At 39.8% G+C, this 72,089-nt stretch overlaps 1 protein-coding gene across 1 annotated transcript; it reads right to left on the bottom strand.

Annotated features, from left to right (window-relative positions):
* Positions 1 to 50,517: 50,517 nt before the first annotated feature.
* wnt9a (wingless-type MMTV integration site family, member 9A) lies at positions 50,518 to 71,691 on the bottom strand. Its single transcript, XM_044369274.1, has 4 exons — positions 71,534 to 71,691; positions 58,313 to 58,572; positions 57,834 to 58,096; positions 50,518 to 54,426 (listed from the first exon to the last, which is right to left on the bottom strand). The coding sequence occupies exons 1-4, from the start codon at positions 71,623 to 71,625 to the stop codon at positions 53,923 to 53,925; spliced, it is 1,119 nt and encodes a 372-aa protein (XP_044225209.1). The 5' UTR covers positions 71,626 to 71,691; the 3' UTR covers positions 50,518 to 53,922.
* Positions 71,692 to 72,089: the final 398 nt, after the last annotated feature.

The following is a 72,089-nucleotide window of genomic DNA, read 5'->3' as shown; positions in this document are numbered from 1 at the left end:
TTAGGAGACCTTGGAGACAGCCTTGATCCCCAGGCTGTCCCTCACACAATTTTACTCTGAAACTCTGCTTTTACTTTGCCACTGGGGAAGTGCACGCAGACATTTTAGTGCCTTGTGCAGTGACAGCACAAGGCCTTATATAATATAGGTGCTGTAATAATTCCTTTATTAATGAATACTGAGTACTTATTGAACTGCAGTGGATGACTACAGTTTGATTTCTGATATTACAGAGTGTACGGCATACTCCACACCAGAATAGTAGAGAAATATTCATCAAAAAGTAGGAAAACCTAGTCTGCCAAGTGAATAAATCTCATATCTGAGTTGAGGAAACAGTTTCCTCACTGCCAGGCCCTTATAGATGCACTGCAGCCGATTTCATGCGTGGAAAATTGGCTGCCACTCAGCCAAGAGCTTGATGGAAGAGCAAATCTTACCCCCAACACCCCTCCTCCTATTCGATTCGGTCAATATACAGCACCAGTGATGGCTGTAAGTACAGGGAGCTCCCCATTGATCAGTAGTGGAACAGAATCCAGATCCAGCCAGCTGGGGCTGTTAGCTGGGGAAGCCGTGTTCTTTGCAGTGAGGTAATACTTCAGAAATCTCCAGCAGGTTCTAATTATGCCAGAACAACTCAGTGTCTGGCTGCGTTTGGCTAGAGGAATAGCCAACACAAGCCGTTCAACTCTTCCCTGTGCGTAAGCCATAAAGGCCAAGGGGATGCCCTCATACTGCCAAACTAAGTCATCAACTGTGTGTGAAATTCTCAAGTGCAAAAGTTGCCTTATCCTGAATGATTCTTAAGTTTTCATGAGATAATGTTTTTTCCTATTCACTAGGTAGATTATCAAACTAGGGAGCTTCATTTTCTTTAAATCATGGAGTTATAATTGCTGAGTCCAGTGGCCAAACTGCAGCTTTTTTTTTTAAAGGGTATTCTTTTAGACCTTTTAACCTTTGACTGTGCCACAACACAAGGTGGTGCTACTGTATCTTCCTGCTCTGTTGCTATGCAGTAGCAAGCCTGCAAAGCAGTCAAACAGGCAAACAGGGTAAAGGCCAGAGTTTGAGGTCAGGACTGTTTTATGATTTCAGTAACCATACAGATTTCCTGTAAGAGGGGAATGATTAAGAGTGTCATCCTGCACTCAGAAACCGCCTGAGGAATAATACATTCCCAGTAGTTAAAGCAGTTACATCATTTTGCTCATAGATCATTCACTTATCTTTTATCCTTACCCACCACGAAGATTTTTCTCATAAAGGCATGGCATGAAATATGTTTCTTCTTTTTCATAATTAACTGATATTTCCTTCCCTATGACAAAATTAAAGGTTCGTCAACAACGCCCCGGTCTTAAAATAAGATGGTAATAAGAGAAAAACTGCACTTTGCAGTGAAACCATTGATTTGAGTAAGCTGTAAACTGTAAGTTGACAGTGATTAACACAAAAACATTTGCTGCTATAGTAACCAATCAGCACACTGTGTAAAGAGATGCCTGTGTTATGGTGCAGACATACCTGGCAATTATGTTTAATCAGTTTTAATTGTTCTTTGTGAAGGACTATAATTCTGCTTTATTAAAGAGCGGTAGATTTGCCATCATCAGGTTAAAACATTTGCTCCGGTAAACTTTGCAGGTCTTTCACATCAGTTAGTGCCATGCTTTCTCCCTCTTTGACCTCATTTAGCATACACAGACATGCACACACATATAAGCAACATGCGCCCGCAATACCTCCACATGCACATACTTGCTGCAACTCAACAGTAGCTGCAAATGCAATCTCGAGTTTTGATTACACACACAGCAAAGTGGCTGACTAACCTCAAATCTCATCATTACCAGTGCTACAGGGGACGAGAGAAAACCCTCTGTAGTCCCACCACAGAAATAGAGTGGTGACAGTTTAATGGTCTCCGAGCTCAGAGCACCACACCCTTGCCACTCTATATAAAAGACCCTACTCCCACCTCAGCACGTGACGTCAGGTGCTTGAACCTGCACTGCAAAGCTTTCTGGGATTGTTAATCTACAGGGGGGTAAAATTCCCCTTTAAGTGATGACATTACTGTGCGTGACTGCAAGTGGAAATTTTGCAGCCCTCCATCACTGTCAAGCCTCCTAATGCTAACATTTACTTCTCATTTATTTATGCTAATCAGTAACAACTGGATTTTTTCTGTTTTTTTAAAAAAGATTTGAAATTTGATATGTCTAAATGATTAAAAGCTGGAAGAACACATATAATATTATCATGCTTTGGGAATTCTTTCTCTCCTGAGATAGGAGGCTCATTCCATTGTAATGAATTCTCTACGCCTGCCTCTGTCCTCTATATCCACTCTGAATATTCATTAATTTTACCCTTCAAGGTTTTTCCAAATAATATGACTACTTTTTCCTGTGCCCCCAGTGAGCCATCCATACGGAGAATTACAACCCACAGACTTTCTGTCTCTCTAAGCCCCGTATTCCATAGCACGGGGACCTGGTCTAGACAAGTGTTGAAAGTTTGCTGGAGCCTCAGCAGTCTCCGTGGCCTGACAGTCTTTTGTGTGAGACACTCCAGATGGGATCCCACACTTTGAGCTGTCCTAATGACCGGCAGTATCACCAGAACCATAAGTGAAAACCTCTGATGTGACAGAAAGACAAGGAACATCATTAATAAAGCTAATGATGCGTATGGGTGCTCTAATGGGTGCCTGGAGTACACACTGAGAAGTCAGTCAGGGGTGACAACATAGGGTGTATTTGTCAGGAGCCACTTGGATATAGAAACCGGATGCTTACTGCAGCTTTTTTTTGACCTTGAATAACCACCATAAACACGTCAGCCAGCTTTGCCAATGATGAGCCAAGGAATATAAATTCTTTGTCTAGATGGCTATGTAACTGTTTTCTATCACTGATATGACAAGCAATGGAAACAAATTATGCAATTTCGTTTGCCATTTGTGCAAATGAGGCATTAGCTCAGCTCAGGGGGGAACTTTGAAATGAGATAAGGATGGGTCCCATCAAGAGAATTCAGGATTACGGAACTACCTCACTGAGTGCAAGTTCAGGGGCCCGAAGACATTGTGACATAACTGTATGATTTCTTGGATTTCATTTAAAGTCCATCTGAAAAACATTTTCACTTTTAAGATGTCACAAAGAAAGGATTACAGACTTTTTTAGGCATCTGGGCCCAGGGCCAATCAATTTATAATCTGTTCATGCCAGTGTCTCTTTTAAAAGGGAGTTTTTGACCAGAAATTACGCTAAGGAGCCATGATTGTAAATGTATGTCCCATTTTGTTTGTACAAGGACATACATGCACATGTAGGAGTGACGCAATTGCTGCCTTTATTCCACTGATCAACAGATGGCGATAATGTGCCAAGAAACACAGCAATGCCACAGCAAAGGCAGAAAAGAAGAAGACTGCTAGCAAGAAAACAGGGTCGAGAACAATGCAGGTTTTAAACAAAAAATAAAAGAAAAACTCTACTTTGTTCTACGTGAAAGGAAATTCATTCAACTCATTTGACTTCAACCATGCACAACGGGTTTTGGTGAGTAACACAAAATGTAAACAAGAACAATTGCAACCTCACCGCTATAGATGCCACTAAATCTTATGCACTGGTCCTTTAAATTTTCTCTTATATTTTACTCATTCTGTGTTCATTAGTTCAAGGCTAATCTCAAATTACCTGTTCTCAACAGAGGCTAATTACATGTCTATTCCCAGTTGCACCAATTTGAAAAAACAAACATCAAATATAACATATCATACTATCATTAGCTGCACTTGGCTGATGCCAATCAGCTGTTTCATTCATGCTTTACAATCACTGGCTCATTCACAGCTGTGTGGCCATCAGCTGACTACTAAAGTCCAATCATGTTCATTCAGGTGTACAGCATGACCATTAAAACCAGACACTTCACACTGTTACTATACTGACACACTCATGAGAGTGCTTTTGCTGCTGCACCCCTACCTCCTCCTTATGCAATATTGTTTTGGTATTGTTTTTAACTAAGATTTAATGTTCATGTATGTGTTTATTAAGGGGGGATTAGTTCGCCAGTCGTATCCTCGCTGCTGCTCGCATTCATTGAGAGTTCTCAAAAAGCTTGTAGAGGTATTTCCACCAACTTTATATGACCAATTCCTTAATGTTAGTGTCTCAGACTGAATTTGTATTTACTTCTGATACTCCACAATATGATTATATATCCAATGTCATCATCCAATTCACCTTTATAGCATTTTGTTTTGAGCCAGGTCTATGTTTCAAGCCATGTATATAGTATTCCTTCACATTTTTAGCCTTGAGGCCAGGAGATAGAGCCCTCTGAGAAGGGAAACAGTGTGTTGATACGCCCAGGGGCAGTGGAAAAAAAGGCCTGTGTGAACTGTCAGCACCAGATAGACACAAGAGCAGCTAATCTGCTCCCAGGCCACCATTCACTACCATGTGCCACTTGCACTCTCGCTGACCGACTTCCTCCATATGCACACAGAAGGAGGCGGAGAGGGTCTGGGTGTACCCGCAGCTGGAAATCCTGAGTATAGATATACATGCATGAGGAGAAGGCTACCAAACATCAGATGCAATTGAACTCTGGGAAACACACTTCCTGGCAAGGGACCCCCATTTAGAAAACCACTTTTGAATGTAGACTTAAGTCTGGGTCGCCTACAGAATGAAGACACAACGACATGTGAACAGAACTGTGTTATCTCACTCTGTACACTGGGGGAGGTGTTGACATACAGCTTGTGCTTTAATTAAAAATACCATTTTCCAGACAATGGAAAATGGATCATATAATGAGCCACTCCTGGCTGAATGAGAAAAGCAAATAAAGGATTGTTTGCTCAGTGACTAAGATTTGGAGATGGATTGAAGATGGATAGTTATGAAGGAGACCAAACCCCATGATATCATATCCTTTACTGTAAATCTCTTCCATGAAACTCACTTCACGATTCATTAGTCCTGAACAGTGTCTGTCTTGTCATTAAGACAATTTAAATCCTTTGATTGCTGTTGAATGATCAGTAATACATAATTCTTGATTTAGAAGTAGAGGGAAGTTGTCATGACACTAACAACATAATAATATTATGTGGAGGTATGTTTTGGGATGACATGTGTAACAAAGGTCAACAAGCCTTAAACCTGCTACTATTCTATTATATGTATGTGTTTTCTGCCTTTTATCTAGACAGGTGCTGTCCAGGCATCATGCTAGACCTTTTGTGGCTGACACAGTGACCTTATGGCTTCTGCTGCCCACGACGTGGTCCAGGAGCTGGTCTGCAGACAGATCAAAGTGGGAATCATGCCCCACCAACAGAGATAAATACACACTTCCTCTCTTCCCTTTCACACTGGTTTTTCCCACACTCCGCGAACCCCCATGCTGTAGCAAGGCCAGCTCAGAGGAAATGACAGACCACATCAAGAGGCTCGCTATTGCTTTGACAGGAGGGCTCGCGCCAGCCTTCAGGAGAGAGGGAGATGCTCTCACATTCATCAGGGGGTTGCAAGTTATTTGTGTGTCTTTTGCAAATGTTGGCAGTGGCAGCAGAGCACAAATAAAAAAAATGGTTTCACACTCATTATGAAACATGCATGACCTACGTTCACCATATCCACACCAGATGCTGTCAGTAATTCTATATTGTATACAACTATAATTTGGTCATCAATTGCTCTAATAACCATGTCATTTGTGCTCAAACATACATATCATATTATGCATACATATCATCTGCAGAATCTACAAGCTGTCAGTCAAACTGAGCCACTGGCAAGCAATAATAGTGAAAAGGATGTTTTATTTACTTCCTCATTATAAACATTTTCAAACCAGTGAAGTCAATTACAATAACTGACCCATTACATCAGTGAATTATACAAAAAGCTAGAGCTTGTGAACAACACATTTTTTAAAAATGTGTCCTTTATCTCTCAGTTTATCTCTCTTTTGAAATTCTTCACACTACTTTCTGGTTTTGGATTCAAGAATAAAAGATTTTAGAATTTATTGAGTCAGATATGTAATTTTCACTAGAAGTTAACAGAAAATTCATTCCTTGAGTCTCTGCTGGTTGCCTGGTTATGCTAAAAATTAACTAGTTTGTGCGATGGGTTGTCTGACCACATCAGAAGTGTGTGTTTATAGCTGTTCCGAATAGCCACATTTGAAGGCTGTCACAGAAACACAAAAATTGTTTGAATATGGGAGAGACAGCACACATTTTCAGATAGTCTCTCCTGGAAGGTATTCATAGTATTGCACATGTTTGTACACACTAAAAGTGCTATAAACATTTGTGTAACAAATGAAAAAAGGGAGTTTGAGAGTTCAAACCCTGCACACCTGGATTGTGGGTTTTGCAAAGTTACAGAAATGGTCTGATGCTGCCCTCAATTTCTGACAGTTTCTCAAGCTGTTCAACCATCAGACAAGCAGTTCTGATTGAGTATAATGGTGCCTTCATGATGACAAGAAGACTTCAGAGAGTCACTGCACCTGGCCAAGAAATAGTCCAGCATATAGCTCCCTGTAAAACCACAACTTATACTTTATTCACTTTGGTTTTTGTACAGAATAAACAAACAACATATGACGTCACACACTAATTAGTGAGCTTTAGAGGTGGTTGTAGGTGTATTTTTGAATTTTCCACATACCCACACTAGCTGTTTCTCCCTGTTTCCAGGCTTTATGCTAAGCTAGGCTAACCGGCTGCTGGCTGTAGCTTCATCTGGAAAGTGGTATCAATCTTCTCATCTAACACTCGGCAAGGAAGCTATTAAACCGTTTTTCCCAAGATGTTAATCTATTCCTTTAAGCTGCACAAATATCAGTTAGAAGATACTTGATTTTAAATGAAACCACAGACTGAGCGTTTTTAATGAATTCTATGAATTCCCTGATGCTTTTTTAATGATTTATTGACTTGACCCCTTCAGTAGTTGATGTTCTTCTCACTGAATGGCATATCACAGGCAAATATGCCCTCCTAATGGCTTAGTTTTACTGCCTGTTAGGCTGCTGGCTGTCCCTGGGCAATACAGTGTAGCACACTATAGTGCATTTAAATAGCATGTAAATCATCTGATCTCATCTGAGCCTTACAGACTCGGCAGGCTTTGCTGGAAATCTTGGCAAACTGGTGCTAAACAAAAACCTTTGGGAGATGAAAAAATGAATTTTCTTCTTCCAAGGTCTCCAGTCAGTTTATTATCGGTCCTGTCCTTACTTTCGCAAGCTGTCCATCACTAACCATGCTCCTGTAGACATGCCTCTGTCCTTGACATCAAGAAACAGTAGCCCAGAAACAAGTTGTTTTTCTGGGTTTGGCCTTGATACTTACCTGTTTCCTCAATCTGTGTCAAGCAACAAAAGCCCCTCTCATTTTGACCAACTCGTGGAGTAAATCATCTGCACTCCCAGCCAATGTTTCTCTAACATGATCCTTCTGAGACATGTACATGTCATGGCAAAATATGGCAGCTGCAAGGAAAAACGTCTCCTCAAGCAATGAATTATGTTTGGGCATTCCCTGAACAGTGGCTGTTTATATTTTCTTGGGGGGATATGCAAGGCCACCCAAAACAGAATTGTGTAATGTTATATTATTTCACTGCTTTACTACAAACAGGAGAAAACGCCAGATCCTCCTAATAGGGCCGTGCTACTTTTCCAGTTTTCTGCTCTATTTTATGCTTCTCCCCAGGAAATCCACCCATGCTCATAAGTTTCTCCACCTGTTTGGAAATATCTTTGAATCGTTTCTGGTCCCTGTGAAGGATCATAAGCAAGGCCCTAAATGAGCAAATAAACTTTGGCAATGCTTTTGCACCCGAAAACGGAGAGAATGAATCATTCTGCAGATTCATCTTCTGCAACACCTAATATTGTTTGTGATTCATGCAGACATGTCAAAAGGAACCTGTGGGAGAATGGGAGAAGTGAGCCTTGATGTCCCATAGCTGAGTCCAGCTCCATTAAACCTAAATGAACATTTCATATTTGCCTGAACCAATCTGAGAGTGAATGTGTTCCACACTGACAATACTTCTAGCCCAGTCTAATATGTTTCAACACAGTTTCAAACACACACAAGAATCAAAAACACAACAACACAACATTTCCGATTTGTTATAACTGGAAAAAAACATTAATATTGCAATGGTAACACACCCAGAGCTGTTTTTAAGACTTTAGTGGCATTTCCAAGTCAAGTCCCAAGCCAGTCGAGGCAAGTCTCAGACTAGTCTCCATTCCTTCAGTCTAAATAAAGTTGTAAGTCATCATAACCAAATTCAAGACTTTTTTTCTATGTCTTTGAATGCTAACAATAAAAATGACATTGCATTTGAAGATTTTACTTTCAAATCTAAGAATTTTTACATAACTGAGCCTGAGTCAATCCTTGCATTGATCTAATAATTGCATGCGATGCATGGCCTTCCTGTTGTCAAAAGCTGAGACTTGAATATTTTTACTCTCAGGTCTCAAATCAAGTCAGTTCTTAAGGGAGTCAAGTCTCACAGTAGCCATGTTTCCATGAACCTATTTTTATCCACATTTTGAAGTATCACATTAAAAAAGCTTAATAGAAATGCCAAAATTCAAAAAAACTTCCTCAGTTTCACAAAAAAAGTTTTTACGCTCGCTTGAGGTTGATTTTGGATATGTCAAAAAAGCCTTTATACGCAAAATGGGTAATGAAAATGCATTTGTCAAATAAATAATGATGTAGAAAATGTTTAACTCACATGACTGATCAGCTGCTTCCACTCTCGGCATCCTCCAGCATCTCCAGATAGCATGAAGCATGGCCAATGCTAGCTTGATAACAGATATCCACATATTTTCTGTGGCTTCACCAAGTTGCAGATAAGTGTAATTTCTTTTGATTCCTGCACAGTGCAAGAGAAAGCCTTTTAAAGACTACTTTGAACTGTACATGTGCCAGCCAGGTTCAAGCCATAGGAACAAAGCAACTGCTTCAGCTAAGAGATGTGGAGATGTGTGGTGGGGATACCAGAAGTATGTCTGGCCAATGAAAAACAGGTGGCTGGACAGAAGTAAATGAGTTGTAAGGACAAGTGTAAATTGCTGTTGGCAACAATCTAAGGCCTTTTAAGACTGGGTGGGAAATAGCTGTGGAGATATGGTATTCAAGATAGGACCATGGTTTTATTGATGCAGTATGTAAGATAGGAGATCAGGTCACATTGATGCTGACTGTTTGGCTTCTTCATCGCTCCCTGTGCTCACATTCCAGTGACCTAATGGGCCTCACGTTGTGTCACTGTTCATCATCAAAGTGTATCAAGAACCCCAACCTCAGCTACCTCTCCTTTGACAGTCAGTGTCAAGGGAATGTCAGAGGGAAAAAAAATGCCAGTGCTTTTTAGCAATCTGTTTGTTTATTTTCTTTTAGTTCCTTTGTGGCTCTTTTAAAGCCTTTGGCACAGGATGATTCCGCCTGGCAGCCCCCCTCCTCTCTACCGCACACCTTCCTTCTTGCCATCCGTAATTACCACACTGTTCGAGTCCTAGCCTGTCCAAAAGCCACTGCAGGTCTGATTTTTTTGGCTTGGCTCCTCTCTGACATGCCTGGGAAGGGCAAGGAAAGGAAATGGGTGGACCAGCCGCTCTTCGTTCCCCCAGAGCAGGCCTGGGAGAAGCCAGCCCAGTGTTTTTCGACTCGGCCGAGCTTGTAAGGGAGCACAGCCCATCTGGTTCTAATAAATCCTCCATGCGGCTTCGCAACTGGAATTGCCTGACCTGTTTGGGGACGTGATCACTGATACAGTCATTTTGCAAAACAACAGGGAAGAACTTGAGAGCAGTTCGGAACGTCATCAGACCTGTGGTCCCCAAACATCTTTGTACTCTGAAAAGAACAAAGCTCACACTAAGCAGACCTCCCAAAAATCCTGCAGGGCTAGGTGATGGATGTGTGGTGTAATGGTGACCATATTGTAACTATGCATTCCTGCCAATGGTGGGCACTGTATCACTGTTTCTTGCTTCATGACTTTTGGTAATTTATCAAACACAGACTAAGGGGTCACGGTCAGATCAACACTAATTTTTATAATGAGTCTAAAGTGCTCAAGGAGCCGATTTGTTATTCCATTGCTATCATGCAAGTAGTAGGTCAAGGACATCTTATTGGTATGACATCTGGAAAGTTGAAAACACTTTTGGGCCCAGATCATGTGAGTGTGCACTCAGAAAATACAATTATGTGATTTTTTTATTACTGACCTTTAATTTTCCTTCAATATTATATTTTGTGTCAAATTCAAAAAAAAGTATACCCTCTTTGACTTGGATCACATTTTCTTCTCTTACAACTCAACAGTAAATCTATTTTGCAGCGTGAATGAATGGTAGTATGGGCACACCAAAACAACACACTACGCCGTCTATACCTTGCCAGATCATTAGGTCATGCAGCGCTATGTTGGTAATGTCTGCCTCCCAATCCCAGGCATATATTTATGACCTGTTGGCTGCAAGAGTCCTGCTGACTTGCGCGTATGAGGTCAAAGCCATCAAAGTGACCTCACCATCAGAGACAACACAACATCTGTCCTCATCTTTCACACCTTCAGTGTGTGGCTGGGTTTCCTCAGACCTCCCTGCCTGTCCCCGCACTTGCTTTCCTCTAATTAGAAACAGTTTGATTTAGCACTCTGAGCACAGTAGATAAAATAACAGGAGTCAAGCCTATTAAGGCTTAACAGGGAAAAATTTACAGCAGCGTGTTTTACAGTTGAGTGTAATGCATTTAAAATAACATTCTACATTTAGCAACACAATCAGAAACTTAATTCACTATTCATATGATATGAAAATAGAAGGAGCAGTTGTCTTCCAGTATGAGCCTGTCCACTCTGTCCGCTGACATTTGACTGCCACAAGCTTGTGTGGAATGTGTCAGATCCAATGGTAGCGCCTATTTCCCATTTGAAAGCACGACTACCGTGTTAAGAGTAGCAGTCTCTGTCCGCATATTTGGCTTCTCAAGAGTGAAATGGCATCTCAAAAGCAAAGCATGTGATGACAGTGTCAATCAGTTGAATATTAATAATATTAGCAACAATAATGATCCAATATCCCACAGGTATTATCCTGTAATTAAAATAGGTAATAATAGGATTTGGGTGGGGGTTTACGGCAAGAGACCACACATGGGGTAAGCCTGTATTGTACAGGTTTAATCTGATTAAAACTTTAAATGTGATTATGAAAAAGAGTGACACAGACTTCACAGGAATGTTGACATCTACTGGGTTTGTTCTTACAGTCGCTCCTGATAGGGCAGAACTATTAATGTTACTATAATTCTCCTCGCCAAAGCTTTAAGAGACTTTTTTTTTTTGTTGAAGATTTACATCCCAATATGGGCAGACAGAGTGTTAGTGAGCTGTATAGATTTGTACATCTGGTAATGGATCATTTGGGTTCAGTAAAACAAAAACAAGTGTAATGGGCCTTTTGCTTTGAGGCCAGGCGTCCACCTATATGATTCATCTGTGTCTGATGAGGATGGGCCATTGTTATTGCTGACTTTTGGGGGTGAATCATACCAGGTTGGTGTTTGGTGTTACCTACACTAATTGATGTGACACGGGCCTGTCCTGGTAACTTTATCAATTGGTAAACATGAGCATTACATCACTTGAGAAAGTTAAAGTTATGCTGCTCCTTGTCAAACGCCCTCTAATCTACAGGGACTTGAAATCAGATGAGGATTTTTTTTTCTATCTCCACACCAAAATGGTACACCCTGACAGCTACAAGTGTATCACTGTGATAAATTCAAAACAGCCACCACCAGAACTTCACCCCACATTATCCATGCATTTTTCTGTGAAGTGTGGGACCGTGATAGACCACCCCTTGACTTTTAAAGGAGACACCCATCAGCGCAACCTGACAGGCAATGAACAAAGCCTCTCATTCCCTCCCTCTTATCTGTTCATTATCTATGCACCAAATTCTTTCTTGTGACCCTTTTTGTTCATTTTGTCCATTGCACTATTGGCCTTTGCAGTGTGTCTTGGGAGAAAATTCATGCGTCTTTCCTTCCCTCTGTGTCTTGGAACTCAGCTATAATAAATTGTCTTAGCACAGTAATAACAGAAACATCTGAGGGCCACATGGGATGCAACAGCCCCCTTTGCCTTTTAGACAAAGAAATTAAAATTCATTTCTGCCACAGGATAGCACAATATATTTTGGGGGGGGAAGGCAGCCTCTCTCACTTCAGCACACAATAACGATACTTTTTTTTTTCTTACCAGAAATGAAACCTTTATCTTGAGAAGGCAACATGAAAAGTATAACACCTGGTATGTATCAGTAAATTGAAGGGAGGAAAGGGAAAGCCATATGTCCACCTTCAATCTTCAAAGCAGCTAGAATGTGTATCTAAGTGCATTTGAAGATTGAAACAATCCAAAAAGGAAATTTATCACTGAGCTGAAATTTCTGGGCTCTTAAGGATTTAGTTTCATAAACATTACATGCTGGATGTTTTTCAGCTTAGACTGATGCCATTTGAGCTCGGGCCTCTGCAACTGTCAGGCATTGGTGGAAGAAGTATTCAGATCCTTTACATCAGTAAAAGTACCAATACAGCAATGTAAAAATACTCCATTACAAGTAAAAGTCATGCATGAAAAATACTACTGATGTAAAAGTACATAAGTATTAACAGCAAAATGTACTTAAAGAATTGAAGTAAAAGTAGTCATTTGGTCCCTCTGACTGATATATTATCATATATGACATCATTAGATTATTAATACTGAAGCATCAGTGTGTAAGCAGCATGTTACTGTTGTAGCTGCTGGAGGTGGAGCTAGTTTGAACTTCTTTATATACAGTTAGCTAGTTTAGTGCAGTGGTTCCAAACCCAGGGCTTGGACCCCTCCAAAGGGTTATCAGATAAATCTGAGGGGTTGTGAGATAATTAATGGGAGAGGAAAGAAGAAAAAACACTGTTCTGATTCATGAATCTGTTTTCAGTTTTTGGACTTTTTGTCCAATATTTGATTTTTGATGAAATATTGGATCATTTGAACATTTATTGAAATGAAACCATGTGAGAAGTTTAGAGGGAAAAATCACTATTTGATGGAGCTGTTAACAACTCATAAACATCTGAAATGTGACCCCGACTACTTTTTGTAAGATGTCAAAAACCAAAAAGGTTGGAAACCACTGGTTTAATCTTTAGCAATGTGTTATATTTTAATAGCTTATTATATTATCCATTGTGACAAATATTCATCTGAAAAGTAACTAAAGCTGTCAAATAAATGTAGTTTCCCTCCGAAATCTAGTGGAGTTGAAGTATAAAGTAGCATCATATGGAAATACTCAAGTAAAGTACCTCAAAATTGTACTTAAGTACAGTATCTGAGTAAATGTACTTGGTTACTTTCCACTACTGCTGTCAGGGTATTTTTAGTGTATTTGCCAAGGCCATTCATGCACATCTGCAATAGTTTCAGTATTGCGTATTGATAATTTCTGTCTTTAAATGCTCCAACAGACCACAGTCCTACAAATATTTGTGGCATTTGACCCACCAGTTGGCCTTTGTTTCAAGTGTATCATCATTCAAACTGTTGGTTAGCTGGTTAGCTTAGCTTAGCACAAAGACTGGAAACAGGGGGAAACAGCTAGCCTGGCTTTATTCAAAGATACCAAAATCCACCTAAAACTCACTAATTAACATGCCATATCTTGTTTGTTTAATCTGTACAAAAGCCATGTGTCAAATGACAGGTTGTGTGTGTTTTAAGGGGGACTATCTCCTGCCCAGGTGACTCCATGGAGTCTTTATGCTAAGCAAAGCTAACCAGCTGCTGGCTATAGCTTCACATTTACCACACAGACATGAGAGTGGCATCTATCTTCTCATCTAACTCTTGGCAAGAAAACAAACACACATATTTTTCAAAATGTGGAACTATTTTTTTAATATTCAGATTATCCATGTGAAATACAATCATGGCACATTCTGGATAAAGTCTGGATTATAGTGACTTGATCTGGACTCCCCATTAGTAAAGCAGGCTTGAACATAAAACTTGTTGGCTATCCAGTTTCCTACTCATAGTCCACCAACTGCGACATGATGTTGATAGGATTTTTAATGGTCTTCCTGTGTCTCATCATATGCCTTCATGAATCATGCCAACTGCAGTAGGCTCTCTGGACAGTGAGGTGTCATTTCATAATAAATAACATATGCACTGGTGGGGGGTGGATGGTAAGTGGACAGAAAGAATCATCATTTACTCTGCTGGGGGAAAACAAATACATATGGTAGTTAGATAAACTTCAAACGGGAGGACAGACATCCTGAGACCAGAGGGCTGCTTTGCATGTCTCCTCGGACTGGAGAGGAAAGAGAAATTTGGCTGTGTTTAGAAAGCAGAAGTCCCTCCTGATAAGATATATTTAAATATGTCTAAACACAGATAAAAGTATTTGTTGTGTTTTGCTGCTTTGAGTGATGCAGTTGTGTTGCATCTTTTCAAAATCGCTGTAGCAGTTCAAATATTTATCATGCTAAATTTACAGCCATTTTCAGGTTTTAAATATTTGTATGTTTGTATCATTTCGAGGGTTTTGACTGAGTCTTTTGTCACGTAGCAATATGTGTCAAATTCAACAGAAAAGAAGTTTGAGAAAAGATAACCATGCTCATTCTGAATTATCAGCTTTTAAATACGCATATATTTTTATATTTTTACACAATTTAAGTCTTGACACAATACAAACAGATGGCAAAAAGTAGTTTTAGGTAAATTGTAATGTTAAAAATATTAGTATCAGAACATTCTTTAAAAATCTACATACATAACAGACAAGCAAGGGAAACTTTCTACTTTAATTTTGAGTCTTAATTTCACTGTTACTATCATTTAGAAAACATACCTTCACATTGTTTGAGTGTTTCATCATATATGTATAATTACATTTAATTTGTTTCCAAGTTGCAATATTAATTTAAAACTTGAAATGGTTACTAATTATTGCTTTTAGTTCCACTTAAGTCTGTGAACATGTCAGTTAAATGATTAGTAGTGTGTCACATTTAATATACAGTAGATGTAAGACATTTCACAGGCAATAAGGTGCTATTGTTGCTATTCAGGATCATCCTGCATTAAAGACAAAAATGTGACTACTGACAGCATGAACATGATCCAAAGGCTTCTTTCATTGTTTTTCACAGGTTTTCATAATTAAAATGAGATCTTCTTTCAAAATTGTTTTGTTTTGGATGAACTGTACTGATAAACAGCCACTGATGAGGAATTGACAAATACTGATTGTACCTTTTCCTCATTTTCATTTAGATAATTCAGATTTATTGCATTTGAGCTAATTTGCTGGTCAAATTTGGAGCAGATAAGTCAACTTAGTTACTCACTCAGTATTTACAGGTTGTGCATCTTGATTATATCAAAGATATAATACTTGGTATTGAGGTCTTTAGCGCTTTATTGGCTATTCTAGGCCAGAGTGAGTGGAAAATCTGAAAATGTTTCCCCCTTATTTGACCTCATAAGTCAGACGGCATGCATGCAGAGAAATAAATAAACAATTAATTGGTAAAACAAACACACAAACAGGGGCTTCACACACTACCTGTTCAGTTTTCTGCTCAATGTTTTCACTTTCAGTCATCTTTTACCTCCTGCTGCACCACCTTTCCTTAACTGGCTTAATGTCCCTCATGGTCCTCCACCCTCACCCGCACCCTACATGTGTGGTATCCATCAAGCTTACACCAACAGATAGCATCATTGCAATTCTGACAGAGGGCACAGACAGTGAGTGATGGTTTCCCATGTGTAACATTTGGCCCACATATAATGAGAGAGCTTGACATGCAGAAAAGGGAGTTTCCCAGTGTTTTCTCCAAGGGATTGCATGTTTGTCTGGTACCTGCACAGTCAAAACAAAACACAAATACATCTCCTGGTGATATTTAGGCTTCTCAATGATCCCCATATATAGAAACATGGTGGAAAACAGCACATCACAGAAATTGGGATACCCTCAGAGCCACCATAGTAACATGATAAACATCAAGCCTGCCATTAGACAGAATAAACCAAATAAAGTGAGTCACTGATTCTCATTTTTCATCCCTCTATCCATCCTGCATCAGCAGCATATACGCTAAAGAAAACAAGTGGGCCAAAAAGCAATGGGTGGGTTTGTGCTTCAGTTTCAACCTTGGCTTTGCTCTCGTAAAAATTGGTAGGGGAAAATGTGAGCTGAGGAGGGTCACGCCCAGTCAGCATCAGGTGAGTCATTTTATGTGGCAGTTCAGGTTGCAGTCAGTCCAAACCGCCTGCGTCTTTTTGTGGCCAGCACAGGTCAAATGCTGGTTGGGAAGAGAAGGGAAAACATGGAGGTAGACTTAATTCATTCTCGACTGTGACAGGTGTGTTTTTATGTTGTGCTTTTTTTTTTTTAGTTTACCTAAATCCCTCTTTGCTGGACATGAGGCAAGTCCCCGGTGGCACTGCCAGATGACTGCATCTGTCTCTATGAGGCTTTCAAGACCTCTTCACCTTATGATTTAGACAACCTGCTGAAAATGTTATTTTGAGAGAAAATTTGGTAGATCGAAATCATGTCTCATTAGTCCTCACGTACGAGTACGGTTAGAGACAGTATACAATCGGTTTTGACTGGTCACCTCCATTCCAATTTTCGTAGCAGTGACTATGCAGGTTTGACAGTTCACAGGGGTTTTTCCTTGTAACATAATGGGATAAATCTGCTTCTACAGAGTCTACAGCCATGTTAGCAATTCTGAGAGGCTGTACTTAGGCAGAGCAGTGTTTTGAGCTAAATGCTAACGTCAGCATGCAAACATGCTCACAATGATATTGTCAGCATGCCATGTTCAACAAGTATCAGTGGGTACAGATAAATCCATATGTTTTTTAGGTGCTGAGAAACAATAAAAATACACAAAAGAACAAGAGTACCCGCACACTGCTAAATTGTCCCCAAAGCTTTAATTCCACATGGACATGACAATGTTTCAACCACTATGGGTCTTCCTCTTTTAAATATTTGATTCACGGTAGTCAAACCATTGTCACATCCACATGGAATTAAAGATTTGGGAACAATGTTTGAGTACTCTTTTGTTATTCGGCATTCCATGTTCACCATCTTAGTTTAACGTGTTAGTATGCTAACATGCTAGTATCCCTGTAAGTAAGCACAGTGTCCAATTAGCTTCCAGCTGGTGTGAAAACCTCAGTGTGTGAATTTCCCACAACTATTAGAGTAGGAAATATGTAATGTCTCACAATGACTAGTGGATCCAATTAGACAAGAATTTTCATGCAGATTATCAAGCGCTGCTGCTTGAAACCAGGTGACGACCATCAGAGAAGCAATGCGTAGGAGAAGGGTTGGGGGGAGGATTTCCATCCATGTGTTTTTATTTTAGGAGAAATTTATAAAACTCTTTGTTTTAGGATCCAGGGGTTGACCTGTGCTGTGCCTCCCCCCCTTCTCACCCTCTCCAATCTCGTTTAAGCCTTTAATCAAACGGACATCTGGATTGCATTGAGTGTTGCAGAGAGAGAGGCCTGATTGCTGTTAAGCAGACCACACGATGATGTCACTTTTCATTAATAATGATGCTGCCCATAGCAGTCACATTTATCTTCCTGTCTAACGATACTGAGACCACAGGCTGAGGACACGACTGTGACCGTGGACACTCGACTGGCCAGCTGAGAAAACAAGCAGATGCTGGATGATGGCTCCTCAGTCTGATTCGCTCAAGAAACACATCAATGAAACCATGAGAGGGCTACTTAAAGAAGACAAAACCCAAATGACCACTGACAGCACATGTGATGAGAAGGCATACCAAATGTTTATTAAGTCACATGACATAACATCTGTATCACCTGGATTGGTGGTCTGTCAAATGGGGAAGATGTTTCAATAAAAATTTAAAGAATTATGACTCATTTTCGCATATTCCCAGTCCTATCATTTCACTTTATCTTCATACTTTCAGTCAGGCTTTTGCCATATATGGGGAAGTCAAGAGCTATTGCAGCAAGTTGTACCAAAAGAAGCCTTTACACTGATGTCATTGGATGTTTGTGGTAGACTAATTTAATTATTTTCCTTGAAACCAATTATTGCACAATTTGTTGACAGCAAAATCTATCTGCTAAAGGAAGGAATCTCTGTCTTTATGTATGTATGTATGTATGTATGTCCTTCGCCTATCTCTTGAACTGTTCATCCGATCGATTCCACACTTGGCAGGTGTATAGTTGGGGACCCAAGGGAGTGCAGTGTCGAATTTGTGCAATTTGTATACGCGATATATTTAATATTAAACTTTGAATAAACTACTCCACTTTGTGCAGGGGCACGTCGGAGCTTGAGGCTCTGCCGACTGACTCCAACAAGTCAGGGAGAGACCAATCAAGAATGGACGCTCTTACTCAGTGTCTAGACAGAAAGCATAGCGCATTTAGCAGATCATCATCAACAGTGAGTGACTACACAGGAGGCATTCAGGCACATTGTTGAGCGTAGGTCACCTGTGTGTTGGAAGCATTCAGAGCCCAATACACAATGACTGTAGTTACGTTCGAAAAACAAAGGAAATACCTTCCACAGGTAGTTCAAAGGCAGCTTGTCTCATATGTTCCAAGACCATGGCGATTGTGAAGTGCCACTACAGACAAAGCACAAATCTTTGGAGCAAACATACCCACTCAAATCTGAACTGAAGGCACAGTAAATAGGAACGATCTTAGAGCGATCAACTTCATTTTAGGATGCACATTATTTTATTTTTAAATGCAGCCCTTATTCTAGGCTACTTGAAATGAGAAAAGAACATTTATTTACTATTAGAGTACTTTATAACATCTGTGTATGATAGAATGTTAGTTTCTTTCATGTTGTTGGTGTATAGACCCATTCACACGTCACATCAACTGTATTAAATTTTTCTATGTGTTGAAGTGGTGACCAGAGGCCAAGCAATCTGCCCGTTCTGAACGTTTTGAACGGGCACTGCACTAGTATGAAATGACTGGGAAATAAAGGGGAAATCAGTGAGATTCATGTTTTTCTTGATTTTGGAGACATCTTTGGTGTCATTTTCCAGGGTTCATGTCACAGCAGTGTTGCCAGTGCTTTGATGTGACTTCAAGCAATCAATCAAGAGCTGTTTTATGGTGGCATTTTCATGTCAAAACGAGCAAAAGGGAAAACCCACACATGCAGGTAAAGATGATTGATGTTACATGTGTAGAAGAAAAGTCATGTCTTTGTGTGCACGCAAACTGGACGACCTTGCAAAAGTTCATTCCTCACAACTACTCTGTGAACTCTCTAAGCCTTTCTCTGCACTCAAATTTCATTTAGTTTTGACAGTCAGGGGTGGGCTCAGTTTTAGGCCATTGTGTCCATAAATTTAATCTGTTACTGTTAAGTCTACGCCCTTTTCCAAAACTGTGTTATGACTGGTTTATATGCTGTGCAAGAGCGTCAATGCAGATTAAAAGCAAAATAAAGAAGACGGGACAGAAGCAGGGCTTACTTGTGTACTGTAGTGTAGTCTATACACATACGAGTCTACTATATAGGAGTTTTTCTCTCAGTAGTATCTTGTTACCACATGTTACTCATTTTCAATAATGTAAAAATGCAGGTAGAGAATTTGTGGCTACAGGTTTACACATTTTAACGACTCCATTCCACCTGATATGCATTTCTTTAGAAGAAGAAAACTGAAGGACCCGGAGGAAACCCATGAACACAGAGGAAGATAACATTTCATATTAATATATTCATTAAAAAAAAACTTCCACCACACCACTAACAACACTGCCTCACAAAATATTCATTTCAGATATGGCTCACATCTTTTGAGAGATTACACAAAGGAACACTTCTGTTTACTGGACACAGCGATGTCCAGCTCAAAGTTCATTTGGCTAATGAAAAGATGTCTGTCAGATATGTAGAGAAGGCCCCAGTGCGTGTTTTAGTTGTTATATTGGTGGACAGTTTGGCTGGCTGAGTTGATCGCTCGTTAAGGGTTCTGAGTTCTGATTGACTGAGGTATGCATGGGCCTGCCAGAGGTTAGTTAGACTGCCGGTTATCTGGAGGACAAAACTGACCGTTGTAAGTGTTGAGATTCCTCTTTTATATTTAACTGTTATCTTTGTGTGTTGAACCAGTAGTTTATAGTTTAATCTGCATTTTCCTTAAAACTCCAAAAGGTAATGTAAATATACAAACCCTCTAGCACATTAATTTGGTTCTCTATTGTTCAGTTTGAGATACATGAAGAAACATGTTGCCTATTTAAAAAAAAAAAATACAATTCCTAAACAAGATATTATCAAAAGTTATAAAAGTCCAACTGAGACTCAAAAATGTATTTCCAGTCTTGTTCCCTTCCAAGAGTTAAATACTGTAGCATGGTCAAGTTTATGGTACACCGTTTATAGTGTCATGACCTGGCTCGAGGAAGAAATGCACATGTAGTTGAGTTCAAAACCAAAAAAAAACCATCATCGAGGGAGCAAAGAAAGAAAGACTGAACAAGCAGCCCAGCTGAAAAGGTCAACAGCCCAGGTGAGCCTCGTCTCACTAATGACCCACTACCACCACTATGCAGGCTCACCTCCTGAAGAAGGAAGGAACAAGAAACAAAACAAATAGAACCAAATCGAGGTGGCTAATGTGTGCCACTGACATCATTCATAAGTTTATAACTATTTTCACTCACTGTACACTTAGCAAGCACTATGAGGTACCTCGATATGACCACTTTTATATTTTTGTTAGCGCTTTCTCTGTGTCTTGGTACAACACAGATCATATGTGGTATATAATTTGTGATGACTTTCATTGTAATAATAAATAAATAAATAAATGCAAAATACAAAACATATCTCAATTGTTTCACCATTGTTTCAACATAAAAAATAAGTGTTTAAAGCTACACGAGGAAATCAGTTCATCTTTAGAAATATAACTCAGAAGAGTACAGCACATATTTAAGTATAACCATATGTTGTATTGTGTTACAGTTAGTCTGGGTAACTGTAGAGTGTAATTGAAAACAGCAGGGAACCTCATGTTGGGTGCTTTCAATTTGACATCAGCTGATGGTTACTAACAATGGAAAAACTTAATCTTCACTAAATTAAATATTTCAAATGTTTTAGTATTAAACACTTATTGAAAGAAAGTGATAATGTAAAGAACTACTTCTGCAGTTAATAAAAAAAAACCTTGAGCGCAAATGTATTGTGGAATGACCACATCCACATGTTTTATGTTTGAGTTTTAAGTGACAAGGGGCCTTTAAAGTATGTGTTAAAGCAAGGCAAGATTATGCATGATCAATGAAAATTTATATATTAACATCAACCAGAGGAGCTGAGGTCTATATTTGGACATCTTCAGTATTTTAAGACATTCCTCTTCCATCTGCTTCTGATAGTTATTAAGTTCTGTTTTCACTCTAAATTATGTCTTGCTATTTTGGTCTGTTTGTTGCAAGACTTGAAAGATATGTAAATGGAAATTTAAAAGGATTATTTTATTTGAAAAATGTGAATCTGCAGCTCTGATGTCCCTTTGTAATTCTGACATAAAACACTATGGTGGATACAATGGAAATACTCTCTCACAGACAAAACAGTTATTTGTACCAGACGTTTCATTATATTTTCATTTTCCATGTGTTTAAATTTTCCATATAACATTTAAAAAATGCCATTTATGTCAAAGCCAATGTAATAATTGGAGTGACTGACATCTTTCTAAATCCATTTGATTGTGACAATGAAGCTCAAGCTCTTCAAAGGTTCATTAGATTATGGAGTATATGCAAACTGACTGGGGTGCAAACAAGAGTACCCTGTTTCAAACTTTAAGCTAACATTAATGAGGGAATAGTTTTTCAAGTGTTTTGCTGATTAAGCAGCTTATCCAAATGAGGAGTGAGACCTTTCAAAAGAGGAAGCCATTTATCTGTGCAAAGGACAGCAGTGCTGGTCTGGAGAGCCTCACTGTGCAACTCTTATCACGAAAAACTCGAAGAGATTCAGCACATAAAGGCACTCATCTGATCTCAATGGGGCAGTGGACTGTCTTCTGTCAACTACTGACCCCATCGCTTTTATACATCCAGAGTATTTCACCATCCCACCGATGTGATAAATTGGACAATTATTATTTTGCAATATGCAGGCGTAGTGAAAACGACAGGCAGATTCAAGTTGGAGAAGTTATTTGGCTCGCTATGGAGAAGCTGTCAATAATAGCGTGAAAGGTTTTCACCCCATGACTAGCTGAGAATATTTACATGAAATATTCTCCAGATTCAGAATAATAAACCGCATGCCTGTTCTGTCCCCGAGCAACAGCATGCCGTGATCATACACAGGCTTTCTGTCAGTGCAGAAATCATTACCGCAACTGTGCTTCTAAAAAAAGATGAAAGACTGCATCTGGACTAGCGAGGTGGCCTTTAGCAGGTCTGTTGCACCATTGCGTGCTATCTGCTCCATCTTCTAAAACCTCAAGGTGATGAAGATGAACAAAAACACATGTGACCTGGGAGTGATTTCACACTGCAGAGCCAGGTCAGGTCATCCTCCATCTTCCTTTGTTTCAGGATGGATCTTTGAACCCAGGGGCCAGAAGCCTGCTAACTCCATCATAAACACAACATGAATCTTTCAAGCGATTCCTGGTATGCAGCCAGAATATTTCAATACCTAATACATTCGGATTTGTAATGTTAGGAGATGTTACTATAACCCACAACGCTGTAAATCAACTAGCCTGTAACTCAAAAATGTTAGTGGATATTAATGTCATTCAACATACTAGACCATAAAAATAAATGAATAAAAATGCATGTTTTAGCTCAACTGCTACAAATCATGCATACCTTACATCACAGCTAAGCTTTTACAGACCACACTGCCATGTTTTAGATTTTGAAATGTCTTTTTCCCACCAACAGCCATTGGATTCTTTTCATTAGTTATTACCCTGCATTGCAGTATTTTCAAGTCCATCTGCACTGAAACTGCATTACTCCACCACAATAAAGTAACTTTGGCAAAAATCAATGCAGACTCGATGTTGATTTATTATTTATTACACAAATCATGCAAGTCCTGCCAATTGATTTTCATACTGTTCAGAATTGAATGGAACATGTTACTCAGTAAAACACTAATATTGGAAATTTAAAACATGTTCTAACTTCTACCTACTGTGCTTGCAAAATGAGATCCTGACCTCAGTTTGACATGACGGTGTCCCTGTTTGTGTATCATGAATGCAAATTGTTAACCAGTTCAAAAATCGCATTAGTGGCTAATTACAGTTCAACTTCAGACCATCCAGTCTCCTTCTACTTAAGCAAAAATCTACCAAATTTATCATAAGCAAATAGTCAGAAATGTATTTAAGGAGATTCAGGGAGCTGTCATGGCCCACTCAGACCAGATTTCACTTCCCATGCATGTCTATATGGAACGGGAAACACTTGGAACATACAACTCCCGCAGCTCCCACAGTTTATGTTGCAATCCTACCCATGCCATATTCTGTCTTCTCCTGCTTTTTGCAAATTTTGGTTAGCAAGCTTAAAGGGGCCCTGTGGAGTTTACTAGTAAACAAATGTAAGTTATGTTTACATTAAGTGCTACCAAAACATATTGTATGTATCCTTGAGGTCTAAGAAAAGTGTTCAATGCATTTCCTTCCTCATAAAACATTTGCAAAGTCATTTTTTAAAAAGTTTTTTAAATCTTGCATTGTTTACATGTGTATAGGATTTAGTGAACTGAAACTGAATACCCCTCCTCTCCTCCTCTTCCATGCGTGAAGGAGAACCTATGGTGGTTATATAAAGGGTGGTTGATATAAAGGACCCCTTCTAAGGTAATGAAAACACAACAATTCTTATTTTCATAGGATTATACCCTGATTAAAACATACAACAACAACAACTAGATGCCACTAAATTCTACACACTGCACCTTTATATCCATGTACTAGCTTGCAGTCTCCTTCTTCCCTGCCTTTGTTGGTGCATTGCTTCATTTCTTGACACATTACAGCAAACCTGTAGATCATTGAAATAGTGTGAAACCATTGACAGGTCTGTCTATCGCATGTACATATATTAGCATTCATGTGCATGAGACCAACAAAAGAGAGACTCACACATAAAAAAAAGTGTTCCACAGCACCCCTAGAGGTTAGAAACTCCATAAAGTACCTTTAAGTTAAGAGTAGTCTGTACACACCCACACAGTCATGAGAAGAGGTCTAATCATGCAAAAGTGAAAACACCTGCATGGGTGGAGCATGGGACATGGTAGGGCTTATATTTTGCCTTGCAGTTCCACATTTCAATTTGTAATAAAATTACGTCTTCTTGCAATTCACAAACGAAGTTTCTAAATTTTCTAACATCAACGGCCATATAGTAGCAGAGTCTGTGAGAGTTTTGTTTTTGTTGTACAGTTTATTGATTTTTTTGGACTAAAATGTCAGAAGAAATAGACAAGTGTCTATTGCATGTTCCTGGAACCCAAGGTCTTCCATGTTGTTATTTTGTCACAACAATTAAAAAAGGGATTCAGATAATGGTATGATCATGAAAGAGAAAAGCTGAAATAATGGACAAACAGGACACTATACATGTTTGATAAATTACTAAGCCCCCCACAAGAAACTGTAATGGGTTGCGGAAAAGGGTGATTTGAGACTCAGTTGGCTGCTTTCATTACTTGTTTTCGTCCAACGTATGTAATTGTGTTATCTCTGTCAAGCCCATCCCTTCCCAGCTGGTTGGCAGGAGCGAGCTTGTAATTGTTTGATGAAAGGCATCCAGAAACATTTAGGTCCTGATCTTAATGTTCGTGTCCTGGCAACGCTGGTGGTCATGGAGGCCTGCTGTATAGCAGACTCTCATGGAGCAGGAAGTCTACAAAACCCTTGAGACATGGCCGTGGCTCAGTATTAATTCCTTTAGTCATTAATGGCCTTTGCACAAAGTCTTTCGTATATTGTTTTAATAGGGGAGCGGAGCTGACGTAAGGAGGGAGCAGTGTTCAGACTGCTCAAAAGGGAGGGGGGACCAAAAGGTTTCCATTGTCTCAAATCAAGTTGGCAGTGAGAGTGGTTTACTTGGATTCTCCCTGCATGGTGTAATTTGTGAGTATTATATTGATAACCTGCATTCAGCTTCAGTTGTGTGTCTGCACTCTGCTGTGACAAGAAATGATGCCATATGTAACAGAGGCCAAATGGAATAAGATTTCAGCCAGACGGTTAAGTGAATCACCAACTGTGTTGCATGTGAAGTGTACATTTGCGTGACTTGTTGTTTATTGCCCACATTCAGCTTTGTGACTGTCTTCCATATTTGTGCCAAGACTGAGGCCACATTCTTAAATCTCTCCAGTTTGCTGGTAGAGTAAGTGACCTGTTTTCCTCCCCTGGATTATTCTGATCCATTTCACATCCACCATATGTTCTGAGACATGTACGTATATTATATAAATACGGTGTGTGGCCTACAGGATTAAAAACCTCACCAGAAGATTTCATTCTGTGGGGTCTGGGACTCCTCTCCTTTCAGTAACAATATCTCATTTGTTCATATTTTCATATTTATGAGAATGAGATAATTGCTTATGTCTTAACATAACATAGATGTGAGGCCACTGTATCTGTGTAGATCTCAATTCAAGCACATACAGATTAGCATTTTCTTTTGCCAACATTTTGTAAATTTGCTTTAAAATCACTTAACAAACAGCGGCTCATATTCGAGGGGAGTTTGATTCTTTATTTCAGATGGCATCCAGTTGAATCCTCACTAAACCTATACAAAATTCACACAGTTTGAAAGCACAAAGCCTCATGGTTCTATTTGTGTCAACAATTTTAAAATCTCAATTGTTGATTATTTTGTAACAGGGGTGCATATAAGACAGTAAAGTAAAAATTTAAGAAAAAAAATAGGAGAAAACATCTTATATTTTTACACTTGTAAATATAATTTGAACAACTGAAAATCAAATCATCAACAATCAAATAAGCTATCCATGTATAAGAACAGGAGCCTTGTCTCAGAACAGTCAATCATTATTAAACATACTTGATATTTTCATCAGAAGTCTTAAAAGGTTTTTCCCCTCGATGGCTCCTTTTCAAATGTGCAGTGTTATGGAATTAAAAGGGAAATTGCAGATAGGAATTACATAGTGTCTTCTCAGAGTGAACTTGAATCTGTTGCATGTAAAAGCATAGCCCACTATCACATTTCAGCTACACACAGTACAAGTCAAAACTTTGAACACAAACATTCAAGGGAATGGGGAATGCATGGACCAATGACGTATTTTATCTTTTGATTTAGAGGACTTGTTGGTAAAGCCACATCTACTACTGAAAACCTCATTCACAACTGTCACATGTAACATTAAAGTAACTAAAGCTAGAAAACAAGATAGATATGTGCATAATTGGCTGCATGTCAATATAAGCTGTTATAAGCAGTTGAAATAATTCTTACAGTAGTTGTAGTTTTTTCAAATCTTTTAAAATAAAAGTGAAGAGAATTTCTTTGGGGTTCCCATACGCAGGCCTCATTTTCACTCTTGTGGATCCATGTGTTGTGTTTGGCACAGTGGCTGAGCATATAAATGTGTTTGGCAGATCTGTGACTCATTCATAAGTGTTACATGTTAGGTTTGAAGAGGCGAACTCAGCTGGTTTACAATTTGTCAAAGGTGCCCCTGCCAATAGGTCCTTTTAATTTTATGGCAATGCCAATCAAATTTACAGGAGGGACCTCTGAACACTTCTGTGAACTTAAAAGGGTCAGGCCTGAGAAATGCAGTGTCTTAAAATCTGATGACATCTATAGCTTTCCTAAGAGAATTGTACTATTTTCTTCGCTCTGTGCTGTCAAGGGAGGAAGTGCGGCCGCTTCACCATTCATGCCAAAACTAACAACTAAATTATTAATGTTGCATTTTAATGTTATTTACATTTTTGCTATTTTTGCAGTGATGAACACAATCTGCAAGCTTTTAGACACCAAGTAAATATAAAATAATAGGTTTAAAAGTTGAGGTTCACAAATACTGTACATATAATAATATATGTGGTGATACAGCTGCTAATAGACCGCTTGTGCTTCACATCAGCAAATTATGTAGCCTGTTTTTGTATATACAGAACTGTCACAAAAGTTTTAGTTAAAAGTAAAATGAGAATAATTCACATCTGAAGTGCCTAAAACTTTTGAACAGTACTGTATATACGAAAATGTGCTTTTGGGTTACCAAATAACATTATTTTATTTACCTTTTACATTTTTCTCTTCTTTTTATCAGCTCACCACACAGGCTGCTCCTCTTGTTTCTACTGTTTATCAGCCTGTAGAGACAGATCCTCTTGTCATAAGTGCGTTGTGTTTATAATAGATTTTGTATGAAAAAACATAATGGACACTGACATTCATGTAACGGTTTCATTTCTTGTTATGCAGCTGACCATATACAACAGCAAGAATAGCAAATGTATAAAATACTGTGCATTTACCCAATCATTTTAAAATCAAACTGAATTTAAATTCATTTTTGCTAAGAAATTTGTTTAGCCTGTTTACCTATTTGGTCAAAATTGTAAATTTTTACAATCAACACAACTGGACCCATGAAATACAGACAGCTAACTGCAACTACCCCCTACTTTGAAAAGTGTGTGACAAACACCAAAATGTGTAAGAGCTTGACAATGGCACTCGAGCTGGTGTTGAAATTACATGAGCAAAAAGTAACATCTAGTGTGAATCATTGCAAGAGTTAGCATGTTAGGCTAACTGGCCACCATTTCCCTCTGAGTGGAGCTTCCAAGAATGGCTCTTGACTAGGTAACCACTGTCATGGAAAATATTCACCCAGGGACCTAAATCTTAGACACTGGGTCCGACCCACTACCCACACTTGCAGTATTTGCAAGTAGTCTAGTAGCTGAAGTAGGAGTAGGATCAACCAAGCAGAGATAACACAATATTATTTTGAAGGATTTCTATCTGATAGAGGTTTTTAAGAATGGAACAAATTCCTTAAAATCTTTGAGAATAGATGTGATACTCGATATTTATCTTGATGATATGCAATGTTTGTCTCATCAGTCCCATCATGAAGAACAGATTAACTGTTAATATTGCTTGGCAACCATCTGTGGAGGATATGACATGATTTAGTGTTTGGATTTTAATAATAATATTCACACTTTATCCAATTTTCAAAATTTTCTTGTCTGTACATTATTGTCAGTTCTAATGGAGCATGCCATTCAAAGTGGGAGCTCAGAAATTCTGACTTCCCAGTTGGAAATTTCAACTGGAATGCTGCCTGACGTCGGATTTCTGACTCAGAAAGTCGGAAGAACCTCAGCAACCCCAATCTCAAAATCCAAGATGGCTGCTCCGCACATCAACAGTGTGAAAGCTGTAGTAATATACTGTTTATTAGCACTTCTGTCTTATTTGTTTCTCATTAAATCAGTCGTACACACAGTACTGTCCAACTTCTATCTGTGGACATGTTGCTACAGTGTTTGTATGCCCAAAATACCATGTAATGTGTTGTTATAAACTGGTATTGCTAACAATGGCTAACCTGGCTAAAACTGCTTTTCCAAGTTGTATTGGAACGCTGTCAACTCGGGTGTGACGTCATTCCCAGCTCCAACTTCTGAGGTAAATGGAACGCAGCATTAAACCAGGCGCACTACCACCAACAACTGAACTGGTGTTGTGCAATATACGATGATGAATTGTGGGAAACACTGGCTCTGAAGATTGCTTTGAAGCGGTATTAGGAGAAGTGTGCATCAAGTGTGGATTAAGTATAGTCTGTGTTGGCATTTTTCAGACGTTGGACACACTTACCTAGTGACTGCAAATGTGGGTATTGGGACAGACCCACTGTTTCCACAAATGTGTCCAGACAGTTTTACAATCTTTTGAAAAATATGCACAAAAGCTGCAATATCAATATAATTTATATTTCCTTTCACAAAAAGTGAGGAGAATTCAAATTACAGCTAAACTTTAATGAAGAACTTTGTGCTGGAAAATTAGTCGTGCAGCTCTCTGCTGAAAAGTAAAAATGTCCACAACATGATCTACGTTTTTTTAAATAAAGTCAAAAACGTCTTATCTTTTCGACTCAGAGTTGCCCAACTACAGAGCCACATTTATCTGTCTGCATCTAGTTACAGGCTGAAAAATATGCGTGGTTACTGTCTTTGCCAGGAACGTCAGTGTTATACGTCAGGTTTGTGAGTGCAGCTCCAAAACCAGGCAACTATTGGAGCTGAGGGATTGCAGCATGCGTGAGCAGACGATTGTTAATAGCATCAGCGTGTTTCAGACGACAGTGTCTGTAAGACTGGGAGGAGGTGTTCAGACAGCAACAATTAGAGTCCCATCTGATGAGTGATCATCATTTCAGTGCCACTTTTATATACTTTCCCACAGCCTGTCCCCTGCCCACTGGGACCGCTGATGCTATCTTCTGCCAAGTGTTTACCTAAAATGTTAAAAGAAAAACGTCAAGGAGAAAATGAAATAATGTAGACCACATGAAATAAAAATAAATGGTAATATGCTGTGCTGACGCTGTCATATGTCATTTGTAAAGTATCGGGTGATAATTTTTTGTTTTTTTCGGATTCATATGAGACAACAGTTAGATGCCACACAAGTCCATATTATCTACAAACTGATACAAGTGGAGCTAATCTAAACACTGACCCACCCTGTGATTGAATATAATTACAGATGGCCTTCCCGACATCCCATTCACTAAAGAGTTTGCGTCAGATTTCAACTAAATAATATTAAAAATGAGAAGTTAAAAAACAACTTTATCCATTTGATTGGACCAACTGAATGTGGCTGTGATGACCTAACTCTCTTTTTTTAGGAACTACAATTTTGTTCGTCAACTTAGACTGACCGTGGTTTTAAGGTAAGGTTGGGTTCAGCTCAGATCAAGAGGTCACATCCTTCAGTATTTGTCAAGTTGATATACTGCTGGCAGCATAATTGAAAGGCAGGAGGCTGTCGGGCTGGCGGCTCAAGCACTTTACAGAGTGTTGTTTTCTTTGGGCGCATGGTGAATCTCGAACTGCATATTTTTCTTTTTCCTGTATGGATTTCACATTTGCATGGAAAAATCTTTCTTGTGTGTTTGGATTTCCATTGTGTGGACAACATAAAGGGCTCTGGGATGGGATGTGGGAAAAGGGAGTGTGCAGTTTGCCTAAGTGCATGTTTTGATGTCTGTTTGACAGCCTTGGTTAGTGGCTGATGTCAGTACATACACAGAGTTAACGGCCATCCCCTTTCCTACTGTTAAATTCACTGAGGGAAACCAGTGAAAGGCTGCTACTGCAGATATCCCACAATATAAAAATGTGGAACACTTCCAGTACATACAATGTTCAATCATTATGCTGAGCCTGGAGCACTTTAAACAACCGAAAAATTAAACATTTGTGGTTTCAGTGATATAAAATTACTTTAAAGTTTAAAACTGATCAAGAATTTCTGTTATGTGGACAGTAAACCTGCTTGCCCTTTAATTTGAAAATAAGGGCTGATTTTCGTATTTCAGTGGTTCCCTTAAACACTATTTTGAAAGGAAGTATCTCAGTCATATGATTTGTCCTGACAAATTGTGGTCACGAACCAATTGGGCAAACAATCACTGTATAACTTTCATAGAAGGAATTCTTCAGACTGGAAATGGATGTCTGCTCAAAATGTATCCGATTTTATCCTCAGCACTAATTATTTGTATAAAGCTTAGATTTTCCCATGACTGCTCTTTTGAGTCTAGTGCAGCAGACACAGAATCAAATGTGGATATTGGCATTCATTTAAAATAAAATCAATAAATATATTTTTTTAAACATGCACATCTGTCTTCATCAGTCATCTTTGTGTCTTGGATAAGAAGCTACTCAGCTGAAGAAAGTTTGCTATGGCTGAGCCTCATGGAAGAAAGAAAGCCTCGCTGCTTCAGCTGAGCCTGCATGAAAAGTACCTGAGCACTTTGTCACCTCATCAAGTCTGCGTTATGACCTTAGTTAAAGCCTTTGACAGACGCAGGGTGTTGTCTCCGGATTAAACTTCCTAAAAAATGGGCACACTTACATTCTCCATTCTTCTCTAGGTTCCCCTCTTTATTGCTTTTTCCGGCTTCTTTCGTTGTTGTACAAATGTCCTGTGTATGAGGTCTTTAATAAGTGTCCACATTTCCTCTGTAGGAGGAAATAATAAATCCCAACTCACTCTTTCAATAAACAAAATGTACTACTATCCCTCAACAGCTAATGAGAGAGAAAAGTGTGTTTGGCACATGCCTGTAACAATGATATGCCAGGTGCTGCTATTCTGTTATTGAGACGGTCTGGCAAAGAGTGTTTCTTGGCACAAACCAAGGCAGTTATAATTTTGCTTGACACCTAGCAACTGAGTGTGAGGGTTTTTTCTGGGTTATAATAGGAACTGACCTTGTGGTCATCAGTATGGAGTCATTGACTAAATATTGGAGCATGAGGTAAAGAAATGTCAAGCTTGAACCAAACGTCATCAGTCCAATTGTTACTGCACCATAACTCAGATATGTCAAGGTACCTGTAGCCAGCTTTATAGGCCTGGTTAGAGGTAAAAGTCACCCCTGACAGCATCAAAAGTATGAGACTGTTGGCATGAGGGATTGAAATACCTTTCACATCCCTGTGACTGATGTCACCTCCACAGGCTAAATAAAGCCATCCTGGGTCTTGTTACAAATGCAAGTTATCTGAACGATTAAACTCTCCACTGCTCACCTTACAAAAGTGAGATCGACTCTACTAGACAGTTTTTAAAAAGGATATTGCAACAGACTAACTTGTCATTACTTTGTTGTGTACGCCACATGCTGTTTGAATATATTATGAAGCCATTTAGTCACAATTTCCCCCATCAGGCGTCAGTCACAATAAACAGACAAATTCAAATTTCTGTCCCCTCAGTTTTCTTTGTTGAGGTCAATGTGCAGAGTCAGCTACAGAGGATTAAGTGTCATCCTCAAGGACTCTGCAGCACAGTGGATGTTTGCCAAAACCAGGGCTTGAACCTGGCTTCTCCAGTTAAAGGACAGCTGTCTCCCAGCTCATTCTGCAAACCTCCAAACCGCAGCAACACTGGCAGCAGCAATATCACCGCCAAACATGGGACGGAAAGAGAATCCCTGACCCAAGTGCAAAAGACAATAGAGAATATGACATGGGAACGTCTCAACTGTCTGGTTCTCCAACACTGAACACCACGAGTAAGATCAGTGAGGGGATCCCCAGTTCGAAGCTGGGAGCCTTTGCTTAGTTGAGGGAACAGCCCCCTCTTCCTGTTTTTCCTTTCTGTCCTCCGGGCAACCATGGCCAGTGATCCCCACGCTTCTTGAAAGTGGAAAAATTATGGTCCTGTGTCATTTGTCTGGACAATGACGGACAGTCTCTCCACGTATTTCAAAGCTGTGAGGGCAAAGGAATTTCCATGAGGGTAAGCAGACGTGGGAAGCTCTGTTTCAAGTCGGAACCAAACTGTGGAGACAAGGTCACTTAAGCTCACTTTTTAGGTGCTGACGGCTTCAAAATATTTCAGTCAGAGGAAAAAATTAATCAGTAGATGTCATTATTTAATCACTAAATCACTAATGACATATCAGTTCTGTTTTTTCTTTTGAACAACATTATGCACCCATGGTTCTGAATTTAACCCCATCCTAAAGAGTTCAATTAAAAAGAGTAGTTTTTTTCTTCTAAAGGTAAAAGTTTTTATACCTGTTCAAAATGACCACACTTGATGGTGTGGGAAAAAGCATACTATCATAGCCTCCTGCTGGCTGCATCATTCTGCCTCTCTGAGTTCAAGAACTCTGTGTCTTTTGTGCATCTTTGACGCAATAAATCATCCAAGTAGGGTTAACGGCTCACACATTTGGAAAGCACAGTCCTCGAAGGCATTTATGGTGTTCACTTGGTTATACACATAAAAAGTGAAGGAAGTATTTTTGTGACGATTGAGAAAAGAGATCCTGAGACAAGAAAGAAGGATGTTTGAGTACTGTTTTCTGACTCACTGTTTTGTTCTTTGTGTTTTTTGTCACCTATCTCATTTCTAATCTCTATTTGAGTCCTGATCTCAGGATTTTGCTTTATTATTTGGAAAGTCTTCCATTCCTCCAATCTCCTCATCATCTATTTGCATTGGACTCCACTGCAGCAACTCCACTGCTGTCTGTAGATATTAGCCAAATAAAAACATAGCTTTCATCATACCAGGGGGTCAGGTCATAGGGGTGGACACAAACATCCCACCCCTCAAACCTAATTCTCCTGCCGCTTTCTCTTCCAAGACCCATACAAATCCCACACCCAGCAGCCTCCCACAGTCCTAAAATGCGAACAGGAGGGAGGGTGAGGAAAGAAAGAAGTAGCCTGACCAGTGGGGCTCTTTCTTTTGTTTAATCGAGGTTGGCATTCTTTCTCAAAGCCTGGGCTTGCTCTGTACAACAAGGGTGCAGCTCCAGTGGCTTAGGCCACTGGTGGCACCTGTCTCCTCTTCAGCGCCAGGCCGGGGAGACTGCTCTGCTTGTCTTGATCCCCGCGCTAATTATTTTCAAAGCGACCAGGATTTATATCACACTCATGCAGGCGCCAGTGTCACTATAGCTCCCCAAGGAAACAGCTTTTCTGGCTTTTCTCTCTTGCTTGGTGGGCAGAGATTGTCACCATGGACCGGAGCGGCGCTCAGGCACCACAGAATCATCTGGCCAGCTGGTTGGATTTGAATGGTTTCGAGAATCAGATTACTTTAGTACATGTACAAATTGTCTTAATATCCGTTCCTCAGCAACTCAACAAGGTTATTTAGTACCAAAAATAATATGGATATACATGTGTTTGCTGTCACTGGTCTGGATGTCACTAACTAGGTTTCCATCCAAATGTAGTGTGGAATTTCACTAAATTTGCAGAAAATCTACAAGAGAAAATTCAAATCAACTTTGCATCCACTGCTGCTGTGTGATTATTTGGAGTTGAGTCATCGAGATAAACAGTTGGTGGCGCTAACTTACCAGTATGGGACCAATGACCCATTGCAGAAGAAGAGGGTGCAATATTACCTTGTGAGGCAAGTGGATTTGCAAGATCACGACATCACAAGAGAATCCATCTTGTCAGGCTTCAAGTTATGCACTTAACCAATCAGCATCCTATGAGGATTCTCGCGTGATCTCGTGAATCCAGTTGCCTCTTAAGGTAAGATGGTGATAGAGAGTGATAGACAAATGGTTCATCCAATCACCTGCCAAGTATTTTTTGAAAGTGCCTGCCCTTTTCCAAACAGTTTCCAGGGACGACTTCTCAGATTGTTCTGTGTAACAAACCATCTGGCGTGTCAGGTTAGATGCAACAAGGTGATTAATTAAAAGAGCACTGAAAAACGATGTATAAAACGTGATGGAAATATGACATTTATGTTAGTTTCATGTATTAATTTGAGGAGCTTTACTGTCTCCTCATCTCTCCACACATCTGATGTTTTTGTTTGCTGCTATTGTTTGTCTTTTCAGTGGAGCGGAAGCTTCAGTGGATGCTTAAGTCACATGTTTCATGTGCATCATGATTTATTTGCTTAGTCTGTTTCTTTATCACATTTTGCTTTTATTGAAACAGCAAAGCATACATTCTTTTTATTTGGAATTTTCAGTCTTTCCATTCAGGTTATGATCAGGTTTTTGAAGTATCCTGGCTTAGTGTTGCACATGTAACATGGTTTCAGAAACCTGGATAAGACCTTATCCTGGTTTTGAAAAACCTGGATATTCTAGCTTGAGCACTCAAATAGAACCTGGGACACTGTGGCATGTAAATACCTGATCCTAATTTATGATCATTCTCTGTAATGTTTGCATCTACTCAGATTACAAAGTTGTTAGTCATCAGACATTATCTCAGATTTTATGACAAAGTTATACGTCAATAGATAATGGCAGATCACTCACATAACAGCAATTGTGTTTCATTAATAAATAACTGTAGACTGCTGGATTAGTGGCACGGAGGTTATTTAAAGAAAAACTCAGTGGTTAAATCTTTGGAAACAACAACACAACAGAAGAGGAAAGTTGTTTGTAACATTGTAGGAGAGATAGATAATTGCTTACATTATGGCTCCAGATAAAATTTTGACCAAATCAGTCGACCTTTAATGATTGTTAGAGATTTACCACATAAACAGAGAGCGGCTCCCAGATGTTTAAAAAGTGTATCCTCTAATAGCTGTTTTATAATTAACATCTGTTTCCACAAAAAAGTGTTAGAATAAAAAGAAAGCAAAAGCAGACAAAATAAACTATGATTCTAGTGAATTATTATCCTGGTATGCCAATATGATAACAAAGCAGTTTCTATTTTCTTGGCAGGTGTCCAGATTCTTCCCAAGCTGACGCCACATCCAGGATGTAAAGCCTGCCTATTTTTAAATAGGTGAAACATTACGGTTCAGCAGACCGTAAAACACACAGGAACTTGAACTTTGACCTTTTCATACAGTAGCCTATTCTCTGCTCTCTTTGTTTTGTGCAGAAGTCAATCTGGATCATTAATTTTACGGGTTCCCCAGGGCTCGGTGCATTCTTTGATGTTTTCTGATACACTGCACTTAACATTCCACATGTACTTCTCGTCACTCTCAGGCCTGACGTGACTGACAAAGAAGTTATATCCCATGCAACACGCACTTATCAGAAAGCTGAGGAAAGTAAGGAAAAGGCATGCGCTCTTGGCTCTTTGCCATCCTTCAGTAGACTGCTGAGATAACGTCTCCATTTGATGATGTTGCTAGAGGTATGAGGCCGACTTGGTAGGGTCAGTGTACTCTTGACTTCGGCAGCACACATGCTGTCACACCTACTGAATATAATGGACCAATTGACACAGGTTCAGTTTTATAGTATGATGAATCCTCTCCTTGTTTTGTGGCAAAAGTAGAAGATGTAATGCCTCAATTACACAATCAATACCTTTCATTAGATAACCCTTCAACCCCCCAAAAATCAAGACCATGATTGCTCTCTCAACGGCAAGTGAATGACAGTTTCTTTAAATACAGCTAAATCAAAACGGTACCCTGTTGCCATTGCAACATGACTGAAAAATGGCCATAAACATCCAGCCATTTCTCTTTAATCTTATTTCTTTCTCCTCCACTATTTCAGCCATTGTTATGAAATGTTTACGCTCCCCAATCTGGCAGCTCCATAAAGACATGTTTGTCTCTAATTGACCAACTGGCAGGGGTGCTGTTGTTCCTTATTGCCTACAGGTAAAAAGCCTTAAAGCCTTATTCACTCTGCATCCCAAAGGAATCCTAGAAAAAACAAACCACCATGTTTGACCTTTGCAGAGACTCTTGTAGCAACAGGCTCCTCTTACAACTCATATCAGCTTCCATTGAAGTACAAACAAAGGCTCAGTAATAGTAACCAAATAGACAAGCTGAGCAGAGGTCTGGAATAGGTCGGGGGACATTATGAACATAAGGGAGATCCAGAATACATTTATTACCACAAAATACAATAAATACAATTTTTAGGTGGGTTTACATTGGGTGGGTCCATTATTTACAGACAAGGGTCTATTAGCAGCAGCATAACATTTGATCAATTAAAGCTCACATTTGATATCTGAAGTCACAATTTTCCAGCTTATATTCACAGTGACACTGGACAGGATGGTACTGCCAGGGGAGAAGCCCATTACAACTGATTTTATAAATATTTAGGCTTAGCCACATTAAGCTGATTTGGGTACTTTACTCTGCTGGTCTGCCATGAACACTTGAGTCTAAATCTCCTTAATTTGTACTGTGCCACTCCGCGTGAGTTTCACATTCTCCTGAGATAATATAAATGCCTGATTTTGCAGTTACGTCATCATGCATTTCTTCATATTTTATATGGCATTCATGGATGGCTTTCTAACTTGATGACAGTTTCTCCGAATCTGATCCGGTGTTTTTGGAGGCTTTGAATAGAAAGCTCCCGTCATCAGTTGGGAAAGTCTGAGCAGATCTGTGATAATTGATTTGGGAAGCCAAAGACCCCATAAATCCTGGCGGTTGTGAGTTATGGGTAAGTAAGTATCCAATACCAGGTTATTGTGGTGAGACAGCGGAGATGTTGTGGTCAAGGGCTAGGCTAAACTCTCTGGGTGAAGGGTAGTGATCCCTGTGGTCAACTGAAAGAACAATTACTGGAAGATTAAAAGGGCTTCAAGAGAAAACATGATGAGCATTATAAAGAGCTGAAATAGAGATGTTTGTTTTTCCACTAAATGCTCCGTTTTAGATTTTGGACATTTTTGTGGAGCTCAATCAAAATGGGGATGCAGACGAATAGACTGTGGTTCATCTTTGATCGTGGTCTCAAGGTGCTGGCTCTGACCACACTGCAAAAAAAGGGAATTTGATTCTGTTATAAAATTAACCCAAATGGGTGTGTTTCATACCAAGGACTGGACAGTTTCTAAGAAAAAAACATAATTGATCTATTTCAAGAAGACTAAGAGTCTACAACCATGATTGTGGCTGTTGGAGGCTGTACTGTACATAGCAGTGCACTGAACTAAATGCTAACATTAGTATGTAACAAGTAACATGCCCACAATGAGCCTGTTAACATGCTGATGTTTTGGTATAACGTTAACCATGTTCACCATCTTAGTTTAGTGATAGCATGCTAGCATTAGCTACCTAGCACAAAACACAAAATAGCCTACAGCTCAGGCTGATGGGAATGTCATGAGTTTTGCAAGTATTTGGTAAGGAACCAAAATATTGGACCAATTAAAAATTTGATCTGAAAATGAAATGAATGAAAATGAGGATTGCCAAAGTGATTATAATTAATCCTGAGGAGGACATGAATATCAGTAGCAAATTTAATGGGTATTCATCCAGTAGTTGTTGAGAAATTTTACTTAAAACCACAAATGACCATATGGTGGTGCTAGAGGAAACCTCAGGAGATCATTAGGATACCTCCTCTGGGAACCATAAATAATAAATGTTTGTTCAAAATTTGGTGCCAATCCATCTATAGATGTTGAGATATTTCTCATGGTAGGTGTAAACTTTTACCTGCTGGTGGCGCTACAGGAAATGTCATCGAAAAGCCATCAGGATTCATAATCTGCTGTCCTACTCCTGATGTTTTTCATCCTCTGTGGACCATCAATAACAACTTTTAGGGCAATTCTTCCAATTGTTGTTACGATATTTACATCTGGGCCAAAGTGATGGACCGACATAGCCAACCCTAGAGCTAGCATGACTAAAAACATTACTTTGGAATTAAATATTGCATGTTTACATTTCTGCGGAAAAGAACCAAAATATTTACAGTGATACCCATCAAAAGCCCCTCATTTTCTGTGCATCAGCACTGCGATTCGATCTGCAGAGAGCCTGTTACCCTCACTAGCCTCTCCCTCACTGAACCTACTATCTTGGGCAAAATTCTTAACACAGCCACCAAAGAGCCAATGACAAGCTGGTCACACAAGTATTATGTTTTATGTTTTCCCCATTGCTGTCTAATGTTTCACATTGAGGTTGGGACCATCAAGCAAACTACAGCTCACAAAAGAATGGGCCCATTGATTCCCAGAGGAATAATTTTAGTGGAGGGAGTATTTAGCACAGGCCCAGCTAGAGAGAGCTATTAGCTGCTTCTCCAGCTCCGTGATCCATGACTGGAGAGGCTCAGTGTGAGGAGAGAAAGAGGACCCTCGCCTGGCACCGCATCCACCCTCATTTCACCCCGCAGGTAGTGCTGAAGTCATGTTTCATGGGCTCATCTCAGCCAGAATATCGCCATATTCATCTTCTTTTTTTAAAATCTAAAGCCTAAAACAAATAATGCCTCTGATTCCCAGCAACATCATTTTACAGCATTTTTATCTCTTGATAAAAAATATGATGAAAAAAAAACTCATTGGAAATGGTCTGTTGCATCTGAACACCAAGCTCACAGAGATATAATGGAAACAATGTTAGCTTGCAGGAAAATACTGCGCTTGCTTCTGTGCATAAACAGGTCTTAGTCTAGTCGGGACCCTCTGAGATTGGGCCTGAATTCCTCGTTCTCAGGAGAAACCAAAGTGGTCCATCATTACCTCCTCCAAACTCCCCCTTTTCCCATTTCAGCACCACACTGAGCTAAGATATCAGCTAACACATTATCCTCTTAGCCCTGGAGACTGATAGCCAGTGAGGGCCTCGAGCCAGAAGCAGCCATACAGGTCAGGGAATAAAACAGGCGTCACAGCTACAGCAACAGTAAATTTAACACAGATCAGATATTGCTCACTTATTGATCTATTGATCAGCTGCATATGGAAATTGTTTTCATTATTTTCTCTTTTAGTTTGGGATTTAAATGCGTTTTTCATGCAGTCATACATAAATACCCCACAGTGACGTATAAATCTTTCATTCATTTTTGGATTCAGTGATTTTTGTTTTATGTCTATAAAAAGCAGCAAGTATCTGATATAGTCAGCAGTGGGACCATAAAATGAAAGCAGACATGTCATTTGTCATTGCAAATAGCCGTTTTTAGCAGCCCGTTGTAAATTAAAAGAAATTATCCCCACCCTGCCCAGTGTGAGGCTACACTGACACTACAGTAAGACCATTAGTATGAGAGTGAAGCCATTATCCCAGTATCACTGACTATCAGGTGACATTATCCTGTCTGTGTTGCCCACCATGACTGACTTTTTCAAGAACATTTGATTGTATTTCTTGGCTCAGACCACTCTATGTCAACAGAGGAAGCCAAACCCACCAGGTTTTTATGATTAAGTGGACAAAGTCAGGAGAGTTTTATTCCAGACTTCTTGCCAAGTCATTTTATATCACCTCAACAAGCCAAAAAGCAGAACTTATGAAATTACATTAATAGCTGTCAATGTAAAAGAAACAAAAGTCCATAATAGCTAAGCAATGTTTTACAAGCAAATCTGGCATTCCTCAGGCACCATGTTTTTCATCAGAGCTTGGAGGCATTTTATGTAATAACTCGAGCCCTAAAAGTGAGATGTCATGCAGCTAAAAACATTACAGCAGCCCCACATGCTGGCAGTAGCCCAAGATGCACCTGCACTTTCAATTACTCAGCGAGTGTACTTCTCTCTGCTAGTCTAGACACCCAACACCTGCTGCACATTAATCTGTAATGGTCTCCGCTGCCGGATATATTCCCGGTTAACAAGACAACATCTGATTGCCACACCTTTCCCTCCTGCCCGGCAGGGGCACGCTGCTCCTCGGTCTGCTCTGTGGAGGCTGGCATGCTCGGTTTCACTTATAACCAATTGATAGGTGTCACCAAGTGTGTGGCTTGGTCCTGGGGAAAGCCAGGAAGGTGGCAGATCCGCTTCACATGAATTTGCTGTTTTGGCATCGTCAACTTGGATGAAATTGAACACCTCCATACTGCTTCACTGGAAGGTTACAGTGTTTCTGGATGCGATCCACAGGTCCGGTCCTCGCCAGCTACCAGCCGCACAGTGACGTCATTGTTCCCTAAAGTGAGAGCTCAGAGCTGGCTACAAATTAAAAGTAATCACAAATTGAACTGCATGCTCACATTTTAATGACCTCCAAGTTTTAAACACCACTAAACCCAGCATGCATCGTGTGTTTGCACATATACTGCATATTAGCCACCCAAATGTTCTAGTAAGTCAACTGGAACAGAATACACTTATAGGGTGCTTTAAAATGAAAAAAAAGGTCTTTCAAAAACAGTGATGTAACACTCTTTTTCACTAAAATGCTATTCAGTTCCTTATAAATATAGTGTAATAAATGTAATGTTTATTGAGAACAACAAACTGCTCAAGAAAGGAAAGTTCAGCAAGGTGTCTGAGGACAGCTGTGCACTCTTATAGGAGTCAACACATTACAAATATTACTATGTGGCTTGTGTGTGCATTTAACTCAAATGTCATAGGTCCTTTTACAGAAAACACACCCATTTTATAATTAATTGTATTTTTTGGCTGGACTAACAGGTGGAACATTAATAGCTTGCAGCATCAGCACAACGTTTATAAAATTGGCAGTCTCCAGACAGTAAAGTTATCCTGTTAAATGAATGTTTCACTCCCTAGAATCTCAGTAGTAATGAGGGATTGCACTGACAATGGACCAATAACCGCTGTGAGTTTTAAAATGCAAGAATAAAGTGAAGAGACAACAAGTATCAACAACAATTCTGATAATTGATTCATTTATTTGAGTCATCTATCAAGTAAATGTATTTTCTATGAATGTCTAATATTTTAGACATTCATGTCTAATTAGAAAACAATCATTAGATACAATAATAATGAAAATAATGATTAGTTTGCAGCCTTAGCGTGGTCTGATATACCACTGATCAGGGCAAAAAAACAAAAAAACAAAAACATGTTTAAAGCAATAAATCAATTGACAGAGGCTGATCCAACTCTAGTTTCATCTTGGTGGGCAACCAAAAATGTTCGCTGCACATTTGTGAACCCTATTGCCAGACAAGAAGTCTGTATTGGACAATTCTGCAGAACAATTACACTCGCTTAAAACATTTTTTTAAATTCTCACTTACAATATCTGGCAACTTCAAGAATCTTCCACTATGGACTTAATTCCTAGGGATATTAGCTGAAATTTGTTGTTGTCAGGTGAGTTTCTTCTGACATTTGACTGGTGTTATGAGGAGCAGGATGAACGATAACGACCTGAGGTCACTGTGATCTGAGACTGCAAGGTGCACTCGTCTACCCTGGCTGGTTGCAGCCAAGGAATGGAGCACACACTGACAGCTGCAGCGCCGTGTTGAGTAAAGTGAATGTAAGGAAACACAGAGAGAAGGAGACAGTTGCTCAACCTGTCGACAGCTTCTCCATAATTCAATAAGTCAAGGTGGAGGACCATTCCTGCGAGGCTACAGCAGCTCCGTAAATAGCTGTCTAGCATGATGAGTGTGTTTTTTTTCCATGGTAATCTTGCTTGTCTCTCTCTCAACAAGCCTGCGAACATAATTGAAAACACGAGCTTGAAAAAACACAAGTATCACTGACACAAGGAATGTTTCTTTGTCCTGGATGGTTACGCTTTCACTGTCCTGTTTTAACATGTTCCAAGAATTTTCTGCATCTGTCTACAGGTCAACATGTTCAACAATGCACTCCTTGTTCCATTATCTTTAAAATGAAATTATTCATCATTGTTTTCATGCATGATGAAAATGTTTCTAATGTTTACATTGCCAAAGAAATACTGTTCTGTCAGCGTGCTTTAAAGAAAAACATTTATTTAAGATTTTGGAGCTTGTTTGTGGTGTCGTGCAATTTGTCTTTTCAATAAGTCCATTTAAAAATGTTAATGTACTGCCAAACTGCTTTTTTGTATGTCAGAATCTCTGTGTTGCTTATCTTTTACAATCTCAAAATATTTGCTAAAGCAAACCAGAATGTGTTGTGTAGACAGTAGTTAAGGACTTTTCGACTAACCTACCGCAGACTGTTGCTTCAATTTCCTCTTCAAATTCCCCTTTTTGTCAAAGAAAAGCGGTATTTCAACTTTCCCACCATCTCCTCTCAATATATCTACCCCACTCCAATTGTGACTTAAGTCTCTGTTGGACCATGGCCAGCGTGTTAACTCCAGCTAAATCAATGGATTAACAATTTAGCCCAACCCTACCACACACACACACAAACACATCACCAACACTAATCTTAAGGAGCTGACCTCGGCCAACAAATGACCAAATTCACACAAAATGGAGACCCGCCCCCACTGACAATGTGGTCTTTCCTTTCTTCTGTCCTTATGAGAGGCTCCTATTGAAGCAGCCAGCCAAACTTGTTGAGATCATGGTGACAGATCTTCAAGTACCTCTCTGTTAAACGAAAGCCCACTATCCTTTGGGATTCAATTTAGTTGGCAAATGCTTGTCACAAAAACAGCGAGGGTGGGAATCCAGCTAATGCAAACTATCTTGCATTTATAGACAGGATTACTATCTCCTTAACTCATATTCCCACACCAAATTTGACGTTGGTGTTGTAACGGTAGAAGTGGTGAGTGAATGAATGAGTTGCCTTTCTGTATGCCTTACAACTTTAGCCTATTTGTGTTACAGTGTCTTAATTTATGGGCAATAGCAATGGTTTCACTGCCTCCAGTTAGCAGGCAGCACTGGTTGTGACCCATGAGGTCAGCGTTACTGTTGAACCTGTGCCATAGCATCTGGTACAGTCAACCGGGCAATGTGCAGCTGTGCAGGGCTCTGGGCTGGAGGGCCGCTCACACACACCATGTTGTCACACTGTTTGTCATTCCACATGTCAGTCAATCTGAGGTCTCCCAAGCCAACATGAATACATTTTAGTAAGAGGATGCAGGAGGAAAAGTAATGCCACTTCCTGTGTTAGCATCAATGTTTTCCATATTTTAAAGCTTTCCCATGCTGACCATGGTCTATATGGTCCAAGAGCTATCATTCATGACAGCAAGTACATGTAGGAGCCATTAATTTTTTTAGGTATCTTTTACCACTATAGTAATTGGTACACCAAAATCATAATGATAAATGTCCAAGGCAAAGGGATTTCAAAAATGCAATGTGTGACTTACATTGACTTCATACTTACACATTAAGGGGCTTCAGCTTTACTGTGGAGGCTGTTTCTTTTCTCTCAAAAACACTTTATTTTACAGTCCGTAACTCCCTGATAATTCACTAATTATTTCCTAAAAAAGTCCTTGAAAGAACAGCTCCATGTAAACCCCAACAATATGCATGTTATTTATTTATCACATTAATTCTACATATATATTGAATTATGTGCTTGCCATTTGACAAATTTCACATTTTTGCACTTTCAGCTGATCAAGTCTAAACACTTGCTAGAAATTAATATATTTTAAGTGTACAAGTCCAACGCTGTCTGTATTTTCTCTGTAATTAGTACAAAGAAAATGATTAGAAAACTATAACCAGATCCATAAGGAAGCATTTCCAGCCAGAATGTTTCCAATGCTGATGAGATTGTCGATAAGACAAGCAAGATAGAAGAAAGGCTGTTCTGAGAAGAAAGGCTCAGAAATCTTCTCCATTTAATAAACAATAGACATTTTGTAATCTAACAAAGGCATTTCCACTGCCAATATTTCTCTCTCACACAAAGTGATAGAAAAAATGTAAACACAATTACTTTGACTAATAACAAATGCAAAACAATAGTTTGCAGTTTAATAATGTAAGCTACACAAGGCAAACTTTCCTGATGTCTTTTCCCATTGTCATTTAATAACAAGTGAATAAAAGAATGAAAACACAGTAACTTTGGTGTATTTTAGCATGTGTTGAATTAAAATTTGAGGCTGAACTAGAGGCATCTGCAGTGGTCTAGAATAGATATTGGGAACAGTCAAATTCAAGAAATGAACATCTCCTGATTTTGTCCCTTTATCACAGAACATTCTCAGCCTTTCATACCTAAAGGTAGCAACAGGCTTGTTTGCCCTCTTGTGCCCTCAACAAACCAAGGTTTATAGTAATGTTGGTGCTCAGTGGTTCTGGCCTCCGCAGCATCACCCGTCCATCCTTTTTCCTCCCATCTCATCTCATTCTACATTCTCCGGGTCAGAGGCGCCTGGTCTAGCTGCGGTGCCATGTATCCTAATCACATAAGCACACGGGCTAATCCGCAGGACAGCTGAGGAATCTTTACTGCACAATTGAAGCATGAGCTGGACAGCAGCTTCATGGCCCATCTCTGTAAACCCCCTCACTTTCATCAGCCTGCCTTTGTAACCCCCCTCCCACCAACACACACAAACACAGTCACCACAACTACAACTAATTTCCCCACCATCACCCCACACGTAGACACAAATGAGTAGCCGTAGGGCAGCACAGAAACTTCCAGGTCCTCCTCGAAGTCATAGTTGTACAACTTTCCCTTATGTGCTTATATAACATCAACATTTTGGGGAGAAAACAAAACCCACAATTTGTCCCAGTAGTTAATATTTCATACATCCCTGATGCACAAAACAGGTGGTGACCTGGTTGAAGGAAATTTCTCCTTCACAATTGTAAATGGCTGGTCTACTCTGACATTTAATGCTGTATAGTTATGGTATTGAATATCCATTCAGTGATCTCCCAAGTACTTACTGTCCAAGTAAATTGATGGACTGAGGAGTATATGTCCATCCCATACATCCTACTGGTGATACATCAGAACACTCTCTTGTCTAGGATATCTACCGTGATGAACTGTTTTCCTCCAAACAGTCTCTGCTAGAGCAGTTAGAGCATCCATCTCCTCCGAGATTCTGATGAATAATGGAGTAATACGAGGAATTTCCTCAAGAATAAAATGTTTCTAACCCTGCACCTCTCCTGGCAAGCACTCCAATTCTCCTGGTGCAATTGCAAACGCAGTAGGCTTGCCAAAAACCCAGGCGTCTACACAGATCTATGTTTATCCCATCCCCCTAGAAACCCCGCTATGGGGTCTCTGGGGCTTTCCCCCCTCTCCAACTATGTTTGCCAATGAAAGAAACACATGCTCCATTATTATTTATAGAATAATTTGTTTGTTTATTATTCTATTTTTCCAGAAGGGGAATGTCGACTCAGGTCCACTCAGATTTTGTACAATTTATGGGCTGTATTGAATTCTTCATTTGAGACGTGGGTAGAAGTGGAGCGTATTATAACAGAAGGAGGGGTTTCTGAAAAATGAGCTTTGTCATGCGAAGCTGACATTTTTATGATTGTGAGCAAGTGTTGAAAACCTCCCGAGCCAGTTATCATCATCATCCGTCGCATCTTGTGGGGAGGCCTCAGACATGGTCAATGAGCTTTCTCCCTAGTCATGAAAAAAAAAAGCGCAGAGACCTCCAATATGGAGCGCTTCACTTCCAGTAAAAAAAACAATGATCGTTTTTACAGTGCATAGTATCACAAGACATATTCAAGATGTATTGCACTTGCATGCGCTTCCTGGTGTTTAATCATTTGAGCAGCCTGTATTGTAATCTGACCTGAAGCAATAATTGACTTAATTTTGCTGTTACCTCAGAAGTATGTGTGAAGTGAAATGCGTCTCTATGTCACTAACAGCACTATAAACCTTTTTGCTCAACTTGACTGACAGTCTGCGTGCTCATTCAAACAAAGTGATCCTTTTTTTGAATAGCAGATTTGCACCACCAGATATATACAGCACACTAAGTATTTTTCCTTAATGCACTGCATTTTCTTATTTAGCTCCTGTTTTGAGAGATGCTGAGCTCACATGTTTTTCCAGGCATGAGGGACAAGCAGGAGCTTTGACGGGTACTTAACAACAATCAAAAACAGTTATAAACAGGGTAAGCTTCGGGGCTGGGCACAGGAAGGAGGCGAGGAAGGCACATACCCTTCAGACCCCTATCACACTTTCCAGAGAGGAACTCGCTTTTTCCCAAGGCGCAGAAAAAAATCATAAATCTGTGAGTTCCACAGACCTGCAGCATGAGCTAAGGTGTTTTCATAGTGCTCGGCACATATGTTTCACCAGATGAGTCTGTCTTTGAGCAGCTAATGCTTGGATTTCCATTAATGACCCTCAAGTTTTACATTTTTGTCCAAACCTTTGTCAAATTTAATTGTTTGTTCAACACTGAATTAAAGTGAGACTATGTAACTTCTGAGGGAAAAATAACAAAATCTTCTTTTTTCAACTGAAAAGTTGAATTCACAACCAATACAACACAACAGTCTTAGTTGCTACAACAGTCTTACTTGGTCTGGTATGACCAGTAGCTTACAGTGGCTAATATTAGCTAATGTTAGCAACATTAAGACAGATATTTCCATGTAATTGACATCACTGAGTCAGTTTGCTCACTATGTGAATTCTCTACATGTGCTACATTTGAATATTTACCATTATCCACTTGTCACTTGTGGCCACAGTAGCCACTGTTCAGAAAAATGTACATACTCTCTTTATGTTGGGGTGTCATCAGAATTAAAGCGTCATTCATGGTCTATATGCATTTAAAGGGCATATACTTAGGCTTCTTCTTGCTGAGAGTTAGATGAGAAGATTGACACCACAGTACATATGAAGCTACCAGCAGCAGCCAGTTACTGTAGCTTAGCTTAGCAACAAAACTGGAAACTGGGGAAAACAGCAAGCCTGGCTCTGTCGAACAGTAACAAAATCCTAAAGCTCACTGATTGACATGTTATATCCTGTTTCTTTAATCCATACAAAGAACAAAATGTAAAAATGACACATTGCGGTTTTACAGGGGGTTATGTGCCGGACAATTTCTTTGTCAGGAACATTGAGGTTGCCACACTGTTTCCCCCTGTTTTCAGTCTTTGTGCGAATTTCTTTTGTTTGTTTGTTTGTTTGTTTGTGTGTTGCTGTTGGGTTTTTTTGCATTGATTTGATTTTGATTTGGTTGTTGAAAGTGAAGAGAGACAGGAAACAGGCATAGAGAGAAGGGTATGACATGCAACAAAAGTTCAACATTAGAGTGGAATCTATATGATCCTCTAACTCTTGGCATGAAAGTGATTAGTATCTTCTAGTATTTTCCAAAATGTCAAACTATTCCAGTTCTTTTTTTTTGCCACAAATCTCTGTGTTACTGGCTCTGCATCTTTGGCATTTAAAGCTGTGAAATCTGCATCCATTTACATGATCCAACACAACCAGACCGCAATCAACACTCCTCAGCAAATCCTCCATAATATGGCACACATACATCCTGTGCAGTGGGGTGATGCTGGAATAACAACCCTCTGCCACTTTCAGCAGTTCATAAAATTATCTCACTATACACTCGTTCTGCTTGACAGCCTCAGCCCCTTTGCATGTCCAAGCAGACTCAAGAGGATGAGAGTGGGAATGGAAGGTAGTCAGGAGGGGTGGGGGGGGGGTAAAGCTTGCAGGATTTTTTTTTTTCTATCTTTTTTTTTTTTTTGGTGTGTGCTTTAGTTGCACCCACTTCCTTCATGGTAACAGCTGTCAAAACGTTGTCGGATTACAGTGCACCGCAAAGTTACAGCTCATATTAGAGCCTGGTACAGGGCAGGAAGTTAGGAGTAGTCCAGCAAGTGGGGTAGCTACATTAAAGCCTCTCAGTTTCTCAGAGCAGAGCAACTAGGACCCAGGGGAGGAATAGCTAACACCAAGAGGGTGCTACTCCAGCACTGCTAATTTAGGTACACGTGTCAGGGATATCATGGGCTTTCCTACTGATGTTTCAGGTATTAGAGGAGATACACTCTATAATTGTGTTTTGTTTTCGCAACCGGATGTAAAGGTCCTATTCACAGCCTGGGATCACAAGGCCTTTTCTCTTGGATTAGTCGAGCTTCAAGGCTTGCATGATGAAGCCACAAGATATCTGCAAGATTGTTGAGAGAGAAAACTCCCTGAAATCTCCGCTCATCTGCCGAGGGAATACAGCTTGTTGAAATAATAGCAGTTCAACAGGGTAATTCTCCAGCACATACGTATGTCCGAACACTGTAAACCCAAAACAGACTAATGAGTTTCATAGTAACTTTGTTTGACATTGAGGTAAAAACATTACTGCCATGGTAGTGTGCAGTGTATTATGACGGAGGCCTTGATAATCAGTTTACACTAAATCAATATAAAATGTCATAGCAAAGTCAGGGTGATCCTGCATGAAACTGTGAAAATCCAACAATGTGTGTATCAGATTCCTGTAAACACTTCACATCAACAATGACGTCTGATTACATAGCAGGAAGGCTTTTTGCTTCAGTCGCTGTTCTTCTATTAAATCGTGGGCCTCAGACGTTTTCCCAGCAGTCCGGGGACTTGAACTGGAGACCTTCTGGTCACTCCCCATTTACCCTCCCATTCTTTTTGCTGCTGTAGCGAAGGGGAAAACCCCTCAATGACTGTGTGTCTTGGAGGTTTTTGCCTCTCAATGAAACTGTTAGGGATGTTGGTCTAAAATGTACAAATGAAGAATCCCAGAGGTTTAAATGGACTTCGTCTGTAAAGTGCGTTACAATTTCCCATGCAAGGTGCTGGTCTAAACTTCTGGAGCAATATAGATTTCAATCTGATGTTTGGTGTCCTGCTCTACGATGCCTTGTATTATCACATTTGCACATTACATGGACTGTTTATACTGTATTCTATATTTTAAACTCTAACAGCTCTTTTCACTTAGAGTACAATTTTTATTGTAAAATGTTATATTATTTATCATCACCTGACTTTTGTGGTTGTTGTATTTTCTCTTACCTTCTATTTTTTGATTGCTATGCACCACAGCACCAAGAGAGATTCCTTTTATGTACAAAGCTACTTGGCTGTTTCTGACTCTGATTCTTCTTCATGTGAACAGGTGGAGACAGGAATCAAACTGCCAAATGAATGGACGACCCACTTTACCTTCTGTGCCACAGCTGTCCATGGTTGTGGCTCACAATCTGTAATAGTTTGATTTATCTACCACTGGCAGCAGATGTATTCCTTAATTTATTCCCTAATAAAAAATATTATTTTTTTCTATGAATTTGGGCAACCCATAGCCTATCATCAAAGTCACTTGTGCATGCGGCATATTACTTCACTTTTGCAAAAAGGCAAATTCTGTTTGGATAGCATTTGATCCTCCAGTGTGTTAAATCTGTTAAAACCTGAGATTTGTTGCCAGAACTGTTCATTTGCATCAGTCAGTTCTTTTGATTCTCAGTTAATCTATTTTATTTCTTTGATTACTCATTAAGTCTATATCAGAAAATATTGAAAAATACTTCAAGACGACATTTTCAAATTCTTTTAAAAATGGTTTCATTTGTCCGACGGTCTCAACCCCAGTGGCGTCCAATTTACAAAGATATAAAACTTAAAGAAAAGAAGTGCTGATTTTTGAGAGGCCTGTTGAAGAGCATTCATTGCTGCTTTATAAATGGATAATTAGATTATTTTCCAAAATTGTTGATTATTTTGTGTTGATAATAATCAATAAAAAATAAACATGTCAGCACTACATATCAATGTGCCAAAATCACAAATAAAATATTATAATTTCATTGTTATCATATGACATTGACATAGGGGTGATCTACTTATTAAACTAACTAACCAAATGTCACTGAAGAATAAAACCACACATGACATAATTTAAAAATTCATTTATTATTTCAGATTTTTTTCGCCTTTGTTATACAAAGATGTTAAATAACTTAAATACATTCTTACCAGTCATTTGTGATCTGTTTATACCTACAAGCTATACACATGAGGTAGAGGAAAATAATTTAGGGTTCCCATAAGACATGAATAAGTGAACATGGACAAAGCTTTGTTGGTGTAGTATCATCACAAAGGGCAATACACAGTTGTGTGTTTTCATCTTTGTTTTACAAGCACAGTACAAATCCTAACAAAAAGTACTTGTACATGTAAAAGTGACACAATCATCAACATTAGCAGTTTATACCGTATCATATGGTGATAACCAACATTACAAAGCCAAGAGCCTTTTCACAAAATAGAAGATTATACAAACAGATCAAATGCTATAAAAAATATCGTTGATGACTGTGATTTTGTTTGAATACTTGCAGAAATGTCTCGTGATCGTGCGCATGAATAAAAGCCAGTTCAATGTGAGTCGATTTCTAAATTTGTTAGGATTTCTTAGTGCTTAGATAACAGCAAATGTTGAGATATGAAATGAAATATGTTTAAAGTATACACTGCTTCTTGAAGCCTCCACCCCAAAAGGAACAAACACCCAAAAAGAAAAAACAGAGTAAAAAATACAGGATATAAAATCAATTTAGACTTTGACGTTATTTACACTAAACACATGCTCATAATATATTTAAAAATAATTTATCTTTTATTTTTTTTTCTACAAAATAGAATTTTGTACATGATCCACTGACAACTAAACAGTGCAGAGTTTTGGATTTGAGAATATGGACGAGTGTGACAACAACATCTAAAAACCGACTGACTGCTGCATCATGCTCCTCTTTCACGGGAGGAATTTCAGGCCTATATACAATCTATAAACAAACAAAAATGCACTCGGTGAGCATTTGGTATTCCTGTCATGCCTGTTTTGAGTCCATTCAATAGTAGAGAACCTCAGTGTTTTTGGGCCGAGGAGTGTGTTGAGAGCGCACACACCAAAAGCTGTGGGAAGCAGGCATTTATGCTTCGAGTCTCAGCATAGCTATTATGGTTTCCATGTAGCGTGCAAAGTTCTATGTATATGTTTTGACCAGTCTTTATTTGGCATGCCTCCTCATATCAAAATGCTTGGAATTCATCTCCCCAGGACAAATAACCCATGCAAGGCTCTCTTCCTGAAGCATGGTTTTGCTGAAGGTGGTTTAATTTCAAATATTGTGATAATCATCTTTAAAGACTAAACTGTCTGTTGAAGGTAAAAGCCTTTTTTTTTCTCGGATGTTTGGCATGGTGCAGTATCTCTGATTACAATCTGTAACCATCTTGCTACAGCAGTTGTTCGCTGTATTTATGGTGCACCACCACAAATGTCTAACGTTTCTTATTGCTACCAATTTCTGTTGCTTGTGAGATTAAACATGTGCCTCACTTTTGTCTATATACCACAGGAGAAGAAACCTTTGCTATTTACATTTTTTTTTTAAAAAAAGAGTCTGCACTGCACTGTATCGATAAATACAGATCTTTAAATACTTTAAAGGGCTTTGGGGCTTCAGTGCGTGAATGGCGCTATATTACAAAGCTGGGTCCCTCACTCAGTAGTTAATTCACACCCATCTAAAACAAGGCATATAAGGTCCTATATCTTATGAATTATAACATAATGTTCCCAGAAGCTAAGTGCTGAGAATACAATGAATTCTTGTCTGCATTGTTTGTGTGTCATCTTCATGGTCTTTAACTGTCACTGTAGTTACATGGCAGGGTTCATTATGCTGCTTTATGTTAACTGTGTCACTGTGTGCCAGGCAACAAGTATAAAACGTGAAAAATCAACTAATGCATTATAAAAACTTCACTGTCTTCTGAATGAAGACAGCAGATTTGCTAAACATGACACAAATATTAGTCTTATAAAATATATATTAGCTATGAAGCTTGCGCATTTATCTTCACTTGAGCAATTCTGCAGACATGTCAAGTTAGATTTCCGTCTCTTTTGCCCCATACTGTTTGGACTGACGCGGTTCCTACTGTACATGCTGCATGTCTACATGTTGAATATGGCTCAATCAAATCGTGGCAGCTGAAGAGGAAAGAAGGATGTGAAATGGTAGGGGGCTACATTCCTCCAGTTCTCCACAGTTTTCTTTACAACTTCAAAGTAGCCAAAGTTAAACAAAATCCTAATAAGTAGATTTAAGCTCCAGAGAGCTCCTCAATTTTTTGATCTGAGTTACACGTGGACCGTTTGCTGGTCAAGTGATCACCTGTTGCACTGAAGTTGGCTATAATAACAAGGCCACTGTCATCTCCAACTTGGATATCATTCGCATTTGCACTATTTCTCTCCATTTTTTCCAAATAGTAATAGTGGTTTAAGTTATTCCCTGAACACTGGTACGCTCAAGGCCGAGAATAGCCTAAACTGACTGGTTTAGTTATTTTCTGTTAATGCATCGCCTAAAAGCTTCATATTATATTATTACAAAAAAAAAGTTTTAAAAGAATTGAGATTTTTTTCTCCCTGTGAAGGAGTAGTCCCAAAGGATCTATAAATTATCCACAGCAAGACAACGGACACAAGTGTGCTGCTTTCCAAAGGGCCTTGTCAAAAATTACGAAGAAAAACAAGCGAGAGCACACAAACAACGAAAGATTTGTGTGGTTAGTGGTTTGTTTTTAACATAGTAAGATAAGTGGCTTGTATAATATCATTACAATATAACTGAATTTATTTACATACATATGCAAACACACAATGTGTGTGAGTGTAAATATGTGCGTGTAGAGTAATTCTTACACCCTGTCTTTTTGTAGCAGTCTCTGAATATGGTTTTCGTTGCCATAGAAGTCGTCATTCAAACCCCCCTTTTCCCCCTCGCTATCTACTAAATGCTCACATACAAACACACGAAAAGAGTGACAAATACAAACACAAACACACACACACCATTCTTCTTTGGGCAAGGCCCTAAAACCAGTCTGTAGGTGTTACTGTCCTTGTCTTGGATCCGCTTTTAACTGGACACTAATCTCTGTTTTCTTGTGAAAAGATGCAGTTGGACATTTTTTTTTTTTATTAGGAAAGTAGAAGCTTCTCTCTTCAAGGCAGCGCCGTGAAAAAAAGCTTGAGATGTTGACCCAGTTGTCTGAGAAGGTTTTTAATTCTGCAAACCCAACAGGACCTCTGAACCCCAACCCACAGAAATCCCTCAAAGTGCTTATTGCTTCTCCATTGGCTCGCTCTCCTTTGTTTGTAGAACACTGTTCTGACAGCAGGAGAAAAACCTTGTTGGAGAACAAACTGACGACTCCTCTCTCATCTTTCACTTGCTCCACTGGTCAGTAGGCCAAATAGGGGCTGACAGGTGACTGGGTTACCCTTTGCAGGTATAGACCTCCTCTCTCTGCGTGCAATGCTTGCATTCAACGTAGCAGCACCAGCGCACTTGGCACTGGCAAGGCCTGGTCACCTCCCTGCTTTGAGTGTTATGGCCTCGCCCGCAGCAGATCGCATCGCAGTTCTTGTCCTTGTAGCACTTTCGGGCTGCAGTGCCCAACGAGTACTTGCTGGGTCTACAGAAACTGGGTGAGTCCTCGATGTGGAGCAAGTCCATAGTGCGGGGGATCTGGTCATTCAGGCCAGGCAGGGGCTGCTGCTGCGGCTGCTGTTGCTGCTGCTGGTTGCGGCCTGTGGAGATTTCTCCCTCCCCTGTGGCCTCGTTGGTGGAGCTTCCGACCTTGACGGAGGTCTCGTAGCGCTGCTTCAGCTGCTTGCCGATCTCGTGGAAGGGCAGGAGCTGCCTCCAGCAGGTCTGGACAGTGCAGGAGCCGGAGACGCCGTGGCATTTGCAAGTGGTCTCCACTCCGGCCTTGATTACCTGGTTCAGAGACAGAGAAATACTGTTAACTGCCATGACACATTAAAGGAACATAATGAAAGCTATGTAAATTAACGTGCCTTTGCAGAATTTCAAAGGGCCAAATTACCCAAATATGTGCACAGTTAGACTATTAGGGTGCAGCGCAGCGGTTTGGGAGGAATATAGAGACACAACGGAAAATTATTATACTCACTGCTCTTTTTGATATCATAACAAAAGGGAAAAGTCCAAGGCTTCACTTATTGCTCATGAACTATCATCAAAATAATTCCAAGGGGAACAATATAACATTTTGTCTAAGGCTTCACATAAAAGAGCGAGTGAATAATAGTTGGTAGGAGGATTGATTTTGTTTATGATAACCACGGATGACATTTTAATTAAACTCAATAACTGTTATTACGGTAAGTGAGGGGAGGTTATTTCTAAGAAGCACTATATAACAGATGATTCATTCAGAGAGCCATGAGAAAGAGAAGACTCAAATACTTAGACACTGGGCGCTATTCTTGTCCTTTTACTGTAAATGTGTTCTCTAAACCCAGAGTTGATCAACCGAATCTTGATAATTATGTCATAACACAGACAGTAAGTCATGCAAACAGTTGGCAGGAGAAAGAAAGTCGTCTCTTCTCTAAAATCATACATAATTGCAAGTGAAACAAAGAGGTTGTCAGCTAAAAACACCTCTACTCATTATTGTAGCAGTACTTGACCTCTTAGCAGACAGCCAACGTTCGCCAGAGAATCAACCACAATGCCGAAAAGCAGTGTGTGTGTGAAAATGGATGACAATAACACATTGTCTTAGGTGGGGTTTGGATAACATCTACAGTACTTTTCTCAGACTGCAAAAGAGATCGGGGAACAGGAAGTGCATATTCATCACACCAGCAGGTCAAGAAAATTTGATAGGTCAGCTTTTAAATGTCGGGGGGGATGCAGAGACTAGCACATTCCAGTTTCGTCCTCCGTGTGGGAATTCATCCCGAATGCGGTACACCTCACTACATGTGCAAATCGAAAAAATAAAAAGAGCAAAAACAATGTTGTAAATCTTTTATCACAAATAAAATCTCCTGAGAGATTGGATTTTGGTGAGCCAAGCTGAAAAGGAAGAGCCTGCATTGGTCTTTTGGGAGAGTTTTGTGTCTGCTAACATTTGGGAAGTGTGCCTCTGCTATAATTCATTTTGAAACCAAAATGAAAATGGCTACAATATGAGAAAACCCGAATAAAAGTAACAGATTCCAGACTTTTAGTTTGCTTTGGCTTGACAGATTAAGACCATTCCCTCTTTTTTATTTTACTATTAAAAACCCTTCCAAGACGAAAAGCCCATATTTGCTCACCACAAACAATTGCTGAATTGTGCCAAAGCACAAATGAGAGTTATTGCATATCTAATCTGAGAGTGAAAACCAAATATTGACTAATGAGCACTTTCAAATTTACAGTAGCAATTACTTTAATCAGTTTGGGTTTCTCTTTTTCCAGCTTTCATGGAGATGCTTGAACCTCTATAGTATTTTTTCAGTAATTTTACTCTCCTGGGATACTCTCTGTATAACTCTATCAATGTCATTCAGTTGTGGTCATATTAAATTCCTCTTTAGTCATTTTAACTATATATTTGGACAGTGTATTTTGTCTTGGACAGCAGTCATGTATCAGCACTGTAATGTTTAAACTCCAGTGTTACAAAAGCAAGACTTAAGATATGGTATAAGAGTATATCCGGGATAAGGTGCACAATGCACTGGCACTTCATACTGCTGTTTATCTACATAATGAAACAGGACTCAGACTGTATTGTATTATCACAATTTTCCCACCATTTAACTGATTCATGTGAGCAATCAGCCAACATTGCTGTTCAAATACTGTCTGTGACTCCAAATGAACTCTGACCCTATTTGAACTGCTGTCTTTATGAGTGTGTCCTGGTTGGCCTCATTTACGGCTTATAACTCTAACTCAGCTTTGTTTTCAAATGATAAAAATTATTACTTTAATAAAAGCCGAAGTGACAGATATAAGAACATTAATAATAAATATACTGCTGTAAAATGATTGTATAATTAACTGTTTTCTTTCCTTTGAATGAAACTCCCTAAAATTTTATGAATCATTGGCTAGCACAACTTAAATTAAGTGATAGTTTAATGCCTTGGACAACTTATCAGATAATAAAATACTGTTGCTATCAAAGTCACAGACAAAGAATGAATGGAAAATAAAATGGGACCTTAAAGGGGAACAATTCCATGAGATTGTGGCAATCATGTGAGTCAGATTAAAACAAGACTGGTCACAATTGATCCAGCAGAGGCTCCATTTACACCTGGTATTAAAATGTGATACATATCTGGATAGTGACATCCAGGCGTCATTAATTTCTTCCACTTTTTGTGAGGGAAGACTTAGACTTGGACTTAGCTATTACTACTACTTCTTGCTTTTGTGGGGCTTCCTTAAGCTGGCAGGAAGAGCCAGACGAAAGGGAACTTTCATCTTACTGGGCTGAAATTTCATGAACGTGGTAACGCTGTATGAATTTCTTTTACACCTGATTGAGATCACAGTGCGAGCCTGTACTCCAAATTTTGTCTGGCCCATCTGATCACATCATTCCAATCACAATGAGTGCATTTACATCTTCCATTAACATGTGTTTTTCCTTACCCAGATAACATATCCAGATACAGATTTCTTTTTAATGCCGGGTGTAAATGGGGCATTAATCCTTAGTAATGCATGGGCTGAAGCTCCAAAAACCCTGGATAATGCAGCTTGATAGTGTTTTTTGTTTGACCCTCACTGACTGATAAACAGTACCCACGTTGTTTCAACTCTACAACTCCACTTTGTAACACAGTCAGTAGAAAGTTTGCAGTATCCAGACCTAGATTACACAAACCTGCATTAGTTCATTTTTTGGTCACTTGGGAACAGCGAAAAAGCTATAAACACAACACATTATCATATTATCACTTTATAAAGTTATTATGGCAAAATGTATTAGCAAACGTTTGCTTATTTACACAGTGCCAAGCAAGTAGCATACAGAGTCTTTTCACTGAAAACAGCTGTCTGCTGCGGCTGGAAACAATGCTGATGAAAGCGGCAAGAGTGACCCAAAACAGTAAAGCTGCAGGCCGTAAAACCGAAACAAATGCTAACATGCTAAAACACACCAGAGAGCTGAGGGGAACTGCAGAGTCAGGTGATAATTCTTCGTGGGTTTGTGATTACGAGCGACCCTTTCACATTACATATGTTTGATCCATTGATAATATAAAAATATTGATTAAAATAGTATTAAGTCACAGGCTGAGTATGTTGACTTTGACCCTAACCCTTTAATAAACCATCATCATCATCTTCTGATCCTTCACACTTACCTTCATGCCCACATTTGTATTGTGCATGTCCACGCGTGCGCGGAGGTCCTTGTTGGAGCGTTTGCCCAGGAAGTCCTTAACAAACTTGTTGGCGTATTTGAGGTTGTCTCCACAGCCTCCCCACTGCCATGCCTTGCGGTTCTCCAGGTCCGGGGCTTCGTCACACGTGCAGCGCTCCATCCGTCCTGCGCTGCATGCTTTGGCCATCGCATGGGTTAGGCCCGCCGAGGAGATGGCATACAAGAAGGCTGTCTCTTTAAATCCTGTGGGAGCACAGGGGGAGAGTGACAGATGAGATGCAGCAAGTTCAAATAGTTAAATTCTATTTCTCAGTTTTTTGTTTAAGCACAATTGAGTAAAATGCATTGATTATACAGCGTCTTTGGTGTGCAATATTGAAAAACAGAGATATGACCTACCAGATTTGCTTTGAGTTCAAAAGAAAAAGGAAAGATCTGTAACAACTCATCTTCCCTTACCTCTCTTTAGTATGTTGGCTCGGTGGCGCCCCTCTAAGGTGCAGTTCCACCTCTCAAAGCGGAATTGATACTGGCATTCTAGGGCGCTCATGGTGATGGCCTCTCTCAGGGTCTCCGCTACGCCCGGGTCTCGTCTGCACATCCTGCGCTGCTTCTTTTCCAGTTTGAGCCGGTCGCACAGCTTGTAGTGGGCCCTGCCCATGTTCTCCTCTGGTAGAGAGTTCAGTGGCAGGATAGACAACGGTTCATTACCTGTCAACCTAGAGTGAAAGATTGCAAACACAAAGACACCCTCAGATGAAACAGTGCACAAGGAGGGAGTGGATACATCTTGATAAAGGTTCCAATAAAGCGCAGGATGCTGACCTTCCTGGATAAACAATAAAAGTTGCAAAGATATACTACATAAACAGCACAGGAAGCACAGCTGGGGCATATAATGCTCAAAAGTTTGGTTAATGTTCAAATGAATTCAGCTGTTCGGTGGTTAATGTTCAGGGGAATTCAACATTAGCTGGAGATTGAGATCAACCTCCAACACAGGCGTGTCTGTGTATAGAGCAAATTCTCTACAGAGGTGGAAGAGGTCTTTCTTTTCATAATGTTCCTGAAACTGTTTTGTCCCTGTTCAGACCTCACTGATCACCCTGATCAAGTCACAGCACCAGCAGGTTACTGCCTACAGTATTCAACACTGTAGTTTGAGATTATACATTGTGTATTATGACTAATAAAGCATTCAGCTGGTATGGACACATATTTAAATCAATGGCATGCAGTGAACGTGACAGTCATACCACATGCATGTGAAACAGTAGCCAGCGGATACTTGGTTTAATATTTATATCATACCCTGAGGGGGGGAATGTCACTCACAGAAGCATTGTATAGGTTTCAACATGATCACACAGGAGGATTTACACTCTCGTTATAGAATCCCCACACAAAAGTCCAGTATTCAAGATCTTAAAGCTGCAATCAATTTGAAATACAACAAGCAGAAGTCCCAGTTCTAAACATGGTATGGAGAACATGTGGTAGACTTGCACTCCTTTCGTCAGTTTATTTAAGGGAAGCGTATATAAAACACACAAGCGGGGACTGCCACATAGCTGGCAAAACCGACGACCAGCGTTCTGAGGTTGTGATGGGGAAAGCAGAGCATTACTTTCATAAACACACACAGGGGACATGACTGTCAGCCTGTGACCATTTTGGTCACACCAACTGACAGGATTGGCACCATAGTTGTTCATTATGTGTAATTTCTGGCCTCCTTTACACCCTTAAAGTGAAACTGTAGAATAAATGGATTTACAGAACTCACAAAAGCACAAGTCTTCAGGCCAACATGCCTTCGCAGACAGACTTGGGACACTTTTGTGCATGAACTGACACCTCATTTAATGCTGCATTGATCAAATGCAGCACTGCAACATTTAGCATCAATTGTAGGTTGCAGTGTATTTCTTTTTTTTATCCTTGTAAAAAATGAGCCAAGACAACACACACACACACACAACACATAGCTTTGCAATGAATTTCCTATACAGTACGTGACAGTTAATGGAGGCTAATGACAGAAGCAGTGAGAAAAATCTAATACTACTAATCATCTTAGCACTAATCTGGAAATTATAACGTGAAATTAAACTGAAACTTAAATTACAATAAGATTACGAAATCTTTCATATGTCTTATTTCAGTTTCCACAACCAAGTTGCTTGTTATCATCAATCTAGACAAAAGATGCATGTATCATGAGGTCACAGCATCATCCCTTTTTGAGTCTAAAAAAGGTGTATAATAAATTTAAAAACGGTAAAACTATGACTGTGAAGAGTAACCACAGCAAACGGGAACTCTGCCACAGACTTTAATTCAGCCAAGCAGTGTAAAAGAGATTATTCTTCAATATTTTTGTAAAGTTGCAGAGCACCTGCTGGATGTCTACGCTGGTGTAGTTAATGTACCAAAAGTGTTGACTGGTGATCTACATTACTTACATTTTTGACTTCATTACTGTTTTTCAGAGAAGATTCTGTCATCACTCATATGCCTCTAGCAGAGGGTCACAGGGGTTGTTTAACAAGAGATTTGTTTTATTAAGTCCAATAACTGACTGAAATGTTTCCCTTCAACTCTTCAGTTTCATACCAGTGGACTTAATAGTTCACATATGCTATATGATATTGTCTTAACTATGCATTCACAGCCTGGTTGAGGATCTGAGCAGTCAAATCAAACAGGGAGCATCAGGATTTGCTTTCAGATTGGGTCAAATGGTTTCCTTTTTACAAAGTGTGTTTGCCTTTCCTTAACTTGTCTGACAGCTATGAATTTTCAAATGGAAACCTGGCAAGCTGTGTCTTGACAAAGATTGCTCTCCCAACACACTTAAGAGAAAAAAAATGTATGGTCTGAGGCGTACAGAGCGAGGCATACACAATGCACGAGCACAATGTTTCTGTGAATAACTGGCATTTTACTCTTAATTGTTTCAAGCTTTGTTAAAATATACTCTAATAACAATGCCAAGGAAACATGTTTAAAGAGCCAAAACAAACAAATCCAGTCGACCCAGTATGTTACAAATGACTGACAACCGTTCCACAACATTTCATGGCAGGGTAGACGAGGATTGAATGATGGCGCCCCGTGGAATACCTGCCTAATTCCATTTGCAACATCAGTGAGGAAGACAAGTCAAGAAAATTCAAGATATTCAAATCCTCACTGCACCAGGAAGCAGTAGACTTCTAGATAGGTCTGCAATTTAAAAAACAAGCACATATTGATTTTAATTTGTACTTTGTTTACCTCAACAAAGAGATCTTAGTGACAAATGGTGGTCTTAATTTACTCAATACCACCAACATGACGCGTACATTCCTCAGTAAGACATGCATAGTAACACCATTCAGCGTCAAATCTTCCAAAAGCCTGCATGCCTGCCAAAGACACCATTAGAATGACAGCCCTCAACTGTCTGTGTGACGTCTGCCTGTCTGAGACAAAAAGATGGTCTGAGCGAAGCTGGAGGGAGGCCAAAGATGACATGACACTGATCTAAGCGCTACTGTCTCTTTGGCTTTTTTTTTTTTTTTTTTTAAACAAAGGCATATTTCTAGCTAGTTACAAAGACAGCCTGGGGGCAAAGTGTGGAGGAGAGAGATTTGAGAGCGGAGAAACACTTCACGTCTCCAGAGAAGAAACTACTGGCCAGGGCTCGCGTTTGTGCATGTTTCCGCTCTGTGGCAGACCAAAAAACAGTCAAATTGTATCGCAGATGTACACTGACTCCATTTCCTCCCTATTTGTAAAGGACCCCCACTCTATGAGTGGATGCACTTTCTAATATTTACGACGCTGAAAGTAGAGTTTGATCTCAATCATTACTCTTAAATTCGAGTTTGTATGAAATTAAAGATAATATTTTCCCTGGATGCAAGACTGTGACCCCTGCTGTCACAGAAAAAAATGGGTCACACATTCCAATATGGTGATCAGCAATAAAAAAAAATATTACTCTGCTGTTTGCTGAAGAACGAACTCAGTCAACTCACTTAGAGGAAAAGAGATTTGGAAAATAGTACAGTGGTTGAATCACAAAAATCATTACGCATCTGAACTTCAAATCTTTGGTCAAATAGAAACCATTATTGTGTTTTCCCATAACAATGACTAATTTTATGGGGAAAAAAATGTAATCTGACAACTCAGTTGAGCTCTTAAAGTGCAGAATAAAGTCTCTTCATCATGAAAGGTAAATGTGTGGAGTGGAGGCACTAACAAGTTATCTACTCCCTAATAAATTAGAAGGCAAGAGCATAAAACTCTGTGTTTTCTCATCATGGACCATTTTCTGTAGGTGTTTTTGTTTGAGGTGTTGGCACAGCAACACCAATTACACATGGAATATAACACCAACATATAAAACTCATTATTATCCTACACGAGGTGGGATTCTTGCTGGTGTTTGCTCAGCTTTGCTTTTTCCATTCACACACTTGCCTCTACAGACTCCTAACAGACATCACTGACCTCCTCTCACGCTGCGCCTCCTCCGCTGTCTTTCACTTACTAAACACTGGAGTTTGTTTAGTCCTTTCTCTCTGCATGTCAGCACCTCCCATTGCCTGTGACATTTACTTTATATACATTTTCCAATGCAGCATGTTTTAGTGAAAACGGCTCACTTCACACCATGGAGCCTCAGAATCAATCCCTCGAGGAAATCATTGACTAGCACTAAAACTTTGCCGTCATCACTCCCTCTCTGGCTTTACATTAAACTCGTGGAAGTGACCCTCAGCTGGTAATTCTGGGGTAATTCTGGCCGTTCTTCAATGGTTTGGTATGTAAATAGTTAAGGAAGAGTAATAATGCATAAAATCTTAGGTAGTGGAAAACATGTTCACTCTAACAACGTTTTTTGGCCTATATGTATATGCTCACTCTATGTATAACCTACAAACACACACTGCTTTGTAACTGCTGCTGTTATTCATACACTCATACAGCCATATATAAACAGAGGCCGCTCGTCCATGTGGTATAGATTAATCTCAGGAGGCTGAAGCAGCAAACCTTACAAATGATTCACAGATTAATTGATGACTCACTTAATAAAAATCGCAAAACAAAAATGACAAACATTCTCTGATTTCAGCTTCTAAAATGTGGCTATTTGCTATTTTTTTCTGTATTATATCATTGTGAGTTTAATATATTTGGGTTTTGGACTGATGGTCAGACTAAAAGCCGTCACCATGGGCTCTGGAAAATGGAGATGATCATTTTTCACTATTTTGTGACAGTTTATTAGGTGGTTCATTGGTTCAGTCAGTCATCAGATGAATGGTTAATTATTATTTTTATCAGTTGCAGTCAGAGCCTGGCCAAGAAAAATGACCAGCATGATATTTTGGTCAAATTTAGCTTACGCAGACATATTGGTTTCAGTGTGTATGGCTGTTGATAAGTAACAAGAAAACTGAAAACTGGTGTAAACAAATGCCAAAAATTAGTTTGAGCTCATTTAGAAACAATGTAGCCATTATTTTCCAACAGAGGGCAATGAGAAAATCTCTTTCTTTGTGCATATGTTGGTCACAGTTTCTTAAAAAACTAATTTAAGAGATATTTGTCAAAAATGTTGCTTATGTTATATGTTTACATCTAAAAAATGAATGTTGGCCAATATATCATTATCAGTTTTTTTGTTTTTTAACTCTCAAATATTATTATTATTATTATTAGCCTCAAAAATTCATCATTGGTCGGGCTATAGTTGCAGCTCTATGTAGATGTTTTTTCACTTATCGCTGAGATTTCACTTTAAACGTCCACATTCTGCACACAACTGATATTACAGATAATAATGCCTCTCCCGTTGAGAAAACTGATACTTTGTGTTTCCAAAGGAAAATCTCTCTTAGTTTTGAGCAGTAGGAGTGTAAAAATGTTCTCCTACTACAAGTTAATGGAGATAAAAAATTATATTTTTGGTATATTTTTATTTTTCAGATTTAGAGATAAGGATGAAAACACTGTGCGGCAAAGTGTTTTGGCAATATTCAGCTACCGTGTCTGTTTATCATCTCCATCCCCCACAGGACTAACAGGTGCTGGCTACGTTTGTGTATGTAGTTACCGTATACATGTGTGCTTGCATGTGTGCACGTGCACATGCATATGGGTACTTACTACCTTGAGTCAACACCTATAAGAGTCAGTCGTGGCTGAACGCGCCCAGACAGAAAAAAAGCACAAAAGCCACAGTTTCTCCATCAGCCTGAACTTGCAGATTGTGTGGTCTGGTGTCTCCTTGATCACAACCAACCCCCCCTCCTCCTCCTTTTTTTTTTTTTCCTCTTCTCCCAACTAACCCCTATTCCCACTGGTCAATTACTCTAAACGAATGCCAATCATTCCGCCCAGCTGTTGGCTCCAAACAAAGCCTCCTCTAGACAAAACCACCACTGTCTACGAACGTAACTTACACAATACAATGACAGACGTGAACATGTGTCCTGGAACACTTCAACTGTCATGAATATAAACTACCGTGCTCACCTGAGACTAATCTGTGTAGATTAAAATTATTGGTAATATTCATTAAATTAAACATTAGAGTTTCTGTAGGAAATTAAACTCGCCAGTGCTGATCTCCGTTTCTCTCTTTCACTTTTTCCTCCTGCCTCCACAGCGTTTAAATGCTCCTTTTGGGGGGGAAAAAAGTGAGTGTTTTTCTCAGAAATGTTGGATGAACTTCAGACCACCCTGCCCAAGTCCCATCTGGTGTATCACAGCCCAAGCCATGCCAGAGGTAGTAGGAATGTGAGTGTGTGTGGTGTTTTCCCTCTGGCCCACTCTAACTATGGCTGACAATGTGCTCCACAGCTTAAACTCTGAATAATTGAAGAAACCATGATTCAGTGTCGAATAACTCTCTGGTACGGGGAGTCTCCGGGCTTATGTCCACCTACAAGAAGTTTATAAGAGAAGAAATTCTGCACTGAATTGCATTTAAAAATCAATATTTTCTTCCTGACCACCATAGAGATACCACTCATTCCCCCAAGTCATTAAAACCAGAAATAGGGGAAAGAGTAAACGATTATGTATGAGGCTAAGATAAGATTAGTCACTGGTTGAAAGCACTGGGTGTTGTGACTACTCCTAACAAGCTGTGACTGACACAGTACAGTAACATGACAAAACCGACTTTGAAAACAAAGTGGTACTGGCCTGGGACTTAGTAAGTCATTATTAGTTGAGTAATGAGCCTTTCTACGTAGTGGGAATGTAATGCAACATCTACAAGCACTGCTACTCACAATGTGAGTGGGGAAAGTCTGCTATCTTGTATGACTTAACAGGATATGACCCAATGTTATGTCATCTGCTGTCCCTTCTGGTCATTTACAACCCACATAGGCCGTGCCGGACTACTCCCACTAATTGACTGATCTGGTCAAGTTCCTGTACATGTACTCTCTTGATATTTCAAATGTGAATGTCATGGTACATTAGACATACTTCCTTTTAAGTCAGAGCAATTTAAAGTGCCTGTCATTGTATTCTCACACAAATGGTTGCACAAGCAAACTATTTTTCTTTTTCAATTCATAAAAAAAAGAAGAAAAAGTCACTGCTCAGCCTAATTTTTTAATCCACAGCAGTGCAAGCAAGCGCTGGTAGCTGAGCAGTAGGACTACAGGACCTGGGTTTGGGAATGGGAGTGTGGGGCATGGTAAGAGGTTTAACTGCTATGTGAGAACTCAAGGCTTCTAAGGTCAGCAGCTCAGTTATAGTCACTGTGTGACTGGCACAGATTGGGCGCGCAGCAGTGTCCGCATGACTCCCCTGTTCTAGCCTACACCATGGCACAGAGCAGCCCTGTACCAGCGCACCGACGCACCAAACACGTTCAGGCACACAATACTGTACTCGGCTCTCACCGATTCGAACATGCTGACACAAGACCCAGACCACGTTTATTTGGTAAGGGAGGAAAACAGTTTGACTATAAACTTGGTGCAGATTCTACAAAGTAGATATTTTAAATGCGTGCAGAAGCTGGTGATGTCGGCTTTGTTCATTTATGTTACACTGGGCAAATGCACTTCTGTGAATAAACTGAGCATGCGAAGTCAAACCACGAAATCCAAAACAAAACAGTAGCTGTTTTGAATCACTCATGCCTCAGTAACTTCAAGTGGCTGAGTTTATTAACGGTTATTTACTCTTACTACTGAAAGATTAGAGTTTTCCTCCTGCTCCTAATTGTGAAAAAAGCCTACATAACCCAAATGCAAAGACCTAAAATGCAAGTTTTTGTTTGCTATCTGCTGTAAAATATTAAAGCTCAAACATTTGTTGTCACACTAATTTCCAAGTTAAGGTGGAAAGTGTTCTTATTTCCCCTCATCTGAGTATTTTTGTGCACATTTACTGTAGGCAGTGAAAAAGTTCATTGTAGCAGAGAAAGTTTGCTGGGTCTGGGCCCATTCAGGTCAGTGTACATCTGACTGTGTCCATTCTCAAACTAATGCTCAGACTTTATGGATAAATATGCCGTATTGGGCAAACCTTAGTCTATGTAATAACACCCATTTGGCAAACACACACATTTCAGTGGAGTGCATGTCAGGTCAGGCCTCTATACAATTGTGTTTTATGCAAGATGATTGCCCTGATTAAATGCAGTAACAGTCTAACCCTGTGGTTTTGAAAACGTATCGTTAACATATTTTAACCCTGGATGAAATCCTTACAAACAGGTGTATGAGACTGAAAACAAAATTTTATGTTGCCTGCTCAGGAAAGATTTATTTTATTCTCATAATATGTTGAAATCTCTTCAAGATAGACATGAGAAAGGCACAGATATTCTCTAGAAGCCCAAAACCTTTACCAAGGGTTTGTCAATCTGCTAATCTTGGCACATGCGAAGCGTCATGTCTCTTCTATCCCCACAAACTAGGCAGAGAAACTCGCCTGTGGTCAAGGATGGAAAACACAGGACATAGCGGTCGCACTAACTAGCATCATCTCATCAATGCCTGACCACTAAAAGTATCTTGAGTCTATATTAGTTTTCCTGTTTTGCAAATTGCCCATGTCTCCAACTCCATCTGCAAAGATCATCATGTGAGTGTACAGTTTGACCAACAAGAGTTTCCTTCAATGGGAGTTTCCTTCCCATATCTTCTGTCTATCCTTCAATGAAGTGCACAGCTGACTGCTGGGACTGAACTGGCGCTGCCGTCTTTTTAAAATCAAATATGTCTTAGCTGCGGTCTCTTCGGCATGCTGATGACACTAGAACCGTAAGTCTTTCGGATGTGAGCACGCCAAACACATTTTAAAAGCCCTACCACACCATGTAATCTTCAAAAACATTCAGTACAACCATGTAATTATACAGTATGAGCCCCTTAACAACCCACCACAGACATCCCTGAAACTTTCATAACAAAGGTGTGTACCAAACTCTGCAGTTTCTGATGATTCAACCTGTAAAATAAACAGTAATGCTGTGCATCACACGATTTAGAGACATGAGAAGTGAATTTTCGCTCTGTAAGCTTAAGTTGAAAGACACATTCTACATGTCATGCAGGTTGACCACAACTAAGAATACGTAGACTTATTTTCTTTTCCTAAATTATTTTTACACTGAGCTGTCTGCCTTTACATTTGCTGTTTTCACATTTCATTTCCCACTCTCCTACTGTTACACAAAAAGGTTACAAAGTGCTGATTGAGGATCATCCTGCACTCTCAGAAGACGCTGCACCACCCTGTGGCATCCTCGGGCATAGCAGGCCTTTCCAGAGGGATGTCATGGAGCAGAGTGCTCAAAGCAAAGCACGGCTTAGCTCAAATCCGGATGTATCAAACAGAAATATAAAGAAAACAAAGCTCTCTCTTTTCAGAGGCCATGCGGTCTGTTATCTAAGCCTCCAGGTTTGCGTGATCTCACCACGCTGCACGGTCACACCGTCAGTGCTGAGAGAATCCTATCTTCTTGGCTCACGGTAAAGTGATACCCTTCGAGGTGTGGCTGTAGCCACAGGATATCCTATGAAGTTGGGAAATCCCTCTATCAACGGTGCTCCCCGCCCTGCTGCACGTCAGGGCTAATCAGTCCTTAAGGCCTGGTAATGAGACGCCCGCCACCACTGTCTGCCCGGCAACGCCAGCCTGAGCCCACACTAACTCTGCTGCTCCTAATGAGTGGTAATCACCCAGCAGCTCCCCACAAACCACTGCAGGGATACCAGCACGCACATGAGGCAGGCAAACCAGAGGACGGAAGGGGAGAAAAAGAAGGGAACCAAAGGAAATGTTTACATGGAGCCTCTTAAATAACAACTTGTAACATTTCTGTGCTGTGCTGAAGAAATGAGGCTCTTTTAAAAACTTTAAAACGCATTGCTGTTTGATACACACCAGGAACTAATTCAGCAGAGTGATAAAAACCTTTTACAGCTGCACACTGAAAAATCACTCCTCCTCAGTAAATTTACACACATCCCATTTGTTAGCCTGTTGTTTTTGGCATGCTGCCTCACTTAATGGAGCGCTGAAAACAATAATACCATATGAAAGGGCATCAGGAACAAACTGATGATAGAGTGTTTAAGGATATCGCAGTAATCAAATAGTAAGTAATAGCAACCACTATATTTGCTTCTTCCGGATACTGTGGTGCCTCTGTGATTGGTAAATCTGAGTTGCATGACTGTGGGCAGCCTTCCTGTATATGTCGCACATGAACTAAATAAAAACAAACTCTTGACTCAGTGTTAGGACTTGCATTCAGCACAGTTTACAAGACCACAGAATGACATGCCTTTTACCAAAACTCAAATTTAAACCGATGGAGTCTCTCAGACAGCACTCTGAGCACGGACGGGGTCAAGCGAGCAAACAAATCACTTCCTTCTCCGACAGTTTACACAATATCTCATCAAGGTGCTGCAACCTATTAAGTCGAGTAACGAAAGCTCAGCGAACATCTCCGATTGAGACTCTAATGATAACGGATTTAGCAGAACCAGCACCTGCCACAACAGGCTGAGGGAAAGAAAATGAGTGCTCACATTCTTGTGGCAAAGGATGACAATTTAAGCGGGTGCTTGACTACGCCAGGAATCCCACCCCACCCTCGGCTGCGCAGACTATGGGCAGGAGAGATTGTGTTTATGTTACACTTACGCTCCACCGCACTCTGGAAATTGGGTATGCAACATTGACCCTCTATTTTGAGTAAATCAGTACCCAGGAGCCCTAGGATGCCTCGTGCTCATGGAATATTTATTTGAACAGGTTTGTGTTGTATGTCCCACAGTCAAAGCCAAGCAGGACTGAGCTGGAGTGTCACCGGTGTCGAGTTTCTGGGAAGTTGGCCACAGGGCAGTCACATTTTGTATCTGTGTCACCTGTGCAGGCTCTTTCAGTATGTTTCATGTTCCTCAGCTGCAGGGCTAAATCATTCACTGACACTCATTCATATTCCTTTCTCACCGGGCCGTGGAATAATAAATCTGGAATATTGTAATACCACATGTCTCTCTTCACTACACAGGCCACAGATAGAGAACAGGCTGACAGAGGGAATTGAAAACAAGTGCTAACTGAATAAGTAAATATGCATTACCATTAAGACCATTAAGGCTGATGTGACTGCCAATTTGGCACGTCAACCTTAATACATACTCCCTGCCAAGGGCGACTTTATAACAGGGAGGGAGACATAAACAGGGACCAGGGTTACATTTGTCCTTCTAATGCAACTTTAGAGCTGCACTGACACCACAGACAGAGTCAGAGACAGAGAAAGTACTTGATATGTGCATGAGTGTTACAGATGATGACGTTTTACTGAGAAGGGCTGAGATATTTCCATCATACAGAGCTATTACAGGTGCCATACAGCATGTTTGCATCACCCACTTTCCAGAAACGAGTGCCAACACTTTGGTGTAACACCCAAGAGAACAACATCTACCCAGAGACATGAAAAACTGAGTGTAAACTACAACAATCCTGTTTAATCAGACATGTTTGATATCTAGAAAGTTTTCAAGTACTTAGAAAACTGCTGTTTCTTTGTTGTTTTTTAACTTTTTATAAGATTTTTACACCAATATATCTTGTTCATGATAACCTTTACATCCAGGAGGAGGTAAAACCCAATTCAACAGGTCAACAGGTCTAAGACACAAGTCTCACAGGCCCTTAGGGGACACTTCCTGTGCTCACAACAGTTCCCAGATCACCTAACACTCCTGGATCCTGCACAACACCCATACCTACCATAAATTTGACTCTGCTGGAAAGACTTCAAGTGTCATCACTCTGCAGTCTACAGCCATTTGTCTCTGTGTGGGTTGTTTGCAGCCAAGGGTAGCACTAACAACATCTAGCAGAGATATTTGTAGATAACACAAGGAAAAAAACAAGATATTGTTTATGTTTTGTATGAGATGCAACTTTGATCATTTTAAAAAATATTGCTTTTTTCAAATTGCCAAAGATTAGGAGTCACTTTTTTTTCTTTTTTCTTTTTTTTTTTTTTTTTTTGATTTTTTGGATCAAAACTCTTCAGTTCCAGGTGAAACATGGCTGCGCTCCCACTTGACATGCTGACCTCATTTGAATGACCTTCACTGTAAACGCTCTTTCAGTTTCTTCTGTAACTAAGAGCAAAACTGTGAAGTGAAGTTCATGTGAGCACACAAACTGGAGTTCGGTGCATTCGTAGCCACTCTGAAGTGGAGGTCATAGTGGGCTACACCTAAAAATCCAAGGCGTTCCCTGGGAAAGACTCACTTTGAAATATACACCCTTGTGCTCTTTTTTAAATTAAACATTATTGTGTATATGACATGATTCATGAAACGCTAAATTTTCAAGATTAATTTCCCAACACGTGTTCCAAGTGTTTTTTAAACCTGATGGAGGCAGCAGAAAACCCCTGCCAGAGTTGTGTGATGTTTATGCTGGATGGGGGAATTTTCTGTGCAAGCTGAGCAGACGTTTCGGCCACCAGTTCAGTTCAGTCAGATTGCTTTATTGTTACCAGCTGTTGAGTCTGAGGCATATACACACTCACCTTTCGCTCCGCGGCTGTTTTCAGAGTCGACTAAGGATATGATTTTACAAGTGTTTCAGCAAAATAATCACTCGACCGCTACCTGCCATTCAAACGTGCCAGGGGTTACTTTACAGTGGGCGCTGACTCAATTGTCAAGGAAAGAATGGGGGGTGAACTCTCCTCGGCCAACATTACTCCGAAGCTGCGTGTATCTACCTATATAGGTGCTGTGTTTATTAGTGTTTCGTTGCCTGCTTGGATCCGCGTTGACAGTACTTGTCACAAAATTTGCAGTTGTCAGCAGCTTCAGCGAGGTCAAATCATGTGCAGGCAACCTGCTGCAGCCACCAGCTGTGAGGCCGTTGAGCGCTGTGCAACCGCCGCCAAGTGACACCTCGCTGACCCGCAGATATGAAGCAATCAAAACAAGTCATAAAATAAATCTACATGCTTTTTTTGTTGTTGTTGTTTTTTTGTTTCAGGATAATCTGATCTTAAAGGTAGATTTCAGTTAGTTTAAAGAGGGGAGGGGGGGTTGTTACCTGCTTCAAGAACCAATCAAATCAATGAGAGCAGCATCATGCACATTATGTCTTGTCAGTCCTTACCCGAAATATGCTGCGGTCGGTCCAGGCAAGTTGAGAAGATACACTATAACTGTGAACGATAACCATCCCAGGAGTAGGTGTCCATCCAGCATTTTGCTGCGGCTCCAGGGCAGATCATTTCGTTTCTCCTGAGTAGCTGTGTAAAATCCCTTGTTGAACGTTCAACACTTCTTATACAGAGAGGAGCTGCGCTGCGCTCCTCCCATCAGCAGAGAGAGAGAGAGGGAGAGAGAGAGAGAGAGAGGGAGAGAGGGGGAGAAGGAGAGGAGAGAGAGAGAGAGTGAGAGAGAGAGAGAGCAGTATGGCAATGCATACTGTATGAGAGCTACACTGATTCACAATTCACTCTCAAGTTTCATACAGATAAATCTTCTCAGTTGTCTTAATTTATGATTGGAGTTTCAGTTTCTCCTCCGTGGGCGTTTTAAGCACCATACCGTCAGTGTTTGTGCAGGCTGAGGTCAGTCTGAGCTGGCCTGTGCTGAATGATAGAATATTTGTTTACCTTCAGTCTGTCCTGTCTCACTTTATTTCCAGAATGGCAAACCCTAAATTG

The sequence above is a fragment of the Thunnus albacares genome, chromosome 12, assembly GCF_914725855.1.
Source record: "Thunnus albacares chromosome 12, fThuAlb1.1, whole genome shotgun sequence".
NCBI lineage: Eukaryota > Metazoa > Chordata > Actinopteri > Scombriformes > Scombridae > Thunnus > Thunnus albacares.
This window is presented reverse-complemented; position numbering and strand designations above follow the sequence as displayed.

Bases quoted from the DNA above. Each gene is read 5' to 3' on its own strand.
- wnt9a (XM_044369274.1), bottom strand. From the start codon at position 71,625: ATGCTGGATGGACACCTACTCCTGGGATGGTTATCGTTCACAGTTATA. The intron at 58,573-71,533 runs GTAAGGACTGAC...CTTTCACTCTAG, and splicing joins CCGACCGCAGCATATTTCGG to GTTGACAGGTAATGAACCGT. The intron at 58,097-58,312 runs GTAAGGGAAGAT...GTGCTCCCACAG, and splicing joins AGCCAACATACTAAAGAGAG to GATTTAAAGAGACAGCCTTC.